Below are 72,089 nucleotides of genomic sequence, written 5' to 3' on the forward strand. Positions count from 1 at the left end.
GGTTGCAGTGAGCCAAGATGGCGCAATTGTACTCCAGCCTGGGGGACAAGAGCGAGACTTCCTTGCAAAAAAAAAAAAAGCAGCACCCACTGCAGAGTTTTGCTCTAAGGATGAATTGAGATGAATAAATGTAACACAAGTGAAAAAAAAAAGGAGTTGGGGGTCGGTGGGGCCGCAGCCCCCGAAGCTGGGTGTGGGTGGGCCGTGCCCGTGCATGCCCGGCTACGGGGAGAGGCGTGGCACATGTGGGGCGGGGCCTGAGTGTGCCTGCGTCGCACCACTCCAGGAGGCGGAGGCTATTCCCTGGAGGAAAGATGGGCCACTACGAGGCTGCAGAGGAGACTGCCTTTATTGTTGAAGTGAGCAACATTGTAAAAAAGGCTGTAGAAAGGATAATTGGGGCCGGGCGCGGTGGCTCTCGCCTGTAATCCCAGCACGTTGGGAGGCCAAGGCAGGCGGATCACAAGGTGAGGAGTTCGAGACCAGCCTGGCCAAGATGGTGAAACTCCGTCTCTACTAAAAATACAAAAACTAGCCGGGCGTGGTGGCAGGAGCTTGTAGTCCCAGCTACTCATAGGGAGGCTGAGGCAGGAGAATCGCTTGAACCCGGGAGGCGGAGGTGGCAGTGAGCTGAGATTGCGCCATTGCATTCCAGCCTCGGTGACAGAGCAAGACTGTCAAAAAAAAAAAAAAAAAAAAAAAAAAAAATTCACCATTGGTGGTAATAATGTTTGTCAACACAGCAAAGTGAACCAGTGGACCACAAACGTGGAACAAATTTTAAGCCAACTCACCAAGCTGGGAAGACAATTTAAATACATGGTGACCTGTGTAATTACACAAAAGAATGGAGCTGGATCACACACGGCAAGTTCCTGCTTCTGGGACAGCTCTACTGATGGGAGCTACACTGTGCAATGGGAGAATAAGACCATGTACTGCACTGTCGGTGCCTTCGGACTGTCTACTTGACCTCCCAGTCCATCCTATAACCTTTCTGCTTTTGTCTCTAGTTCATCTTCTAACCACCAGCCATGAATGCAATGAACTCCTTTCTCGTTCTCTTTAAGTGTGTTTTATGGCACTCTCAAAAACCAAATGATTGCGCTGTGATGTGAACCGCACTGAAGTCCGATGAGTATCCCCCCTGTAGGTCAACTGCAGCCTGCGTTGCCACTTATCTTAATATGACAACTTATGTCTAACTCTGAATATTTCTTTTCAAAGGTGCTAAAATCTGAAATCTGCTAGTGTGAAACTTGTTCTACTCTCTGAAATGATTCAAATACACTAATTTTTCCATGCCCTATACTTTTGTTAGAATAAATTATTCGAATCTTTAAAAAATGAGTTGATTACTTTCAGGTTCTTTCAACAAAAGCTGTTTTCAAAAACTGTAAAACATTTGTCCAGAGCTTTCCAGTACCTAAGATAGATTTAACTTCATGGAGGTCTGTGTGGAAATGACATTAACTTCACTAGGCTAGTAAAGATATGTTTTACAACCTGGTAAGTTTTGCTGAAAGATATGAGCACTCCATTTCCAAAGGTGCCTGCCTTTGCTGTTTGAAGAGTCTGAAACCACATATGTTAGCCATGAAAGAGGAGACCATTTTCCCCAAGAGATGATATAAGATGGTTTGCATGTCATTGTCCTCAAAACATACTGATATTGGTTATTCAAATACATGCATTATGTGTGCTCTGTTTAGAAAAGGGTGGTAAATATGAAGAGAACCACTCACGACATGTTCTCATGGTTTTCCAGTAGCCTCATCATCATACAAGAAAGACAGATTATACCTCTGTGATATGAACACTCTCATTAAAAGAGTCAGGATTACATGTGTTCTTGGTTTGTTCAATAATAAAAAAAAAATACTTGGTTATACAGTGAATGGATAACTGGTTTCATAGCACGAACTAAGGTCTCCAACTCCCAGTTTTTAATACTAAAGTAACCAATGTAGTGTTAAGAGCATATGTGAGCTCCAGAAATAGGCTGCCTGAATTTGAAGATCGGCACCATCTCCTAACCAGGTATGTGCTCTTATGTGAAACATTGATCCCCTCTCTGCTTCAGTCTCCTTGTGTGTCTAGTAGGTATGAGTATCTACTTCAGTGATTTGATGGGAAGAGTAAATAAGTAAATTTATATTAGAGCTGTTCCTAGACCATAGTAAGTGTACAATGTATGTTTGCTGTTAGCAGTAGAATTATTAGTAATGTATTTTATAACACTGAGTAATGATACTCTTTGAAAATGATTATTAGCACCTGTGTTAGTCAACTGTGGCTCAGAAGCTCAGGTTTAACTGTACAAACATCCAATGAAGTCCCATAATATCTGCTGCTATAGTAAATTATTTGTCCTATGTTAAATAACTGAGAGAAATCTGTAGCAAACTTCCTTCTGAACTGTGTATTGAAAGGGAAAAAGGAGGGTAATGAGAGAATATTCAATAAATTTTGGTTTTCCTTCCTTCAGTAGATGTTAACATTCTGCCCAGGTCCCCTTGGATCCCTTTTACTCTATACATCCTCCCAACATGCATGCATTTTCTTCCCATGGCTCACGTTTACCTCTCTTCTTCCTATGATTGTCCTTCCTGGATCTGCCTTTGTTGCCCATACCACAAAACACACAAAGAGCTACAGGCGCTTTAGTTCAAGCCCCTTGCAGCAGGACTAAGGCACTTCAGATTCCAGGCTTCAAATTTGGATGAGCTCTAAAACGCTCTGTGGAAATTCTCACCCCTGAGGGATCAGGCTGTTGTCACACTCCAGAGGACTCTGACATCACACCCTTCCCTGACTTCTGCCCCTGCCTTGTTCTCCTTTCCCAGTTTTGTTTGGGAGCATATCTTTAATAAACAACTTACACATCCTCGTCACGGGCTGTGATTCTGGAAACCCAAACCAAGATCTTCCTAAGCTCATTCTCCCCTGGGTGCTCAGCAGATGTGGATTCTCATACCTAATGCCCTCTCCCCTCCTCTTGGATGTGGTAAGGAGTAGCGGGTAGGAAGGCAACAGAGCCCTGGATTTCTGTGCAGTTCCCAACTGCCAACATTGTCAAGTCCACATCTCATATTCCCTGTGCTTGTAAGTGACAGTTTAATATCAATTTTATTTTCCAAGGAATAACTGTTTACAAGAGGGGGAACCCTTGCTGGTCAAAAAATGTATAGTTGATCTCAGGGCAAGATACCCTTCTTTCAGGCACTTAATAGGATACTTACAGACAGAGGCTTCCTGAGAGTGCCATGCTCTGGGAACCAAGAGACCTAAGGTCCAGACCTGATTCTATCAAGGCCTCATGGTATGAGCTGGTAGGCCCATGGAATATAAATGACTAATATCCATATCTGCAAAGTGAGGGTACTTGGACCTATACACTTTCAAGAATTCAGAGAATAGACTCTCTTCCCAGGAAAAAACATCCACTGTGCACAAACATTTTGCATTCAATTTCAAGGGTTTCTAAATAGATTCCACTGAAGTCCATCACTGGATCCTTTACTAGATTATTTCTAATTATCTTAATAGTGCTCACATTCTATATTTCTGTTTTCTTGAGTCTATAACTGAGACCCACGTAATCAAGGACAGACTGAGAATGCTTAAGTATAAATTCTTCTGAAGCATGAGGATTCGAACTGTTTTTAATTTTGTTTCTTTGTGGAGCAAAGATGCTATTTACTGCCAAGAAGAAAATACGTGTTTTAAAAATCTCCTACGTGCTAGGAGAAAACATCTAGAAACAGCATACATCTTAGGTCCTTGGTGGGGAGCATGTCATCTTTCTAGTAGAATGGAGTTGGAGTCTCACAAGAAAAGATTCCAATCCCAGCTCTATCACTTAGCAGATTTGATGATGAGCAAGCTCAGATTCAGAGTAATTTTGCTGTTAAAATGAAAAACCCTTATGCCCTCCTTATAGGGCTGTATTGCTAATAAAGTTAAATGAGACAATGCTCATACATTCTTTGCCACATTATTCTCCTCTGTTTTTGCTCTACTTTGTGTTCCTTTTCCTGTCTTAAAGGGTGGTATTCCCTGAATTCTTTCATCCTTGACTCAATCTTATCTATACTTTCCTTCAGTTTTAACTTCAAAGGTAGCTGATGACTTCCAAGTGTTTACCTTCAACCTTGTCCTGTCCCTCCACATTCCACAGTCATATAATCACATGGGATGTTTTCCCATGGAATGGGTTTCTTTGCTTTGGCCTATTCACTAGACAGACCTGTTTTGGTAATGGGACTGCTCTTCCTTTCAGAGGTTTCCCTGACCGTACTTCCTCCCATCAGCAGGAAGGACATATAATCCAGAATCACTGTTCAGATTATCTCTTCCCATCCACTCAGTGATCTTCCAGGGGGCAGATATATGAGCCCAGTGGGGGGTGTTCAAGTTCCTTCCCAAGGGTTGATGTGGTTACTAAAAGCCAAGCCTCTTCAGCTGTGATGATGATTGATCGGAAAATAAAGCGTGTCAATTGTTATCACCGCCATAAAGAGTGAGCCCAAGGGTGCTACAAAAGGAAATTCAAGCTGAGAGAATGAAAGAAAAATTCTGATTGTGGTTGAGTCCTGGAATCCAGCTGTGACAGGTATAACCATGAGCCATTTCAAAATCAAGTCAAACAAGCTTACATAATTTACATAACGAATTTACAGAAATTGGTTTATGTAATTAAGAATCTGTTGTGTTATCTGAACTCAAGCCAAACAGTTCTCCTTGTGCTCTTGTTCCAGTTGGAGGCTCTAACGTTCACTTAGTCATTCCAGCAGAAGACCTGGAGTCATCCTTAACTCTTCCTCCTCCTCCTTCTGTCATGCCTACACCCATTATATTCAGCAGTCCTACTGTTCTTTAGTATTTCTCAAATCATCTCACTCTTCTCCACCTGAGCTCCCACCATCCTAATTCATACACCCTCCTTCCTGGGTTACCATTAGATCTTAACAAGTCTTTGTGTCTCTGATCTTGTTCCTCTCACGTTACTGTGGTGTGAGACCAAAGAGAATGAATTTATATAAAACACATCTGGTCATGGCATTTATCCTGTTTAAACATTTTCTGAGATCCTATTACCGCAGGATAACATCCAACCTCTTCATGCGGTACATAAAACATTTCATGTGGCCTGGCGTGGTGGCTCACGCCTGTAATCCCAGCACTTTGGGAGGCCGAGGCAGGTGGATCGCCTGAGGTCAGGAGTTTGAGACCATCCTGGCCAACATGGTGAAACTGCGTCTCTGCTAAAAATACAAAAACCAGCTGGGCGTGGTGGTGGGCACCTGTAATCCCAGCAAGTTGGGAGGCTGAGACAGGAGAATCAGTTGAACCCAGAAGGCAGAGACTGCAGTGAGCTGAGATTGTGTCATTGCACTGCAGCCTGGGCAACGAGAGCGAAACTCCATCTCAAAAAAAAAAAAAAAGTTTCATGTAATCTTTAGCTGCTCTCTGCTTCCCCCATTACCATCTGGAAACAGCACACTTTGTAGTCATTACCCCCTGGTGATATGCTGTCACCCACATTTGGTACCTTTGCTGATCACTTTGGGAGAGCAGTGTAGCCTGTTGCTATTAAAAAATGAGGCTTTAGAATCATACTGACCTGAGTTCAAATCCTCATTCTGATGTGTACCTCCTACTGCTTGGGCAAGCTACTTAACTTTACAGTCTTATTGTTACATTTGAAAAATAGGGATGCTGATAGTAGCGGTTTCATTGAGCACAGTGTCATCAGAGTTAAGATTGCATGAAAAGCACTTAAGACAGTATCAGAAGGCAGCAAGGTCTGGTAGATGTTGGACATTTTTTTGTTGTTTGTATTTCCTTTGCCTAGAATGCTGTTATTGCTGACTTTGTCCCACTATTCGTTTTGCTGGCTCACTGCTGCACAACCTCTGACTTGGCTCACATATCATCTCTTCCAAAGGCATCCTCGGGTTAGGGAGTCTGCATCTGTTACTCTAGGCTTATCGCCCTCATTGCTCTTAGCATATGTATCAGACTTACCTTCTCATCTGTTCTGAGTTCCTTGAGGGCCATGTCATCATCTTTGCATCTTCACTTCCTAACAATTTTTGGATTGAATTGAATAGAAATGTTATCTTCCTCTTCAACCTCCAGTGGGGAGCAGGAGAGAACTAAGCAGCAACCATGTTAATTTCCTTGGATTCTTTTGCATGCTGTTTTTCATTCATTTTTCTCAATACACATAATTTAAAGTCATTCTACCTGTCCACTTTTATCCTGTTAGTCTCTGACAGGTGAGATATTAGGAGAGACAGGATGTGTGAATACAAATAAGTAGAAACAATTTGACAAACGTTTTCTTTTCCTTCCAAGAAAAGCAGCTCTTTTCCTGTTTTTCTCTGGCCTTGGAATGATGGATTGTGAAAATCGAATCAACATCTCCTTTTATTACAGCACATTAGCTAGGCCCAGCCGAAGATTTATAGCTTTCTGTAAAAAAAAAAAAAAAAAAAAAAAAAGGTCTTGGGGAATGTTAAATACTTGGTTTTTACCATCCTTTCTGCTTTTCACCCCCACCCCAATCCTGTGGGAATGGATGGTCAACACATGGTGCTTAGGTAGTTACAAAGTCTGGGAATTACTGAGTCAGAACTAGATGCCCAGGAGAAAAGGCTGGTTAGCTTAGTTTGTTTCATGAGTCAGACTTCCAAAAGTGGCTTGGTTCTTATTCTGTCTTTTAAATATGGGGTCTCGTTATATTGCCCAGGCTGGTCTCAAACTCCTGGGCTCAAGTGATTCTTCCACGTCAACCTCATGAGCAGCTGGAATTACAAGTGTGAGCCACTGCACCTGACTAGCTCGGTTTATATGAAAAAACAGTGAGTTTGGAAATGGTTGAATCCGTTTGTCCTTTTTATATAGGTAGAGAAACCAGGACTCAAGAAGTTTAACATTCACTAGCTGGGTGATCCTGGGGAGATTATTTTCCTTAAGTGCTATTGAAAGGAGAAAATCATATAAGGTCTATGTGGCACCTATCAGAGTGCTGGCACACAGCAGCACCTTACACTTTTTTTTGTGTACACCTAGTAACATGTCACGGCCAGTTCCCCTTTTCGGTTGTATTTCACCTAAGGGAGACATCCTGTTACTCTTACCCACATTCCTCACATTTTTACCTGGAGAAGGGACTTTCTGTTCCACTATCCAGAAGTATATGAGGAGCACTTCCAGCTGTCTTCCTTATGAACTTTGCTTTGGCTCAGAGGAGGAGTTAGAGGGGTCCCGTCCTGTTAGGGTAATGAGCTGAGCCTGTGTGGCTCCTCACCATGGTGATCATTCTTTTCTGGGTTTCCCCAGCCCACAGGATGTGTGTTGTCCCCTACTGCCTTTTGTAGGGCAGTGACAGGGCCCAGCTGATCCTGTAAAGAAGACTGTAATGTCCTGCAGGGTCAGTGACTGGATGGCAGGTATCTATAGCATGTGAAATCTCAAGAGGCTTATTATGACCACATGTATCAACTGTGTTCTCCAATCTAGTTGCCAGAAATGAAGTTAAGGTATTTAACTCCATCTGACTTCTGTGTTATTCCTTGGTTGATTTCCTAATTTGGGAGTAGATAGAAAAGTTGAAGGTGCTAGGCCCATTGCTCATGCCTGTAATCCCAGCACTTGGGGAGACTGAGGTGGCAGGATCACTGGAGTCCAGGAAGTCCAGACCAGCCTAGACAACATAGTGTTGACCCCATCTACACACACACACACACACATGTGCACAAAAATTGGCCAGGCATGGTTGTGCCTATCTGTAGTTCCAGGTACTCAAAAGGCTGAGGTGGGAGGATTGCTTGAGCCCAGGAAGTCGAGGCTGTAGTAAACCATGATCACACCACTGCATTCTAGCCTGAGTGACAGAACATGAGTTAAAACATGAAAGTTGAAGGCTAATGTATTAGTCCGTTCTCACGCTACTATGAAGAAATACCGGAGACTGGGTAATTTATGAAGGAAAGAGGTTTAATTGACTCACAGTTCTGCAGGACTAGAGAGGCCTCTGGAAACTTACAATCATGGCAGAAGGGGATGCAAACACATCCTTCTTCACATGGCAGCAGGGGATGCAAACATCCTACTTCACATGGCAGCAGCAAGGAGAAGTACAGAGAGAAGGGGGGTGGAAAGCCCCTTATAAAACCATCAGATCTCATGAGAACTCACTATCATGAGTACAGCATGGAATTAATCACTCCCGTGATTCAGTTACCTCCCACCTCTTTTGTTATTTTTGGGTTATTTTTGCTTTTTTTGTTTTTGATACGGAGTCTTGCTCTGTCACCCAGGCTGGAGTGCAGTGGCGCAATCTCAGCTCACTGCAAGCTCTGCCTCCCGGGTTCACGCCATTCTCCTGCCTCAGCCTCCCAAGTAGCTGCGCCTTATGACTCATGAGGATTATGGGAACTACAATTCAAGATGAGATTTGGGTGGGGACACAGTCAAACCATATCAGCTAATGTTAATATCTCGTAAGATCTTGATCCACTGGCCAGATGTGTTGAGAGACAAATTCTGGTGGCTGGGAACACAACTAATAAGGAGCCAGATCAAGGCTTTGGGCCTTGCCAGGGCCCAAAACATCAAATATTAGTACAAGAGCAGTTGGATCATGGAAGCATCTTTCTCCATTGCTCATGATGAACAACTGTTTCTACTTAGGCTGACTGGGACTTAGGAAGCAGGGCCCTGGGATGCTCTAGCACTGACCTGAACTGACTTGGGCATGTATAGTGATTCCCTTGGCAAAGGGCGGCTCAGGCAAAGATAATGGGAAAAGTGTGTTTGAGCTTTGGTTAAGGCTCCATTCCAAAGAGGCAAATCTTTCCAGTGTGGCTGACTTGACCTTGGTGGGTGTTCCTGTTTTTCTTGTTTCTTAGCCAAATCTGCAGGCCAGGACTTTAATCTGGAAAGATAGCTGTATTTCTTGTGGGGCTCAAGGCATTCCTGTAGGCTTCTTGCAAGTCATATGAAGTTAGCCTCAGACCACCTGCCTCAAATTCAGTTACTACTTGTGCTGTTTACAACAGCATCCAGAGCCAAGATAGATAGCTAAGAAAATATGCAAATGAAATGCAAGTACTTTGTTTAGATCTTAATTTGAACAATAAATTTTGAGACAATTAGGGATATTTGAATATAGATTGGGTGTTAGACAATACCAAAGAGTTATTCATAATTTTGGGGATATAATATTTTGATTTATATAAGAAAAATATCTTTTTTAAAGGGCTGGCTACTGAATTGTGTAGGAATGACATGTTTGCCATTAATTTTAAGGAAGTATTGCTTTGGGTATCACATCTCTAAATCAATGTGAAATATTAGGAAGCCCACTAGGACCATGCATATAAACTATATTTTGTTGGGTATAATAGTATCAATAATAGTAACAGGAATAGTATCAACAATACAACCAGTTAAATGGAATTCAGGATGGTTTAATGATTTACTTTATTAATAGTCCCAAGGAGGAAAAATCTTACATATAATCATTACAATGAGAAAGGCATTTGAAAAAAAATTCAACCATTCCCAAAAAGTAATTATTAGATTGTAGATGTTAAAGTTTATTATAAAGTTCAATAATCGAGAGTGTAATACAGGAGAAGAAAATAACTAAAGAATAGTACGTTCACATGCAGACCTATGTACATATGGGAATATAGTAGACTTTAATATCTAGCAAGTTATATGTTTCTAATCAGATTCCTCCACCCAAAGCAATAAGCCTAGATTAGAGTGAAATACCAAAAGTAATCTGATACTTACTAGTACTAATACTAGATTTGATATTAGTAGTACTATTTTTATTTTTTATTTTTTTTAGAGATGGGTCTCGGTATACTGCCCAAGTTGGTCTCAAACCCCTAGGCTCAAGCAATCCTACCTTCTCAGCCATCTCAATAACTAGTACTATTTAATATTGTTCTGAATGTACCAGTCAAAGCAGTTAAATAGAAGAAAATAATAGGTATAAGAAGAAAGAACTTGGTATGTTATTTGCAATAATTATTTCTAAATATGTATACTAATTTTCTATGAATTATTGTGGTATCTACTAATACTACATAGATGTGACAAGTTGGAACTTTAATATATAGAAATTAGCATTTTTAAAAGCAGATTAAAAACAATGATTAACATATAATGGAAGAAAAGATCATGTTTATAGAACTAAGGTGAAACAATTAAATACATAGGAATAAGCCTAAGAAATGTGGGGGACTATACATAAACCTTTTTTTTCCCTCCTTTTAGGTTCAGAGGGGGGCAGGCTGCTTATGAATGATTTAGCATCATCCCTTTGGTGCTGTTCTCATGGTAGTGAGTGAGTTCTCATGAGAACTGGCTGTTTTAAAGTGTGTAGCACCTCCCCCATCACTCTCTTCCTTCTGCTCTGGCCATGTAAGATGTGCCTTTCTTCCCTTTTGCCTTCTGCCATGTTTAAGTTTCCTGAGACCTCCCCAGAAGCAGAGGCCAGCATCATGCTTCCCGTGCAGCCTGTAGAACCGTAAGCCAATTAAGCCTTTTTTTCTTTAGAAATTACCCAGTTTCAGGTATTTCTTTATAGCAGTGTGAGAATGGACTAATACAGGCATATACTCAATAATGATTTTGCTGGGTCAAATAGTAGTTCTAAATTCTTTGAGAAATCTCCAACTGATTTCCACAGTGGCTGAACTAATTTACATTCCCACCAGAAGTATATAAGCATTCCCTTTTCTCCACAATCTTCCCAGCATCTGTAACATTCTGACTGGCATGGGATATGACACCTCATTGTAGTTTTGATTTGCATTTCTCTAATGATTAGTGATGTTCAGCATGTTTCATGTTTGGCTGTGCATATGTCTTCTTTTGAGAAATGTTGTCTTGAGAAATGTCTGTTCATGTCCTTTACCCATTTTAACAAGGTTGCTTGTTTTTTGCTTGCTGATTTAAGATTCCTATAGATTCTGGATATTAGAACTTTGTCAGGTGCATAGTTTGCACATATTTTCTCCCATTCTGGAGGTTGTCTATTAACTCTGTTGATAGTTTCTTTTGCTGTGCAGAAGCTATTTAATTGGGTCCTACTTATCTATAAATATTTTTTATTGCAATTGCTTTTGAAGACTTTGTCCTGAAATCTTTGCCAAGATCTATGTCCTGAATGGCATTTTCTAGATTTTCTTCTAAGGTTTTCATAGTTTTAGGTCTTACATTTAAGTCTTCAATCCATCTTAAATTGAGTTTTGTATGTGGTGAAAGGAAGGGGTCCAGTTTCAATCTTCTGCATATGGCTAGCCTGTTATCCCAGCACTATTTATTAAGGAGTTCTTTCGCTATTTCTCGTTTTTGTCAATTTTGTCAAAGACCAGATGGTTGTAGGTGTGTGGCTTTATTTCTGGGTTTCCTAACCTATTCCATCGGTCTATGTATCTGTTTTTGTATCAGTACCATGTTGTTTTGGTTACTGTAGCCTTGTATAGTTTGAAGTCCAGTAGTGTGGTGCCTCTGGCTTTGTTCTTTTGGCTTAGGATTCCTCAGGCTATTCAGTCTCCTTTTTAGTTCCACATGAATTTTAGAATCTTTTTTTTCTAATTCTGTGAAAAATGACATTGCTGGTCTGAGAGAAATAGCACTGAATCTGTAAGTTGCTTTAGGTTATAATGCCATTTTAACAGTGTTGAGTCTTCCTATCCATGAGCATGGAATGTTTTTACATTTGTTTGTGTCATCTCTGATTTCTTTTATTTCTTTTCTTTTCTTTTCTTTTCTTTTTGAGATGGAGTCTTGCTCTGCCGCCCAGGCTGGGGTACAGTGGCGCAATCTCGGCTCACTGCCTCCCAGGTTCAAGCACTTCCCCCACCTCAGCCTCCCGAGAAGCTGGGATTACAGGTGCCCGCCACCCTGCCTGGCTAATTTTTGTATTTTTAGTAGAGACAGGGTTTCACCATGTTGGCCAGGCTGGTCTCGAACTCCTGACCTAGGTGATCCGCCCACCTCGGCCTCCCAAAGTGCTGGGATTACAGGCATGAGCCACCATGCCAGCTGTCATCTCTGATATTTTTTAAGCAGTGTTTTGAAATCCTTTTTGCAGAGATATTTCACCTCTCTGGTTAGCTGTGTTCCTAGGTATCTTACTCTTTTTTTTCTTTTTTTGGCTTTTGTGAATGGGATTGCATTCTAGATTTTGCCCTCAGCTTGGATGTTACTGGTGTATAATTTTTGCACATTAATTTGACATTCTGAAACTTCACTGCAGTTGTTTATCAGTTCTAGTAGCCTTTGGACAGAGACTATGGGGTTTTCTAGATAGGAACATATTGTCTGCAAAGAGGTAGTTTGACTTCCTCTCTTTCTATTTGAATAATATTGAGACTTCCTACATATGCAAGCACATGATATGCCTCTGTTGTCTATCATTTTTTTCACCATATCAAAAATGGAAATACATCTTTATATATCATAAACAAATTATAATCTCAAGTAATGCCCATCATTCAAAAAATATACTTTAAATGTTACTTAACTAGTATTTATCTGGAGAAATAAACATTTAGGAAGAGCCCAAGGGAATGGCAAAAAGAGAAGGGAAGTGGTGAAGGGTAGAAGAAAAGAGCTAATACAGCGGAGTCTGAGACCGATCTTCAGAAGGGTCTGCTTGAAGGTTGGCCCCAGGCTGGTAAACAGTTACTCACACTGATAGGAAGTTTCCTCTCAATAAGAATGGCTCACTGTGCCCATTGTGTGCAGACAATGTGGTCTGCGTTGAATGCATGCCAGGCAGAGGGTGTCAACAAAACCAGGCCCCAATAAAAACTCTGGTTTTTTATGAGCTCTAATAAAAACCTCTAATGAGCTTCCCAGATAGGTACTTTGTCACAACTCCTTGCAGTGGGAATTAAGTGTGCCCTGTGTGACTCCACAATTAGAAGATTCCTGGGGGCTTGCACCTGGTTTCCACTGGACTTGTCTGTATGTACCCTCCCCTTTTGCTCACTGTATTTTGTATCCCTTCACTGTGATAAATCTTAGCTTACAAGTATGACTATATGATGGGTCCTGAGAGCTCTTGCAGTGGGCCATGAAAACTCGGGGTGGTCTTGGCGGGACCCCTGACACAGATGGAGACTTGAAGGAGATGCTTGGAAAGACAGACGACAACTCAGGAAGAAACACTGATTTGGAAAGGCTAGAGAAAGGAAGGTTTTAAGAAAACTAGAATGATTAATTTTCAAATGCTTCTGAGCAACACTAAAATTAAAATGCAAGTGTTAAAGTAGTTTACTAAAAGCTAAATAAGACAACCTGGCCAGAAGCCTAGATGACAAGCATTGCCAAATTGAGGCAAGGGGGTGCATATTGTTATCTGATTGTTTCTCTTTTTTTTTTTTTTTTTGAGACGGAGTCTCGCTCTGCTGCTGGGGCTGGAGTGCAGTGGCGCAATCTCGGCTCATTGCAAGCTCCGCCTCCCGGGTTCGCGCCATTCTCCCGCCTGGGACACACAGGCGCCCGCCACCATGCCCGGCTAATTTTTTGTACTTTTAGTAGAGACGGGGTTTTACCGTGTTAGCCAGGATGGTCTTGATCTCCTGACCTCATGATCTGCCCACCTCAGCCTCACAAAGTGCTGGGATTACAGGCGTGAGCCACCGCACCCAGCCTGATCGTTCGTCTTAAAGTCTAGATTGTAGACTAAAGGTTAATAGAGAAACTTCACATATGTGCACTGTTGTGGATCGAATTGTGTTCCCTCAAGTCTAAAGCCCTTAAAGTTATAAATGTAACTGTATATAGAAATAGGATCTCTGCGAATATAATTAGGTGGTCATATTGGATTACAGTGGACTCTAAATCCAATATGGCTAGTATCCTTAGAAGGGAGAAATTTGAATACAAAGACACAGTGGGGAAAGGCAAACCAAGATGATGGAATAGAAAGCCCCACTGATTGTCCCCCCAACAAGAAGACCAAGTTAACACCTATCTACACAGAAAAAAACACCTTTGTAAGAACTAATAAGCATGTGAGCACACACAGCACCTGGTTTTAACTTCACATAGCTGAAAGAGGCACTAAGCCCTGAATTGCCAACACCACCCCTCCCTCACCCGTTGGCAGCAGCAGGCACAGCTGCATGATGCAGAGGGCATCTCTGGGTGCTGAGGGAGGGAGAACACAGTAATTGTGAGGCCTTGAACTCAGTGCTGTCCTGTTAGAGCAGAAAGGAAATCCCGACCAAATTTAGCTGATGTCCACCCAGAGAGGGAGCATTCATTATTATTTCTTTTTGTAGTGCTAAGTTTTTATTCCCTTTTCTTTATTGTTTGTGTCTCTGCTATGGTTTTGTGCTTTGTGTTTACTTAGGACTGAAATAAAACCTCTCATAAGTATAACAGACTATTTTACACTGATAACAGAAATTCTGTTGCATACAGAAACATTAGCCTTGTACCTGTCCCCCACACAATTTTTCACTTATTTCACTATTTACATTTTTTATATTATGTATTTCTTAAAGACTTGTAGCTGTTATTATTTCTGACTGTTTTGACTTTTTAAAAATTATACTTTAAGTTCTGGGATACATGTGCAGAATGTGCAGGTTTGTTACATAGGTGTACATGTGCCGTGGTGGTTTGCTGCACCCATCAACTCGTCATCTACATTATGTATTTCTCCTATTGCTATCCCTCCCCTAGCCCCCCACTCCCCAACAGTGTGTGATGTTCCCCTCCCTGCTGTGTCCATGTGTTCTCATCGTACAACTCCCACTTATGAGTGAGAATAGGCAGTGTTTGGTTTTCTGTTCCTGTATTAGTTTGTTAAGAATGATGGTTTCCAGCTTCATCCATGTCCCTGCAAAGGACATGAACTCATCCTTTTTTATGGCTGCATAGTATTCCATGGCATATATCTGCTACATTTTCTTTATCCAGTCTATCATTGATGGGCATTTGGGTTGGTTCCAAGTCTTTGCTATTGTGAACAGTGCTGCAATAAATATGTGTGTGCATGTGTCTTTATAGTAGAATAATTTATAATCCTTTGGGTATATACCCAGTAATGGGATTGCTGGGTCAAAGATCCTTGAGGAATTGCCACACTGTGTTCCACAATAGTTGAACTGATTTACACTCCCAACAACAGTGGGAATGTAAAAGTATTCCTATTTCTCCACATCCTCTCCAGCATCTGTTGTTTCCTGACTTTGTAATGATTGCCATTCTAACTGACGTGAGATGGCATCTCATTCTGGTTTTTATTTGCATTTCCCTAATGACCAGTGATGATGAGCTTTTTTTCATATGTTCGTTGGCTGCATAAATGTCTTCTTTTGAGAAGTATCTGTTCACATCCTTTGCCACTTTTTTATTTTTTTTCTTGTGAATTTGTTTAAGTTCCTTGTAGAATATGGATACTAGCCATTTGTCAGATGGATAGATTGCAAAGATTTTCTCCCATTCTTTAGGTTGCCTGTTCACTCTGATGATAGTTTCTTTTGCTGTGCAGAAGTCCTTTAGTTTTATTAGATCCCATTTGTCAATTTTGGCTTTTGTTGCAATTGCTTTTGGTGTTTTAGTCATGAAATCTTTGCCCATACCTACGTCCTGAATGGTATAGCCTAGGTTTTCTTCTAGGGTTTTTATGGTTTTAGGTTTTACATTAAGTCTTTAATCCATCTTGAGTTAAATTTTTGTGTAACCTGTAAGGAAGGCGTCCAGTTTCAGTTTTATGCATATGGCTAGCCAGTTTTCCCAACACCGTTTATTGCGTAAGGAATCCTTTCCATATAGCTTGTTTTTGTCAGGTTTGTCAAAGATCAGATGGTTGTAGATATGTGGTGGTATTTCTGAGGCCTCTGTTCTGTTCCATTGGTCTATATATCTGTTTTGCTACCAGTACCACGCTGTTTTGGTTACTGTAGCCTGGTAGTATAGTTTGAAGTCAGGTAGTATAATGACTCCAGCTTTGTTTTTTAGCTTAGGATTGTCTTAGCTATACAGGCTCTTTTTTTGGTTCCAAATGAAATTTAAAGTAGTTTTTTCTAATTCTGTGAAGAAAGTAAATAGTAGCTTGATGGGGATAGCATTGAATCTATAAATTAATTTTAGCAGTATGGCCATTTTCATGATATTGATTCTTCCTATCCGTGAATGTGGAATAGTTTTCCATTTGTGTCCTCTCTCATTTCCTTGAGCAGTGGTTTGTCCTTCTCCTTGAAGAGGTCCTTCACATCCCTTGTAAATTGTATTCCTAGGTATTTTATTCTCTTTGTAGCAATTGTGAATGGGAGTTCACTCATGATTTGGCTCTCTGTTATTGGTATATAGGAATGCTTGTGATTTTTGCACACTGATTTTGTATCCTGAGACTGTGCTGAAATTGCTTATCAGCTTAAGGATATTTTGGGCTGAGACAATGGGGTTTTCTAAATATACAATCATGTCATCTGTAAACAGAAACAATTTGACTTCCTCTCTTCTTATTTGAATACCCTTTATTTGTTTCTCTTGCCTGATTGCCCTGGTCAGAACTTGCACTACTGTGTTGAATAGGAGTGGTAAGAGAGGGCATACTTGTCTTGTGTTGGTTTTCAAAGGAAATGCTTCTAGTTTTTGCCCACTCAGTATGATATTGGCTGCGAGTTTGTCATAAATAGCTCTTATTATTTTTAGATATGTTCCATCAATACCTAGTTTATTGAGAGTTTTTAGCATGAAGTGGTGTTGAATTTTATTGAAGGCCTTTTCTGCATCTATTGAGATAATCATGTGGTTTTTGTCATTGGTTCTGTTTATGTGATGCATTATGATGATTGATTTGCATATGTTGAACCAGCCTTGCATCCCAGGAATGAAGCCTACTTGATCATGGTGGCTAAGCTTTTTGATGTGCTGCTGGATTTGGTTTGCCGGTATTTTATTGAGGATTTTGTTCATCAGGGATATTGGCCTGAAATTTTCTTTTTTTGTTGTGTCTCTGCCATGTTTTGGTATCAGGATAATGCCTCATAAAATGAGTTAGGGAGGAGTCCCTCTTTTTGTATTGTTTGAAATAGTTTCAGAAGGAATGATACCAGCTCCTCTTTGTACCTCTGGTAGAATTCGGCTGTGAATCCATCTGGTCCTGGGCTTTTTTTTGGTTGGTAGGCTATTCATTTCTGCCTCAATTTCAGAACTTGTTGTTGGTCTATTCAGGGATTCGACTTCTGCCTGGTTTAGTCCTGGGAGGGTGAATGTGTCCAGGAATTTATCCATTTCTTCTAGATTTTCTAGTTTATTTGCATAGAGGTGTTTATAGTATTCTCTGATGGTAGTTTGTATTTCTGTGGGATTAGTTGTGATGTCCCCTTTATCATTTTCTCTTTTATCTATTTGATTCTTCTCTCTTTTCTTCTTTATTAGTCTGGCTAGTGGTCTGTTTTGTTAATCTTCAGAAAACTAGCTCCTGGATTCATTGATTTTTTGAAAGGTTTTTCGTTTCTCTATCTCCTTCAGTTCTGCTCTGATCTTAGTTATTTCTTGTCTTCTGCTAGCTTTTGAATGCATTTGCTCTTGCTTCTCTAGCTCTTTTAATTGTGATGTTAGGGTGTCAATTTTAGCTATATCCTGCTTTGTCCTGTGGGCATTTAGTGCTATAAATTTCCCTCTAAATATTGCCTTTGCTGTGTCCCAGAGATTCTGGCACTTTGTCTTTGTTCTCATTGATTTCAAAGAACTTATTTATTTTTGCCTTCATTGCATTATGTACCCAGTATTCAGGAGTAGGTTGTTCAGTTTCCATGTAGTTGAGCAGTTTTGAGTGAGTTTCTTAATCCTGAGTTCTAATTTGATTGCACTGTGGTCTGAGAGACTGTTTATGATTTCTGTTCTTTTGCATCTGCTGAGTGTTTTACATCCAATTATGTGGTCAATTTTACAATAAGTGTGATGTGGTGCTGAGAAGAATGTACATACTGTTGATTTGGGGTGGAGAGTTCTGTAGAAGTTTATTAGGTCCACTTGGTCCAGAGCTGAGTTCAAGTCCTGAATATCCTTGTTAATTTTCTGTCTCGTTGATCTGTCTAATATTGACAGTGGGGTGTTAAAGTCTCCCACTATTATTGTGTGGGAGTCTAAGTCTCTTTGTAGGTCTCTAAGAACTTTATGAATCTGGGTGCTCCTTTATTGGGTGAATATATATTGAGGATAGTTAGCTCTTCTTGTTGCATTGATCCCTTTACCATTATGTAATGCCCTTCTTTGTCTTTTTTGATCTTTGTTAGTTTAAAGTCTGTTTTATCAGAGACTAGGATTACAAACCCTGTTTTGTTTGTTTGTTTGTTTTTGTTTTCCCTTTTCTTGGTAAATATTCCTCCATCCCTTTATTTTGAGCCTATGTGTGTCTTTGCACGTGAGATGGGTCTCTTGCATACAGCACACTGATGGGTCTTGACTCTATCCAATTTGCCAGTCTGCATCTTTTAATTGGGGCATTTAACCTATTTACATTTAAGGCTAACATTGTTATGTGTGAATTTGATCCTGTCATTATGATGCTAGCTGGTTATTTTACCCATTAGTTGATGCAGTTTCTTCATAGTGTCAATGGTCTTTACAATTTGGTATGTTTTTGCAGTGGCTGTTACTGGTTTTTCCTTTCCATATGTAGTACTTCATTCAGGGGCTCTTGTAAGGCAGGTTTGGTGGTAACAAAATCTCTCAGCATTTGCTTATCTGTAAAGGATTTTATTTCTCCTTTGCTTATGAAGCTTAGTTTGGCTGGATATGAAATTCTGGGTTGAGAATTCTTTAAGAATGTTGAATATTGGTCCCCACTCTCTTCTGGCTTGTAAGGTTTCTGCAGAGAGATCTGCTGTTAGTCTGATGGGCTTCCCTTTGTGGGAAATCCAACCTTTCTCTCTGGCTGCCCTTAACATTTTTTCCTTCATTTCAACCTTGGTGAATCTGAAGATTGTATGTCTTGGGGTTGCTCTTCTCGAGAAGCATCTTTATGATGTTCTTTGTATTTCCTGAATTTGAATGTTGGCCTGTCTTGCTAGGTTGGGGAAGTTCTCCTGAAGGGTGTTTTTCAACTTGGTTACATTCTCCCTGTCACTTTCAGGTACACCAATCAAAAATAGGTTTGGTCTTTTCATATAGTCCCATATTTCTTGGAGGTTTTGTTCATTCCTTTGCATTCATTTTTCTCTAATCTTGTCTTCATGCTTTATTTCATTAAGTTGATCTTCAATATCTGATATCCTTTCTTCTGCTTGATTGATTCGGCTTTTGATACTTGTGTATGCGTCACGAAGTTCTCGTATTGTATTTTTCAGCTCCATCAGGTCATCTCTACAGGTCTTCTCTGCACTGGTTATTCTAGTTAGCAATTCCTCTAACCTTTTTTTCAAGGTTGTTAGCTTCCTTGCATTGGGTTAGAAACATGTTCCTTTAGCTCAGAGGAGTCTGTTATTACTCACCTTCTGAAGCCTACTTCTGTCACTTCATCAAACTCATCCTCCATCCAGTTTTGTTCCCTTGCTGGCAAGGAGTTGTGTCCTTTGGAGGAGAAGAGGTGTTCTGGTTTTTAGAATTTTCAAGCTTTTTGTGCTGGTTTTTCCTCATCTTCGTGGATTTATCTATATTTGGTCTTTGATGTTGGTGACCTTCAGATGGGGTTTATGTGTGGACGTCCTTTTTGTTGATGTTGATGCCATTCCTTTCTGTTAGCTTTCCTTCTATCAGTCAGGCCCCTCTGCTGCAGGTCTGCTGGAGTTTGCTGGAGATCCGCTGCAGACCCTGTTTACCTGGGTATCACCAGCAGAGGCTGTAGAACAGCAAAGATTGCTACCTGTTCCTTCCTCTGGAAGCTTCATCCCAGAGGGGCACCCCAGATGCCACCTCGCTGACTGGGAGGTATCTCCCAGTCAGGAGGCACAGGGGTCAGGGAACCACTTGAGGAGGCAGTCTGTCCCTTAGCAGAGCTCAAACACTGTGCTGGGAGATCCTCTGCTCTCTTCAGAGCTAGCAGGCAGGAATGTTTAAGTCTGCTGAAGCTGCGCTCACAGTTACCCCTTCCCCCAGGTGCTCTGTCTCAGGGAGATGGGAGTTTTATCTATAAGCCCCTGACTGGGACTGCTGCCTTTCTTTCAGAGATGCCCTGCCCAGAGAGGAGGAATGTAGAGAGGCAGTCTGGGTACAGTGGCTTTGCTGAGCTGCTGTGGGCTCCTCCCAGTTTGAACTTCCCAGTGGCTTTGTTTACACTGTGAGGGGGAAAACCACCTACTCAAGCCTCAGTAATGGCGGATGCCCCTCCCCCAACCAAGCTCGAGTGTCCCAGATCGACTTCAGACTGCTGTGCTGGCAGCAAGAATTTCAAGTCAGTGGATCTTAGCTTGCTGGGCTCTGTGGGGTGGGATGCACTGAGCTAGACCACTTGACTCCCTGGCTTCAGCCTCCTTTCCAGGCGAGTGAATGGTTCTGTCTCGCTGGCATTCTAGACACCACTGGGGTATGAAAAAAATCTCCTGCAGCTAGCTCGGTGTCTGCCCAAATGATGCCCAGTTTTGTGCTTGAAACCCAAGGCCCTGGTGGCGTAGGCACCCAAGGGAATCTCCTGGGCTGCAGCTTATGAAGACCATGGGAAAAGCGTAGTATCTGGGCCAGAGTGTACTGTTCCTCACAGCACAGTCTCTCACAGCTTCCCTTGGCTAGGCGAGAGTTCCCTGACCCCTTGTGCTTCCCAGGTGAGGTGACGCCCCACCCTGCTTCGGCTTGCCGTCTGTGGGCTGCACCCACTGTCTAACCAGTCCCAGTAAGAAAAGCCAGGTACCTCAGTTGGAAATGCACAAATCACCTGCCTTCTGCATTGATCTCACTGGGAGCTGCAGACTGAAGCTGTTCCTATTCGGTCATCTTGCCAGCCCATATTATTATTATTTTTGAGACAGGTTCTTGCTCTGTCACCCAGGCTGGAGTACAATGGCACCATCACAGCTCACTGCAGACTCCACCTCCTGGGTTCAAACAATCCTCCTACCTCAGCCTCCTGGGTAGGTGGGACCACAGGCGTGCACCACCATGCCCTGCTAATTTTTTCTATTTTATATATATATATATATATATATATATATATTTTTTTTTTTTTTGTAGAAACAAGGTTTTAACTATGTTGCCCAGGCTGATCTTGAATTCCTGAGCTTAAGAAATCCACCCACTACAGCCTCCCAAAATGCTGAGATTACAGGAGTGAGCCACTGCACACAGCCAATTTTTTATTATTTAAAGGAGGGTCCAAAATTTGTGCAAATGTCCACCTCACCTCAGAAAACTAGTTCTGCCCCTGCCTATGGTCTTAGGTAGAGAAATATAAGTACTTCCGAAGGAGATCTTGGCAATGGGGAAACTGGAGATATACATATACCCTGACCTTTTGAATCTGCCACCTTCTGATCTTCAAACCCAAACAGAAGCCAGAGATTAAGGGAGCCCTTATACTTCAGTCCATAGAGTTCAGCCTCTCTGGACATAAGCAGGGTGGTGAAGGGACAAGCAGAACATATCCAGCATTGTGGAGAAACCTCAGTGGTTGCCATGAGAACTTCAGTGGTTGCCACGATGGGTCTTCCACTAGGATGACACCCAGAGACACACTACCTGTGCCCCTCCCCACTCATTCTTCTCCACTGGAAATGGAATGACATGCAATTACTGCCTCTGGGAGAAGGAAGTGAGCATGGAAGGGTCAGCTCCCTCTGAGCTCTCTTCTATTGGTGCCTGACTCTGTGTGCCTGGCTGCAGAGAGGGCTTTTCCTGTGTGTGCTCAGGCCATATGGCCCATAGTTCTCTAGGTGTGCCAGCAAATGGGATCTTGTCTGCCAGTCTAGGGCCAAGACAGAAGAAAGCTCACTTGAGAATCTGGTTTAGATGGACTGAGATAGGGTTCCTTCCAGCTCTACTTGATGGTAGTAATAATGATAGTAATAATAAACAGCATTATTATTATGATCTACTCCAACCACCACATTCTACAGGTTAAAAATTTATTTTGCTTTTAAAAATTGCTTCATTTAAATATTTATTATGGCTATTTATTTTTAGCTTTCTTACAAGTCTTAGTCCTTACTGCCGTTGAATATATGGATAACTTCCAGTTTTAGAAAGCATTTGTGTAAACTACTAGCAAATACAACTGACAATAATGATCTCATTTTATTTGAGAAACCTGAGTTCTAAATCATGATTTTTTTATGGCTTTCCTAGTGAAATTTCTACCGAAATATAGACTGGAAAGAAGAACACTATTTCCTGCTAAATATAATACATAATCCTTTAAAAGACAGGGATTTATATAATATTGAGACTAGACTAGATGAAATGAAGTGACTCATGAAGTATTTTTTAATTTTTTTAAAAGTTTTTTTGATACATATTTGTACATATTTATAGGGTACATGCGATGTTTTGTTACATGCACACAGTGTGTAATGAGCAAATGAAGGTAGTTCGGGTATCTACCACCTTGAGTGTTTACCAGTTCTATCTGTTGGGACGATTTCAAGTCCTGTCATATATATATATATGTAATATATATAAATCATATATATAAAAAATTATTTTTTTGAGAGAGAGTTTCTTGTTCCCCAGGCTGGAGTGCAATGGCATGATCTCGGCTCACTGCAACCTCCGCCTGCCAGGTTCAAGTGATTCTTCTGCCTCAGCCTTCTGAGTAGCTGGGATTACAGGCATGTGCCACCATGCCTGGTTTTTTTGTTTGTTTGTTTGTTTTTGAGACGGAGTCTTGTTCTGTCTCCCAGGCTGGAGTGCAGTGGCGCGATCTTGGCTCACTGCCATCTCTGCCTCCTGGGTTCGAGCGATTCTGCTGCCTCAGCCTCCCAGGTAGCTGGTACTACAGGCATGTGCCACCATGCCTGGCTAATTTTTTTGTATTTTTTGTAGAGATGGGGTTGCACCATGCTGGCCAGGCTGGTCTCAAACTCCTGACCTCAAGTGATCCGCCTGACTCGGCCTCCCAAAGTGCTGGGATTACAGGCGTGAGCCACCACGCCCGGCCCCTTCTACCTATTTTAAAATGTACAATACATCAACAACTAAAGTCATCCTACTCTACTATCAAACATTAGAATGCATTCCTTCCATCTGTTTGTACCAACTAACCAATCTCTCTTCATTCCCCATCCCCACCCACCTGCTTCACACACACACCCTTCCCAGCCTCTGGTGACCATCACTGTTCTCTCTACCTCTATGAGATTGGCTGTTTTTGTTCCCACATATGACTGAGAACATGTGATATTTTCCTTTGCTTGGATTATTTCACTTATAATGACCTGCAGTTCCATCCATGTTGCTGCAAATGTCAGGATTGCATTCTTTTTATGGCTGAATACTATTCATTGTGTATATATACACCACGTTTTCTTTGTCCACTCATCCATTGATGGATGTTTAGGTTGATTCTTAGCTTTGCTATTGTAAATAGTGCTGCAATAAACATAGGGGTGCAGGTATCCCTTTCCTATACTAATTTCCTTTCCTTTGGAAAAATACCCAGTAATGAGATTGCTAGATTGTATGGTAGTTCTATTTTCGGTTTCTTGAAAAATCTCTATAATGTTTTCCGTAATGACTGTATGAATTTACATTCCCACCAACAGTGTATGAACTCCCTTTTCTCTGCATCCTTGCCACCATCTGTTATTTTTTGCCTTTTTGATAATAGTCATTCTAACTGGGGTAAGATGATAGGCTAAATTAGGAGTTTATCAAAGGATCAAATTGCTTGTTTTCCTCAAAACATTCGCAGACAAATTAAAAACAACAATAGCCACAGCAATAACAGGTAAAATTGGAGCTGTTCTGGCTGGGGTGTGGGTGAGGGTTGGGGACCCTAGTGCCACCTGCTTAGCCTTGAAGCACCTGCCCATTCTCCCAAGTGATTTTTAAACCATGGGACCAGCTTAGAGCTCTCCAGGGGCCCACCCACACAATGGCTAGTTATAGGAGTTCATTATAAAGTATTATTCAGAATTCCTAGTTGATAGAGGTGATAGATGTCCATGGCTCAAACTACCTTAAGAGCTTTAAAGGCCCAAATCCTCGAAGATGGCATTGGAGAGGAGGGCTGTAGAGAGGTGAGGTATAGCTGTCTCAGGATCAGCCTTGTCTGAGTTGCTGAGATGCTGATGGGCAGACTACCCTATAATCTGATTCACTATTTACTGTCTAGTGTTTAAGAGAAGACTTGGAAATTTATTTTGCTTTTTAGGTCAGTTCATAGAAATATGTAAAAATTAGCAAGAAATTTTTCATAGCATTTTCGTAGGAATATGTAAAAAGTAGTAGCAAGGCTGTAAGCTAGCTACTTTCCGCAAAAGCTGTTGCTTACTCTGTTTTTATAAAAGAGAACTTGAGGATTTGCAAATGTGGTCCCTGGAATAGCGGCATCGGCATCTTCAGACACACTGACTCAGAATCTGCCTTTTAATGGGATTCTTAGTCATTGCATGCACAATAAGTGGGTGCTTCTCAAACTCTGCTGAGACTTTAAATCACAGGCTTATTATGCACAAGGCCCTGGGAAGTCTTGCTCTCAGTCCCAGCAATACAGTAAACTAGCAACAAAAAGCCATAGCAAGCAGGTATTAAACTTTGGAGAGATCAGTGCTGAAAAAGTTCTTAATTGAACTGAACAGCAACAGCATCTTGGTTCACTTTCCTTCAACCCTGGATTTCAGCGTCCTGTCCAGTGTGCATAGTAAGAGGACACTGTCTTTCAGTCCCTTATTTCTTCCTCCCTGCTTACTCCTTCCCCCTACACCTCTGGTTCACATTACCACTAATTATTGCCTATGGCACTGCTTCCCCTAATAACATAAAGATGCTGTCTTCCCCACTGGACCATAAGCACTTTATAATTCCTTTCATTTTCTAAGAGCGATAGCAATGTCATGGCAACATCTAATTCCTGACTGTGAGATGGGGGTGGAGTTGGTGAGGTAATCAGGACAGGTGCTCTTGAGAAAGAAAACACTTCACTAGATGAATGGGAGAAATGAAGGAGCAGTGTTCTAGTCAGTTTTTCTCACACTCTCATTTCCATGCAAGCCATCCAGGCATCTGCAGATTCTGATCCAGGAGGTTGGGGTGGGGCCAGAAATTCTCTAGTTCTTCCAAGATATCAGGTAATGCTGATGCTATCAGACCAAGGACCATACTTTGAGTAACAAATTCTAGGCAACATGAGGACAAGGATCTTGCTAGTATACTCACTGTTACATCAAGATGGTCTGTGCCTGCTCCAGAAAAGATGTCAATCGATTAGTAAGTGCTTATTGAATCAACACTGAGATACCATGTTGAGTGTTTGAATTCTCATAATCTGCAAGATATAAAATATGCTAGTTTTAGCTATAAAATTAGAGCTAATACTACATGCATTGGGGCACAGGGAGGCTAAGTTACTTGCGCAAAATCAGACAGTTAATGTGGCAAGTTATTTATTTATTTTTTTTTTTTTGAGACGGAGTCTCGCTCTGTCACCCAGGCTGGAGTACAGTGGCGCGATCTCCGCTCACTGCAAGCTCCGCCTCCCGGGTTCACGCCATTCTCCTGCCTCAGCCTCCAGAGTAGCTGGGACTACAGGCGCCCGCCACCTCGCCCGGCCAATTTTTTTGTATTTTAAGTAGAGACGGGGTTTCACCGTGTTAGCCAGGATGGTCTCGATCTCCTGACCTCGTGATCCGCCCGTCTCAGCCTCCCAAAGTGCTGGGATTACAGGCTTGAGCCACCGCGCCCGGCTTAATGTGGCAAGTTATTTAGCAAATATTCCCCATGCTCCCCTGCATTTCCTGATTTCCCTTGCAGATAGTTGAAACTGTTGAACTAAACTCAGCTAATAGAATGTTGGGGGCATTGCATATGTCACCTCCTGGCTAAGGCATTAAAGAATCAGTGTTCCTTTCTCCTACCCTATCTTCCCTGTTTTGTATTCTGCCATCTGAAGCATGTGGCCCCCGAGGTAAGGTTGGCAGGAGTGCTGTCCAACCTGAAGCGGACTTCACATGGGGATGCATAAACCTTTGCTGTATTTAATGCACTTCAAATTTCAGTTTTGTTATATTATTTTGACTAATATGGGCTCAATGTTGACATCAGGCAGCTCTTTGACCATTCATTGTAAAAAGCCTATTGTACAATGCTCTGAGGAATATTTGAAGACTTGTAAGGTTTAGCAATAGCAGCAGCAGACACTGTTCTTTGCAACTTGGTCAAGGTGCATTCTATGACAAGCACCATTTGCTTTCTCGCCATCTTTTTTACATAAGGACATGTTTCTAAGCACAGTTAGGGTGATGGAAACCATGCTTTCAGAGATTTCATGAGCTGCATTCATTAACTGAATAAAACATTTTTGGAACAGTATTAACACATACCTACCCAAACATTTCACTTTACAACCTATATAATATACAACTCATATAACAGATGGAGGATGTAGGTTTGCACACAATGGCTGCTGTGGTCTGAATGTTTGTGTCCTTTCAAAATGTGTATGTTGAAACCTAATCTCCAGTGTGATGATATTAACAGGATACCTCCGGGCAGTGATTAAATCATGAGGGTAAAGCCCTCATGAATGGGATTAGTGTCCTTATAAAGACTTTAGAGAAGGCCGGGCTCGGTGGCTCACTCCTGTAATCCCAGCACTTTGGGAGGCCGAGGCGGGTGGATCACCTGAGGTTGGGAGTTCAAGACCAGCCTGACCAACATGGAGAAACCCCATCTCTACTAAAAATACAAAATTAGCCAGGCATGGTGGCGCATGCCTGTAATCCCAGCTACTCGGGAGGCTGAGGCAGGAGAATTGCTTGAACCCAGGAGGTGGAGGTTGTGGTGAGCTGAGATCGTGCCATTGCACTCCAGCCTGGGCAAAAAGAGCGAAACTCCGTCTTAAAAAAAAAAAAAAGACTTTAGAGAGCTCATTCATTCCTTCTACCACGTGAGAACTCAGTGAGAAGGTGCCTTCTATGAACCAGGAAGTGGGCCCTCACTAGACACTGAATCTGCCTACGACTTGATTTTACACTTTCCAGTCTTAAATTTCTGTTATGAGCTACCCAGTCTATGGTATTTTGTTACTGCAGCTGGAGCAGGAGGCTAAGGTAATGGCATATAAATCTGTGTGTCCCACACAATAATAAAAGGTGCATCATCTGACTTGCATTTATATGCCAAAAGAACATGACTGTTATTTATATGTATCTAGTGATAGTGAACTGAATAGAGTAGAAAAATTAAAAATAGAAAACCTGAAAAAATATCAGTATAGCAATCAAATCGGAATTTGAGACTTTCCAAACCCTCCTTCCTGACCCCATTCATGTTTCTCCTTCTCTGTTAAAGACACCTACCCAAGATGTTTCCATTGGTGAGATGGCTTACCACTTCAAGGAGCAGTTAATTTCTATTTTCTGAAACAATTTACATCAAACAGAGAAATACAGAAAGTGGCCCAACTCACTCAATGAGAGTAGTATCATCTTGATAATGAAACACTGTAAGGACATACTGAAAGGGGAAATTATAGAGCAATATCACTTACATAAAGATTTCTATTAGATCTGCAAACTTAGCAGTATCATCTATACATATAGATCTTGACAAGGTAGGGTTCATTCCAGGAATATAAGGAGAAATATAAGAAAAATCTATTCAGGTATTTTTAAAAGAGACAAAAGTAACTCTTTTAAAAGAAACAAAATTCACATAATGTTAAAATTTTATTTAAAAAATCAAACAATTTGGGAATAAAGGAATTGCCTTAAGCTGAGCATCTTCCAAAAACCTATGACAAAAATTATGCTTAAATGAAATGGCAAAACTCTAAGGACCCTTTTGTCTCTTGCAATATTGATTTCTTTTAAGCCCTAATCTTTTGTCTACCTAGAAAATACAGGGATACCCCCATGTTTATTTTTTATTTCATATTACTTTGGTTAGGGCTTTTCTTAAAGTGTCCAAGAGAAGAGGTGATAGAAATATTCCTACTAGAGCTGTTTCTATTTCTCATGCATAGACACCTGATTGATTTTTTTTTTTTTAATAATGAATTTACACTTGGAAATGTTGACCTCTCTTATTTGCAAATCATATAACTTTCTTCCTTCTTCATGGCTTCGATTTTGCAATCTGTGGGGTTTTTCTTTTTCATGGGGGTCGGGGAAATGGAGTTTTTGCTCTTGTTTCCCAGGCTGGAGTGCAGTGATGCAATCTCAGCTCACCACAACCTCCACCTCCAGGGTTCAAACGATTCTCCTGCCTCAGCCTCCTGAATAGCTGGGATTACAGGGACGTGCTACCACTCCCGGGTAATTTTTTTGTATTTTTAGTAGAGACGGGGTTTCTCCATATTGGTCAGGCTGGTCTTGAACTCCCGACCTCAGGTGATCTGCCCGCCTGGGCCTCTCAAAGTGCTGGCATTACAGGCATGAGCCACTGTGCCTGCTTGGTTTTCATTTTTATTGAAAATGAGATCTTTTCCCCAAAATATAGGAAATAAATTGTGAAATGTAATTGGTCTGGCACAACTTTATTTCTATTACATTTACCAGACTAAATGGTGATAGCACTTTCCCATTGATGACAATTTTCCTCAAATGCAACTAAAATGTCAATGCTATTCCAATAAAAATCTCAGCAGGGTTTGACAAGCATTTTATAATGCATATGGGCTGGGTGTGGTGGCTCACACCTGTAATCCCAGCGCTTTGGGAGGCCAAGACAGGCAGATCACTTGAGGTCGAGTTCGAGACCAGCCTGGCCAATATGGTGAAACCCCGTCTCCACTAAAAACACAAAAATTAGCTGGGTGTGGTGGCAAGCACCTGCAATCCCAGCTACTCCAGAGGCTGAGGCAGGAGAATTGCTTGAACCCGAGGGGCAGAGGTTGCAGTGAGCCAAGATTGCACCACTGCATTCCAACCTGGGAGACAGAGTGAAACTCTGTCTAAAACTAATAATAATAATAAAAATAAATGCATATGGAAGAGCAAAGAATCAAGAATAGCTAAGGCCATTACTGCCATTACTGTATCTTTATAATATCCACTATGGGAAGCCTTTCCATGTTTTATATACCTGTAAGCTATAATATTAGAAATAATTTTGAAGAAGAGTCACAACAAACAGCATAATGCCACAGCACAGAGACCCCAACATAGATCCACACAAATATGAAACCTGGATGTACAGATGTAGTGTGACATACAGGGGGAAAAGCTTGGACTCTAACAATGGGTTTTAGGACAAGTGAGTAAATAATCCACGTGGAATTAACTTTTGTGAGAGTGTGGACTTAATATGACTTTGAAATTTTTTCATACAGAAAAATCTGGACCTAGATCCTTTTTCAAAAGATTTTTACAAAACCTGTAACTGACCACTTGTATAACAATATGGATTCCACTGTTGTATGAAAGTTTATTTTTAATACCAATTTAACATGAAACACTATTTTCTTACACTTAGGGTAGGGAAAGATTTCTTTTATTTAAAAAGTACAAGAAGCCCAATCTTAAAGTTTTTTTTCTCTAGGAATTTTTAAGAGTGCCCACATTTTCTTCTAAAAGTTTAAAATGAACAGTTCAATAGTAGACAAAGAATATAGGTTATACACAGAAAATTCAAATATCCAATAAACAGGCAATTCACAGAAAATTTAAATGTCCAATAAATATTTGCAAAGGGGTACTAGCTCATTAATAATTAGGAAAATGAAAACAATATATTGTTTCAAGTTTAGTATTGCCAAATATTATGTTGAAATGCCCGTTTCTGCAGATCTTCAACTCCTATCAGGATGTTACCATTTCACAACTATCAGATTGGCAAGTTGCTTTTCATGTAGACAATTGACATTTATACTTCTCCAGCATGCACTGTATGACCAGTGTGTTCGACATCATTGGTGTTTATCAATACACTGGTTCTCTTGTTTTTCCTATGTGCAAAGATGGTGGTGCTGAATAGACCTGTTAGATTACGTGACCAGTTCTGGGCAGCCGGTTGTGAGTGGAGTGCTGTGTGTTCTCACCGGTGCAAGATCCTCTCCTCGTACTCTTTTCCTGTCTCAGTGATGGAGACACCCAGGTGATCCCGAGGGGCAGCTACAAGATGGGGCCCTCCATCAACCCAGGTCCCTAACAGACTGTGGGGAGCTGAGCACCTTATTGACCCATGGTGGACATGTACTGTGAATGAGAAATAAACATTTCTTTTGTTGAACAACTAGAATTGCCAAATAAATGAGTGCCAACCTCAAAAAGTCCCACATGAACAGTTTCTCTAGGGTACAGACCTACAAATAGAACTGCCAGGCATGAATACAGAACCTGGCACAGAATTGGCATTCCCTAAATTTGGGTGAGTGAAGTCTAGCCTAGCTTACCCTAGTTTCAGATATATAGAAAATAAAATCCAATGCTTCCCATCAAGGAGCTCAGAGAAGTATATATTCACAATACAGCACACCTCCCCTTCTGCGCTGTTCGGTAGAGCAGCCACTAGGCATGTGAATGCTTGGAATGTGGCTAGGGTGGCTGAGGAACTATAATTTTAAAATTGAAGCAGTGTAAAATATCTTTCCATTAAAAACTTCAGGGTTTTGGTAGGGTTACTTTTGATTACAATAACTGAAAATTTAGCATTAAACTTGAAACATGCTGTATATGTAAAATACATACCAGATTTCTGAAACTTGTTTTTTTTAAAGTGTGTGTGTAATGTTGCAGTAAATATTTTGCTGATTGAAGATAAAGAATATTCTAGATGTATTGCGACAAATTAAATGTTTAATTTCATCTGTTCTTTTTACTCTTAAAATGTGGCTACAAATTGGCTCACATTATGTTTCTATTGGACAGCAAGACCCTAGACTAAGTCTAGATCCTTAGCATGGCATCTCATCCCAGCAGTCTGATGGATGTGCAAACCTTACAAAGCAACTCATACTGAGTGTAGCTGTGGGAACAAATGACTACAAAGTACAAAGGAGAGGGCTTTGCAGATACTAGGGGGTACTAAGGTGCTCCTGCCAAAACACTATCCTACACATTACTTCATTTAGCCTGTCATTTATTAACAAAATATAGGCTGGGCGCCATGGCTGACGCCTGTAATCCCAGCACTTTGGGAGGCCAAGGTGGGCCAATCACCTGAGGTCGGGAGTTTGAGACCAGCCTGACCAACATGGAGAAACCCCGTCTCTACTAAAAATACAAAATTAGCTGGGCATGGTGGCACATGCCTGTAATCCCGGCTACTCAGGAGACTGAGGCAGGAGAATCGCTTGAACCCAGGAGGCGGAGGTTGTGGTGAGCCGAGATCCTGCCATTGCACTCCAGCCTGGGCAACAAGAGTGAAACTCCGCCTCAAAAACAAACAACAAAAAATGTAGTAATTGGAGGTCCTTCAAAATTAAGGTGAGGACACACAAATACGCTACTCCCTCGTTGTTAGAAATGTATTAATTTCATGACATGCACATTCAAGTTAAGCTATTTTCTAAATGAAGTAATGTGATAAATGAAGGCTCGTAATATTTGAAATGAAAGGGCACCATGTAAACCTGGTCAATCAGGTGTTATTAATTCTCCTGAGCTTCAGTTTTAATATGTTTTCTATAACAGTGTACATTAGTGACGCCCACTTCCTAGCTTTACACGCTTGAAGTCAATTTCCCCTCATGTTTCCTATTTGACTCACCACACTACAGCTACCCCTGGTACTCTATGCATAATACAGAGCCCCTTCAGTTTCCTGCTGCCTTATTTGACCTTCACTCTCCCCTAAATAACTACTGTCAAAGGTGACAGTTAACGATCCTATAGGATTCAAAGATGATGACTCATTTTAACTCAGAAAATAAACTGATCAAATTGCTGAACTTAAGCAACTCACCTCCCTTTTTCTCAATCTGCCAATATTTGTCACAAGTCCAATTTTCTTCCTTTCCCTTATGACTCCTTGGGCCCTGGGAGTGAGATGAGGAAATTAAGAGCCTCTTTAAATATCCTCATACTCTTGCAACGCAAATATATGTGGACTTGGGTGCAAGAGATCATTTAGAGAGATGACATCAATAGTGCAAGTACACTCATGTGGTCTAGGGGCTCATCACTGATTGGGAACTCTTCTACCCAAGACATGGAAGGCAGGCTAAAGGCCCACATACATTCTCTGCTAAGGCCACTGTCCACAACAGGAAAATTGCCACTACTGTCCAAACCAGCACCTCTTGTGAATTTGCAAGCAAAATAAAACAAAAACATGACCTGGCCTCATATTAGGGTCTGCAAGGTTAACCATCCCATCATTGCATCTAATTCAAAACCTACCCTGGTAGAATTCAAAACACCTGTTATGTAGAATGATGTCTTGCCTTTGATTCAGAAATGTATAATACAAATAGGCTATGTAATAAACAGTCACCTGCATAACATTTGAAATCAAAGGGCAAAGAAAATGTTGCTTTATTTAACAAAATGTATGCCAACTCCAATATCTATATACAAACATGTTTCAAAACCAGAGCAGCAGACACACAAACTGTTAACACAGGAATTACAATAATGCTTCTAACATGTTACACAATGTTTTGTTTCTGCTCATATAGACATTTACAGATTTAAAAATTATTCCAAAGGCCGAGCAGCATCACATCTTCAATTTCTGGGATGGATTATATAACATGTCCTAAAGAAATTGGGATGGAGCTTGAGAGACAATATATGGTGTTCAGTGTAGTTCAACAGACAGCAGGTGGCCCTTAATGATGGCTTACAAGATGTTCCGGACTGGGGATAAAAAACTGAATATAATATAGTCTATTAGAGTATACTTTGAGTAAGGTTTTTTGTTGTTTTTTTTTTAACTTTTACTCTATTTGTCTATATCCTAAATATAACAATCTCTCACTTCTGGGTCCCCTAAAGTAAGAAAACCTACTTTAAAAATAAGTTTAAAATGATTTTATTGGTAGTATTAACAAAATGTAGTGATTGGAGGTCCTTCAAAGTTAAGAACACACGCAAATACTCAACACAGGTCTGCCCTTACTCCCTTGTTTTGTTAGAAATGTTTATTTCATAACATGTACCTACAGGTTAAGCTATTTTCTAAAGCTCTTTATTTAGGGAGGACAGCTACTTTTTGCTTTCCCATTTTTGACTTCCAGAAACCCTTTTAATTCCTTAAAAGGTATTCTAGTTCTGAAAATCCTAAAAAGCTTTGCTACATATTCTACTCACGCAATTAAGCTCTGTCAAAGTATGCAAGTTGTGTTTTTAGCTAATGCCTGAAAAACAGTTGATGCTGCAAAGTGCAAATACTTCATGTTGACAGTTAACACTCTGACCTGATTCAAGGCCAATTCTCAGTCCAGCTTTTCAGGAAAAAGCACTGTGTGGTGAGGAATAGGAGAGAAAAAAAAGTAGGAAAAAAAAAAAAACCCCAAAATCACAGCCTTTTCTTCCTCACTCCTCTCCTCTCCGTATCTCGGGAGCTACTTTTCATGCCACAGGAGTACAATATATAACATGGATAAAACTTCGAATGCTCTCCTTTACGTAGTGAAATGGTACCAAAGATCTACTTCCTAAAAAGCACCAAATAAAAACGCACAGGGACTAAATGCAATAATAAAATGATCCACAGGGGTTTCCACTCACTTGTTCATATAAACCAGACCCCATCATTCCTGTGCTTTCATTTTCTGAAAGTGAGATTAGACCCTTATAAAAATGTACTTCCAAAATAAATTTCTACAATATAAAAACGTTCTACATTTTTCCAGCCCATGTATTGTTATAAAATAGGAAATCAGAAAACTAGCTACTGCAATTTTCATATGGTAAAAAATATTTTTATGTGTACACACACACATATATAAAAATGCAAGTTTTAAATTTCAATAAAAAATAACTAATTGACTTGATCATGTATTGAATTATACAAAAGAAATGTTGATTACCTGTAATGAGAACAAACTGCAAAGGATTGAAATTCCATCTACTGGAATCTAAGACTTTCCCATGTGGAAAAAAAAAAAAAAAAAAAATCAAAGTCTCCAATCGACTACCCAATAAGAAATCATTGGTGTCTTTTTCAGGTGTGACAACCCTTCATTCACTGCACCCCACAAATCGCCTAAGGCAGTTAATAGCCCCTGGAAGGAGGCAAATGCAAGTTGGGGCTGCCTCACGGTTGTGCCATCTGTGCTCTACCTAAAGGTCAGTGCCCAGCTGCACAGGAAAGTGAAGACTAGAATCATGTCTTAAGCTTTTACCAAGCCATCTATCTGCCCAAGAGGCTGTGCTTGTGCAGGGGGCGGGCCTTTTCTAAAGAACACAAATGTGTTGTGTAGACAAGTGACAGTCCTGACATCTGTTGGTAGAGAACGGAGTGGAAGCAGTGTTCCCGGAGTTGCTTCCGTGAGACAGCTGAGCAGCAGCGTAAGCATGAATGTGGTTAAGACAAATTAGAAACAGAGCATTACTATCAATGAAAAATAGGGATCATGTTCCTGTAACTTTAGCAAAAACAGTGGGAGGTCTCCATTTTGTTAATTCCTGCCATTTTCTAGTAATTTCATGAGGGAAAACCTTAAGGGGTCTCAAAGGCACAGAAGGGAAGAAACAGTGGGCAAGGAAGTTGTGCTAGTCCACAGGAGGTCCTGTTCAGAAGAAATGACAAAGGGAGGAGAGTGTCCATGAATCAAAGGGATCAAGAAGCGAGAACAGACAGCATCCACCCACAGTCTCTGGATGAATCCCAAATGAAAACTAAAAGGCATATGAAACCCCTTTCACAACTTTATAAGCCTACCTTGAACTCTGTTTGCAAGTTTTAGCTATGTTATAAGCCTGTTCCCTAGCATTTTAAATTGGTCACTTACGTTTCTGGGAATGGTAAGGGCAGAGAGAAAACAGTTTTAGGTATTTTCCTTTTGTAATCTTTTTTTGTCTTTGCAAAAAGGTACGTTCCCTTCCCATATGTCATAAAGCAATGTATTTTAAAGAAAGCAAAAGCTAAACATTTGAAAATGTTATCTTTCTTCTAACACTTGCAGTGAAAGGAGTAAATCCAGGCAAGCAGTCGAAAACATTCTTTAAAATGGCCAATAAAAGCAAAACTCTTTGTGCTATACAGAACACTCGGGAGTATTATAAAACCAGGGAGGGAGTAAAAGAATGGCCATTTCTCTATAACCAAATTGAAGCCAGTAAAGTAGAAAATACAATTTCCATTGTGCACCAAATACTCAGAGCACAAGTTAAAGCAAAAACAAAATGGATGTGCACACCAAAACAAAGGTTTTTCTGTAGCATTTATATGAAGAAAATGTGTAAAACATTCTCAATCTGCCCCTCTGAATGGATTATTAAACATCTGTGTGTGTATGTACTTAGAAAATGGGGTGCTAAACAAAGAAAAGTCTCAGATCCCACTGAAAATCTGTTCAGTTTCACAGGCTCTCCAGAAAAATGTGTATGTACCAATTTGTGTGTACAATTTCAGAGCCTTCAAATACATTCTGGGGTCCAATCACATATTTCAGGTTCAGACTCCTGGCTCCCAATATTCCTACAGTTCTGAACAATTAGCAGTCCTCTCATTTCTACAGTCTGTATTTCTTCTACTGAATCTTGGTGGAGGGACTCCAAACCAGAATAAACTAAAAAATAACTTGCTTTAAAGAGTAACTGTTTACTTATTTGCCCTTGGAGGAAAGAACATCCCAATCTCTAGTTGCTTCTATCAAATGCCGTTGGCCATGACTCATCCACTCTTCCTGGTCTTCATACAGCCGCCCACAAAACCAGCACTTAAATACACACTGTGCAGAATCATCAGGCAAGGAATCCACTACCTGGTAGTTGTTTTTATGAACTTTTTTGAGTTTCATTTTCAACATCATTTGCCTTTTAATTTGACTGGCTTCTTCTGCATTCTGGTAGGTCAGGCGTACATGATGCCGTCTGATGCCTAGCTGACACCTAGTCCTCTCTGATAAAACAACTTTGAGGACATTGCCTTTGTATTTATTTATTACCTTCATCACATTGGTCACTTCTGGTGAGTCCACATCAGGGTGGTTTAACACAATGACTGGCTGGTTCCGACGGGGACACTTAATCAACTGATCTGGCTTAGCTGCTATCAGTCGAAGTTGTCTTGCAACCTGAAAAATTGAAGGATCCTTGAGACAGTGGCTGGGTTCAGCCTGAATTTTGTTTTTCTTCTTGGATAAGTGTACTTGTTTGGTTTTATTTCTACTTATAGAAAGACTTCTGGAAAGCAGTCTCCCTTGCTTACTTAATTCACTGCTTCCTTGCTGTCCATGCAAGAGGCCAGTTTTTTTATGGATGGTGCTACAGACTGCACTCTCTTTTCTCAGTTTAGGGCGCAGAGGTGTCTCAATATTTTGGGACATATCTATTGGCCCCCTTTCACTTCTTAAAGGCTCTGAGTCTGCCTGTTTCACAGGGCAAAATGGAACTGGTTTTATTAACTGTGTTTCACTGCAAGGTATGCTGACAGGTGCTTCACATGTAGCCTCTATGATGTGGGCATCCTCAGAGGAATTAAGAACCCTCAACACAGCCCCTTTGGGGATTAACACTGGTGTGGCAACATGAGCCTTCCTGGCCACTCTACTTTTGGTTTTCCTATTACTGCCATCTGCAAAGTGTGGATATATTTGTTGATGAGTAAGCTGTCCATTACCAGTAACACCACCATCATCCGGAGGTTTCTGAGGAGTACCTGTGGGATGGCCAGGGCCAGTGACTGACACGTTGATTTCTTGAATACCTTCAGAGGTAGCTTTTGAAGTTCCCTTTGATGCCTGTCCTACAGAGCGACGATGTGCACTATTTGAAGCCAAAGATGAAGGCTTGCCACAGGACTCAATTAACTGAGCTATTTTTCTGCGCAACAGTTCAATTGACTTTATTTTAGACGTTGAGCTATTCCACTTAATGCCCTCGGGGACATTTTCAGATCCAGAGCTCAGAGAAAATACTGATGAGATGACTGGGCCATCATTAGTGTTGTTAGTCCTTTCAGAATTCTTTAATTCCAAAGGCTTATCCCCAGGCTGTTGAGATCTATCTTCTCCAGTTATGTTTATATGTAAATACTCACTCTTATGTTGAGAGGAAATCTGGCCTACAGTTGATACTGCCTTGTGTTCCTCTGTCTGGTTATCTTCCTGCTTTCTATTAGAGGAAACCATTTTTACAGGAATACTGATTTTACTTGTAGATTCCAAGTCATTTTCACTTATAGGCAATAAGCCCTTTTGTCCAGAGAAGGAAAAGGTTGCAGGTGATGCAGCAAAAGGGAGTAACTGCTGTGAGTTACTGTGTAAATTTCTTCCATTTTCAGCAAAACAAACAGCAGCTTTATATGGAAAAGGGTTTGATGCAGCTCCAAGACTACGTAAAACACTGTTTTTAAATACAGATGCTAGAGAATGACCTTTTAAGGCAACGGAAGGAAAAGCAGTTCTATGTGGATACAAATTATTTTTTTTCTGAAAATCCTCAATTGTTTCCGAATTAATGAAAGATTTTCCATTGTTGTGCACACTAGAACTTGGCATAATAAAATCGTAAGACCTTACCCATTTCACATTTTTAAGCTGTTTCTGAACTGAAGGTTGAAAACTATCAATGCCTACGAGTTTTCCAACATTCCTGTCAACTGTCAGTGACTTTGTTTTTTCTGCAGAAAGTATTTTTTCTTGTTCATTTGAACTCTTCTCATTCACCATACGTTCAGAATCACCTCCATTACCCCTCCCAGCTTCAAGGCAATTATTTTCTTCCAGCGGAAACAGTTTCAGAACAAGCTGCTGTGTACCATTGACAACCTTCACGTCTATCAACTGGGCTAAACAGTTTGCAGGAACAACTAGTTCTGCTGGTGCAACAACTGTCAATGGCATACCTGGCTGAACAGGTTCTTTAGCAGGGGATAAGACTTCTACTTCAACATTTTTGTTCTCAAATAGGTTGACTTCATTTGGCTCAGACAGGGTCATTTTATTTGGAATACAAACTACATCTTTTTGGTATTCCTTTGGTTCAGGTAACAACATGATATTGTGCATTTTGTCTTTATTTGCATGGAGAGAGAAACCTGACAGTTGATCTGACCACTTGTTTTGAAATGCAGTCCGTGGACTAGAAGCTTTTAGAAGCTCTGGGTTTTGTTTTGAAGTTCCGGTTCTTTTTGGCTCCAGCTTGGCAACAGCTTTGACTGGCCGTTTCGCACCTGCCCTTTCATGTACTCTCTTTGTGTGTTTGACAATATAATCATTTCTAATAGCACCATAGTCACAATACTCACACTGATAAGGAAATATGCCTGTGTGTTTCACCAAATGCCTCTGAAACTCTCCTTTCGTATACGAAATGTAGCTGCAGTGAGAACAAATGAATTTAATCTCCTCGTGTTGAAGGGTGTGCTTTTTGTACTGCAACGGGTCCTTTGTGGAAAATCGACATTTATCACAATAGTATTTGCCTGGCTTAAAGTTCCTTACCTTAAATTTGTTACTGACAGGACTTGAGAAGTTTTCAGTTTTATTTCCAACATGAGTAGCACTGGGATTATTGCTCACAAAATGAAAATTGGGAGGAGCTGCACCGAGGCTGCACTGGAAGCAGACATATATACCGTCCTTCCCTGTACCCTTCTGCAAATCTTGAAGAGAGATCTTGTGAACACTTTTGCACTTTGCACATGTAGCAATGGTCATCATGGCAGCCTCTGCCTCTGAGCCTTGATACAAAAGGGTTTGTGCTTCTTGTCTATCTGGGCGAGGTGCTCCATTAGCATCAGGCTGTTTGGGTGACATGGTCAAGGAATTATGTCCACCCTTCAAGTGTGTAGTGTACAGCTGCTGTCCAATATCCTTCATCTTATCTGCATTTCTAAAAACAGCCAACTAAAATTCAGAAAGTTTTCACATGATAAAATCCTTAGGTGATATCCTTCTATACAGTTTGTGATGGATAGGGGAGCAGCTACTTCTTGGGTGCATACTTAATTATCTTTTTTTATATACTGTCACAGTAGGTGCATGATCCCAAAATATGACTGCTTTCAGCTCTCTGATATTCCAGGTAACACTAAAGGAAAACAAAATTATAAAGCATGATTAATATAAGAGTTTGGCTAAGCTATTAACAAACTTATCTATATTTTAATGACCTTGGACATTTTATGGTAAATCTCAACATATGATTTTAGACACATGTTATAACAAGAACACAACACAGTTGGCAAGTAAGCCTAAATTGAAACCATTTTCAAACTCAGCCCCCTATAAATTACCATTTTAGCCAAATCATGAATGAACACAGGTATACCAGGAGCAAGCACATCACAGCAGCCATTCAGGACAGCCTTTGATCAGTGAAAGTCATTTTCAAGTGTCAGCACATCTTTCATAGGTATAATTTCATATTAGCTTCACAAAAATGTCATACAGGACACTGTCAGTTCAGTTTTTGAACAAGTTAGTTATCAAGTGGTTCACATTTGTTTCGACATTATAGATTACCAGCTTGAATACCAACTCTCTCACTCATACACTTAATTTGCTTTCATGAGTGGTAAGAAGCCCATAATACTGACAATGATAGCAAGCCTGCTGCAACATCTTATTGGGAATCTACTATGTGCTGGGCATTATTCAAAAGTGCTGTAAGGCAGTGAATGAAAGCAAATCAGTCCCTATCCTGGTGATGCATACACTGCAGAGGGGGAAACAGATTACATATTTGCCAATTGTGGTAAGATACTTGGGAAAAGAAATACCATAAAGCAAGGCCAACAGGACAAGGAAGGTCACGGTGATGAGGTTGCAGGGCTGGGTGTGGAGGTGAGGACAGTCAGAAAAGGCCTCATGCTAAGTTCATGTCTGAGCAGAGACCTGGGGGCAACCACAGTAAGCAGTGGCTGCTGGAAAAGGGGTGTTTCCAGCAGAGAAAAGGCAAAGATCTGTGGGAAGTGGACCTGCTGCTTGTGAGGAACAGCAAGGGGAATGGGGAACAGAAGACATGTTCCAGGAAAGACAATACCTCAGTATTGTACGGACATGGCAGGGGAGAGGCTGGGGCAGAAAGGAGATCACGGATGGCCTGGCCTGGGACACAAGAGGTGACAAACGTTTTCTAGAGCACGTAAGCACTCCAATATACACAGAGTGACTTTTTTTTTTTTTTTTTGAGACAGTGTTTTGCTCTTGTTGCCCAGGCTGGAGTGCAATGGTGCAATCTTGGCTCACCGCAACCTCCGCCTGCAAGGTTCAAGCGATTCTCCTGCCTCAGCCTCCCGAGTAGCTGCGATTATAGGCTTGTGCCACTACGCCCAGCTAATTTTGTATTTTTAGTATAGACAGGGTTTCTCCATGCTGGCCAGGCTGGTCTTGAACCCCTGACCTCAGGTGATCCGCCTGCCTCAGCCTCCCAAAGTGCTGGGATTACAGGCACTGGCCAGAGTGACTCCTTTATACAATCTTTTTAAAGACACTTATTTTCCCAGAATATGCCGAACTAGGAGCGTAACAAAATCCATTCTAGTTTGGAATCTGCTAAAAGCCTTTCTTTCATGACTTAAGATAATCACTTAGATCTTCTGAACCTCAGTTTTTCATCTGGCAACTAGACTTAGGAACAATTATCCAATCCCTCCCAGAGCCACTATGATGATTAGAATGCTAGAGTATAAGAACGCTAGAGTGTTTCGAGTCCTTCTCCCAGTGTCAAGAGGCAAGAGGGACTCAGTCAGTGTTTGTTCAATGACAATGATGGGTAGCAACACAGGTAGCTTCCTTCTGGCACAGTGCTAACAGGTCAAGAGCCATATAAAGGTAGTCTGAAAGACCGACGTGGGGGAGTGAAAAAGCCCCTCCATAGGGCTCCAGAGATACAATCGTAATGCACTCAGATCTGGTGTAAAACCTGCCCTTTGGAAAGCACCAAAATAACATACCATATCTGATGATAAGCTGTATTTTCTTTGGCAGTATTGTCTTTTCCTACTCTACTTTTGCCAAAGACAGTCAGCTTCTTCAAAAGCAGTTTCCAGCATGAAATCAGGCCCTCAATCAGACTTGCCCTATCTTAAGTATGCATACAACACTTAAAGACATCAAGCAGATGGAGACCTGCAGGGTTGCAGTAGGGGGTTGGAGAAACATCTATCCCCTCAATGTTGAAACACACATACCTGTGTAAGGGGATCATGATTTTGGACAGGACACATGAATGCCTCAAGCTGGCAAACAATACATGGCCAAAGATAAGGCCTTTCACATTACACTGCATTTCTGGTAGAGACAACACCACTTTCAGGAGTCTTTATGAGAAGCTGGCACACACTTTAATTTCCAAATTTGCAGAGGCTTTAGTGAAGGAAGATGAAGTAACTCCCAGGATTTCTGCTGCTCATCAAGCGACCTCAAGCAGGAACTCACCTGCATCTCTTATTCATCTATTAAAAACAGGCCCATGACTTCTATGCCCAGTCTGACAATGCTGATCCTCAAAATCACATACTTCATCATCTAAAGAATGCTACTATCATCAACACAGTCATGTCAGCATTGGTATCCAGGTAAAACAGAAAAGCTGCAGCAGCAGCCAGAACCCAAGAAAACCAAAGCCTAAGGAATGAAGAGGCTTAAGACTGGTGATAAGGGGGATCTGATCCAGCAGTTCTCAACCTGGAAAAGCCTCAGAATCAGAGCAAAAATGGACAATTTCCCAGGCTTCATCTAAAAGTGAGTGAATCTAAGTCTCAGGAGAGAAGGAAGGAAAAGAGATTTTTGTGGCTTGTAAAGGCACCCTAGGTAATCCTGATGAAAAGCCAGCATTCCAAATTACTGGTTGAAGCTTCTGAGAATATTTAAATCCTTAAAACATCTTCTGCAATTGACCATGCAGCTGATAGTTTAATATTGCCATAAACAAAAAACCATTTCCCTCTACAGGCAGCCAATTTTATTTTCACATAGTTCTCATTATCAACAATTTACCCTTAAATGAAAGAGAAATCAGCTTTCCTATAAATTTCCTTGTTCTGCCTTGACTCTGAAGCAACAAAAATAAACTTAATTCCTCTTGACCAACCAGTTACCAATCTGCACATCTCTCATCCTCACTTCTCAATTCTGTTCAAAAGACTTGCATACAAGTTGGTATCTATGTTTATGCTTTGACCCTACCAGTCTCATAATACTAGTGTGAGTGTGAGAAAGAAACTTGCCTGCCACAATTTGCTTACCAACTATTTCAACATAACACCCTCTATATTAGCCCTAAGAAATTCTCAACTAAGTCATGTGACAAGATTCCTCTATTTGAACAATTATCCAAACCAGGATTCCACTGGCTCATTTTCAGTGTTTCAGCCTCTTGCTCAGCCCCCAGGAGTCTTCAAAAATCACATAAGGCACTTTGCCATTTTTCTCTCTAAGTCCCTTCAAAAGTTGGGGGTGGGGAGGTATCATTGATTCTAAAACTGAATACTTGAAAATCTGAGACAGACTGGGCAGTAAGATCATGTCCATCAGCAAGGAATGGAGAGCATCCCAGCCAAGGAAAGTCCCCAGAGAATACACCAAGCCAACCAGAATGCATGAGGAAGGCAGAGTCCTCTTGGAGAGGCCTCTGCAAAACTTTCTCAGCAGTTATTTTGAATTAAGAATCCATAGGAGCAAGTGCCAATATGAAGCATGCAGCCACGATTATTAGCAAATGCAGTGCGATGGGGAAGGCAGGACATCTGGGCCGTAACTGGAATATGTCACCTGTTTGAAAGTATCTTCTTGGCTTCTAAACTATGCTCAAAAGAATGCAATGTTACTACATTGCCACATCCCTCTGTGCAAGTGAAAAAGATGTGAGATTTCTTCATAACAAGTAGATGGGAGTTCTCTTTCGCCTTTGTAACCTATGTGTCTAGTGACAGGGGAAAATGCGTCTAAGATGTAATACTCCAAGACAAAGATAAATGGACACAGCCGCATGAAGAATGAAGATGGCTCCGATGTTGGTATTTATACAGGGACACTCCTGAGGGACAGCAAGCCTATCTATATAAAAGGCTCTCAACCCATCCCTTCCACACAACGTACTCCATGGTTCACATCCAAGTACACACACCTGTGAAGCTGAGTCATCTTGGCAAGTTATGGCCCTGGGGGTGGATGACCAACGAGTACAAAAGACCCTGGAGACAAAGCTGTGCATGGGTATGCTGGAACTGAAAGGGTACTCAATAAATCACTATTATAAACAGCAGGGTCAGTGTTTGCCTACCCTGAAAACTCTCAACATCTGTTACAAAAGCCTCTGCATTTGACGTCTTAAGACTTTCAGATGGCTTAGGAAAACACTCAAAAACACAGAAAATAGTATCATTAATTTTATGGCACAATAAAAAAGATGTCCATTTATTAATTTGCCTGTTTTCAAAAAATTATTTAGCAACATAACAGTGAGTTTTCTAATGCAGAATGATATACAGCATGAGCCAAAGATGACTGCCACGCACCAAAGGCGAGTGGCACAGTGTGTCACAGATGTGCTCTCTGGACTGAGCCTTATCTTTCTTCAAAGGAAAGACCTGGAAATAGCCCTGAATGCATTCACTGTTGGTGGGTTTTCTTTTGATTTTGAGCTCACTTGCCCTGTTTTCTTAAAAACTTCTTATGGAGACATAAAAACAAAGTATCAAGTTTGGAAGAATCCAGATCAGTGACATTGTGGGCTATAAAAAAACATAAAAGACTGTGTAAATTCCTATTAAAAATGAAGTATTTGACTTCTAAATATTGGAAACATCTAATGCTCAATAGAATTAGAAGAGAAATAAGTTGTAACACAGTGTTTAAAGCTAGAGATTCAGGAATCAGATCATAAGGTTTAAAATCCCAGCTCTATCACTTTCTAGATATATGACCTGGGTATGCAAACTTTTGATTCCTCACCTGTAAAATGAGACAGAAACAGTACATACCTACCCCACAGAGCTACTGGGAGGATTAAATTACTGACATATCATAAGCTGTTAAAAATATTATTTTCCATTTTTAATTTAAAAAAATACCAATCACATAGTCAGAGGGGCTAAAATACAATTTTCTTAGCTGCCTAATTAACTGCTCTACTCAGAACATGCCCTGAATCTCACTTTATATTTTAATCTTATTTGTCTGGTTATACAGCCCAAAAGATAATTTACCTCTGTGGCAAAACCACCCACCTAGCTTCAGTGCAAAGGGGCTAACAGCCATTTATAATCACCATAGAAAAGATGCTCCAACTACAAGAGTACTCACTACAATATAGGTTTATATATAAACTAGTTACTAAACTACCTTTTCCTCACCCACTTCTCTCAAAGTTCAGCCAAAGTGTGAAATATCCCTGTAGCAAATGAATGTGTTTCTGTGATAAATGTTAATGTGAAAAGGTGGCCAGTTATATCGCATACATGCTACATGGACCACCACATACATTTCTGTTCATGAGATGCCCAGCAAGCTCAGTGTTAGCTGACTGTGACTGCATCGTTTTTGGATGGAGAAGCAGACTTAAGCAGCTCTTTTCAGGAATTCTGACCCCAGAGTCCTCCTTTGAATGTAGCCTCTACCATACTCATTGCTGGGGCAGGGTATAGCTGCTGTACCTATGAAGATCACAATGGAATGGGTGGAAAGGTTTACGGTTCCATCTCTGATCCTGTCCCTTATTTGCAGGGTCCTTCGGCAAATAATTTTTCTCTGTGCATTGACAAGCAAGGAATAATGCTTTACCATCAGCAAACTTAAAGGGCGATCAGGAGATGCAAACTAGATATGTATGCAAAGCATTAAGCCCAATGGCATAACCACTTACAAATTGTATCTATATTCCTTCTGTCTCTTTCACCATAGCAAAGGCTTGTCTAGCTTTCCCAGTAACCAAAATTTTAAAACAATTCTACCCCAAAGTGCCCAGTAAACACTTAAAATCAATCAGGAAAAAAAATTTCAAAATTAGACATCAACTGCCAACATTTCCCCAGTAGGATGATATTGAGGAAGAAACTTGCCTCAGAAAGAGGTTTTTCAGACCACTAATATGAATCAGAAGCAAAGTGCTGAGTGAACAGATTTAAAAGGGGGAAAAAATCCATTAAGTGTCATAACCTTTTTGTCAAACTACCTTGCAATGAGATGACTGAATTGCAAATTGATTGCCATCTTGATGATGAAAAATACTTCCAAATGCTGCTGACAAATGTACCATCCTTGGGATCCTAGATTTCCATATGAAACCAAGTGTACTGCTTGGGCAGCAGAATGGACCAAGAAGGCTGCAGGAGACAGCCCGATTCCTCTGCTTTCCAGGTGAAAGCAGCTGAGTGTAACACAGTAGAGAATAACGACCTTGGGACATCAAGAACAAGGTTCAAAACCTAGGTGTCTGGTTTACTAGCACATGATTTCAAACTTGTTAACCTATCTGAGCCTGAATGTTCTCACTCATAAACTGAGAATATTTCTCATTTATACAGTTGATGTGAGGATAAATGAGAAAAGGGTGTATGCAAGTGGGAGGTAACTTTATGCTTGGCAAAAAGTAGATGTTTTGTTAAGAAATCAGTCAGTATATTTTTTTAAGATGCCCTCACAGGTAGAAGAATTCAATAATGTCCAGAGAAGCAGATACTGCTTAGCTTAACAAATGAATCGGATGAGGCAAAAGTCTATTATCAACATGAGTTCATTAGTCGGCAGGAAGTGAGGGTCTTCTCCCCACCCTGTCTACAGGGAATATTCTAGAGATTGACTTGACACTGCTGTGCACATCAACTAAGTCTATATCAGAAAACAAAGGAAATGATACTATAGGCTTTTTCTTAACATTTTAAGAAAAAAATCTTTCTAAAAAAGAATACAGCCAGTATTAGAGTGCGTAATGTTTAAAACTTCAACTTTGTATGTGAAAAAAAAATGTGAAAGAGCAAATGTGCTCTTGTAAGCATTAAAAATACATATGGTAAAAATAAGGTAGTATTACAAGGAATATTACAAAATTTTATGTCATGAAGCACACCAAATGACTCCAGGTCTCTAAAGGTGCTAAAAATGAGACGTGTTTATTTCAAAAAATCAAAAAGGGATTTCCTTTTTGCCTTAAAAATGTGCAGAAAAAAATGGATTCAGAGTTTAATAAAACAGTATAATCAAGCACAGAAAAAATATCTTCCATTAAACCAGTAGTTCTTAACCCTCGCTGCATTAGGGCAATTGGCCTGTCATGAGCCCGGGATATTAAACTTATTTTTTAGAGGAGGTCCCTGGGACAACTGATCACCCCACTGCACACCAGAATTACTTGGAAGCTTCAAAAATGATGTCCCCCACCACCCCCAAGACTCCACTGTAATTGGGGAAGAGGTGGGGATATTGGGATTTTTAAAAGCTTCCCAGGTAATTCCCACATGCAGCTATGCAGCCAAGGCTGCAAACCACCTGGCATTACAGGTGCATGTGCACTTGGGAATGGCAAGAATAATATCGACATCCTTGTACAAGATTTTATATTCTTGTGGGTGCCTGGAGGTGGGGTGAGGCCACCACCCTGGGGCTGTAATGGGACAAGCAGACTCAGGGTTCCACCCTTGCGTAGCCCTGTGACCTTGGAAACACCAATGATGCTCTCTGCAAAGTGTATAATGAGGTATCTACTTTGCAGATTCTTAGAAATTTGGATGTTCCTGGCACAGTGCCTGGCATAGTGTGAGTACAATGAGCACTGCCCAGGACTGTTTTATCCCCACACCTGCTGTGGACTGCCGTTTTTAAGGAGTCTAACAGAAGATGGAGAGAAGTAAATGGGTATGATAAGTAGAGTAGTGAATGTTCTATCAATGATCTGATTAGAGTACTCTCCCAGTGGCTGGCTGCTTGTCAATCCCGGAGCACCTTGGCCCTTGGCCCAAGTCAGATGGAAAGACTGCCTGCATAAGCAGGTTCCTATGTTACCTCGAAACTTCTCAAAGCCAGCCTTCAATTATCTGCTTCTTCCCTGATAACACGTCTGCTGAAGTTATATGGCTTTTTGAAGATCAGAGCTGGTGAACAGCAGCAAGTGTGTCCAGTCTTACATTCTTTGTTTTCTGCTACCCTGCTGTGTGAAGCTGTGAAATGAAGCCATAGACAGTATCTGCTGCCACTTCAGCACTGTTCTTACTTCCTGCCTGGAGCCTTGGAGTTGCAGATACAAGTAAAAAATGTGGCAAGTCCCACGGGCTCTTCCTTCTCTTTCAGGCCTTCTCTTCTCAGGCGTGGAGTGCCATGAGTTTCACAACCTCAGGCCCTGGTGTAGGCTTCTACATCAGAACCCTGGGCGTCAGCAAGGCTGCACAAAGAGGCCTGCAACAGAAGCCAAACACTTGGGTTTAAGTCCTGGACAGGCACAGCCTTGGTTTCTCAGAGAGTGCTGAAGATAAGGGGAATGAGCCCCAGAAGTGGTTCTCAAGCAGGGGTGTATGGCAAAGTCACCCACGGAACTTAAAAAGGATTCCCAGGACTCACATGCAACCTAGCAAATCAGGTTACCATTTCCTGGGGTGGGGCTCAGGCATATGGTTGAAAATTCTCCCTAGTTGATTTTGATGCCTCCCCACCCTCACCCCATGATGACAATGTTTAGACTGGCTGATCTGTAGCTGCTTTCACTCCAAGGATGAATCCTGGAAATTGCAGTTAGCTGGGTTTGCATAACAAAGAAAAAGGAGTAGACAACAGGCAGTTTGAGAACAATCAAAATTGGGAAAACCCTCCCTGGTAAGGATCTTGTTTATCATGATCAATAGCAAAGGGTTTGGCCAAGGCAGGCACTCAGTAAGGTTCGTATTGGTTGAAAGAATGAGTGAACGAATGAAAGAGCAGCCTTCACAGAGACAAAAATAAAATGTTCTTTGTTCTTCCTTTTGCACAAAAACTGGCCCCGATCCCCTTACTTAAAGGCAAATAAATCTCTAGAGATCTCAATGGATTTTTTTAAATTGCCATTTTGCATTTTTAAAATCTTCAGATTGGGCATAGCACATCAGAAAGGAGTTCCAATAAACAAAGTAATGCCATCCTTTGTCTGCTCTTTTCAAATTGCATTTGCAATGAATGTTATCAGCATAACAAAACTATCTACATACAAAAGTGTTATTTTTCAAGGCTAAATGTGATCCAAGATGAAAGTAATTTTTAAGAATTGCATCCTAGATTAAAGATATCAGTATTACACAATTTTAAAAAAGAACTATTTGTATCCTACTCAAAGAGACAACAGTATATAACATTGGTTTCTAAAACAATATTTCCTGAACCCTTGGATGTGTACTGACATCACAGGCTGGGCTGAACTCTGCTCTATGTGACTCGAGAGAGAGAAAGAGATGCATTACCATCTTCAGTCTCTGCTCTACTGTAGAAGAGTACTGCAAGCTTCTGGAGACCCAGGTTTGCCTTAACTGTTGGTGATTTCAAGTCTAAACTTAGGATGGTTTAAGGATTCTAACACATTAGATTTTAGCTACGTAGATTTCTACTTTTAAATAGGATATAATGTTCAGTAGTTCATTTTTTTTTTAATGTTACGTTGACAAATCGTTCATTATTCCAATTTTTAAAGTCAGAGGTATTTTAACGGGATACATTAGACAACTTACAAAGACGTAAGTGTTTTCTCCCGTTTCCTCTTTTGGCTTTTCCTTTCTGGTTGAGAAACTTTCATTCTTTTGAACCCTGAAATTTCTTGGCTTTATAGAGCCCCAAACCCCAAAGACACCAAGATAAGACGGGCACGCCGGGATGGGGAGGTCCCACAATGACATCAGCATTTGGAACAATTCAAACTTTCACTGTATCTTCTCACTCAACCTCCTAAGTCCTCACCCCCCGCAAAAGATGCGCAGAATCTCGATGGACGAGCCCACCCCTGAGACCCTCTCAAGGAAAGACAATGCCAGGCTGGTTTTGGAGTTTATTGTCGGCACGCTCCCCCGATGGCAAGCAGCATCCGAGGCGAGCGGGCCTAAGCCTGGGCGCTCAGAGGACGAGGCCAGGTGCAGCGGGCTCATCGTCGTCTCCCAGAAGGGCCCGCTTACCGCGAGGGAAGGCCGGGATTCTTCCAACCGAAGAAAACCAAAACCGTCAATGCTCAGCTCGGAGGCCCGCAGGAGGCTTTAAAAATGGCCTCCTGACGACACTTCCTGCTTGGCGCGGACGGTAGGAGCCCTCGGAGGAGGCATCCTTCATAACGCTGGGGGCGGGGAGCGCAGGCTGGGCCAGCGGCACCACACGAACTGCCCCGCGGGATGCCGCCGCCCCGCCCCAGTCGCCCTAGCGCGTTGGGGGAGTCCGCGGGGTCGAGGCGCACAAAGGCGAGCTGGGGGCGCCGGGCCGGACCCCGACCCCAGGCCGGGCCCGCGTCCCTGCTCAACACGCGCCAAGCCGCGGCCCGGGCCCCCACCCCAGCTGGTGCCCCACGCCCACCAGCCAGAGCCCGCGTTTGGCCTTCCCGGTGCTGCTCGCCACGACGCCAGCTCGCAGCGTGGGCACGCGGGGCCGTGGCCGCGCGACCCGCCCCGGCCCGGCCCCGTCAGGCCCCCGCCCCGCGCGGCCCCACGACCCGGCCGCAGCCGGCGCTTCGGTCACGTACACGCGGATCCAGGGGCCCTTGCCCTCCCGCTCAGCTACTTACCCAGCAGGCCGGATTCGGGTGCCAGGTCCCGGCAAAGGGGCGTCTACGCCGCCGGCCGCAGACCTCCGGCGCCGCGCCCGCTGTAGGTCCCTACCCGGGGGGCGGAGCCCGCGCAAGCCCCGCGCGTGCGCAGTGTGAAGCTGCGGCCCGGCTCCAGCGAGGCCGGCGCCTGAGGTCTCTAAGGCTGCGCCAGCCCCCGCCGGGCTTCTAAGCTGTCCAGAGCGGGAAGCCTCAGACCCGGCCCAGCCCCACTTCTGGGCTTACAGCTTGACCCAACACGTTCGCAGGGTAGCGAGCGAGGTCCACACTTAGCCATGCCGCAGGCTCAGAGCCTCCTCTGCAAAAGAAGGATTCGGCTTCGGTCCTGGCCCAGTCCGCCATCCCGGGGCGCCTGCCTGGTACCGGGTCCCGCCGGGGGCGGCCTTGGCGCCTGCCCCCAGGGAGCCTGCAGCCTTGCAGCGGGTGAGTGAAAGCGAGAGAAAAGGAGCTCAGGTCCTCAGCCTCCAAACTCATCCTTCTTGGAGAGCTTCAGTGAAAGAGATGGCCTTGAAGTCCTGGGTACAAATCCTGACTCTCCCGACTCCTTTATGTCTTAGCTACTGGACCATGGAGAGAAAGTCCCCTGACCTCTCTCAGTGTCTTCATTTCTGAAGATGAGGAAGGTCGGATGTGAGGCGCAAAGCCTCCTCTAGCAGTTGGGCGTTGTGAGGGTCAGAGGGGACAATGACTGGGAGTCTGGAGACGGTGTGAGCTCATTTAATGCCAGAGTTTCTTTCCTGCCTCGTGGACTTAAGTGCTATTTTGGGCAAACCAAATGCCCTCTAGATACACCTGCATCTACGATCTGGAAGGAAGACATATTTAGAATAGAGCCGCTAAGAGGAAAGAGGACCATATTGCCAGGTCCCGCATAATCAGTGACTCCCCACAAAGTGAAACTGCTCTCCAGCAGGGGCTGGTTGAGGCACGGGAGCAGCGTCACTGGGAAGTACAGTTTCTTCGGGATGAACAGCTAAAGTTTATTTCAAAGCTCTGGAAGCGGGCGGGGGGGGGGGGGGGGGAGCAAGGCTGGTTTTCATCACCTTCCTGTTGGCGGCCAGAGGTCGGCGTGCACGGACAGCAGCCAGTATGCTGCACGGAGGAGATGTGGGGCTGGGCAGTAGTACCCCACGGAGAAGCGGAGTTGAGGAAGACAGGCTCAGCCACAAGTCCAGCCGCTGGCCAAAACCTTCGCCACTGAAATATCAGGAGCCAAGCAGAAGAAATAGCAGCCCAGAGAGCAAATCCTTCTCCCTGCCTTAGGCTGCAGTGCTCCTAACCCCGGTCCTGATCAGGGAGCTGCTAGGCTCCTGGTTTTCTATCTCCTAGGGCTCAGAGAAGCTAAGGGACCTCTTCTCAGAAAAACACATTTATGTGCAGATAGCTCCTATCAGAGGCAATATGCCAGAGAGTTCAAAGTATCCCTCAAGAGTAGGGTCAAGTTGGGAAGGGCATTGGGAATCCAAACTAGCAGCCACTGCCTGAAAATCTCTAGTGGCAAAAAGAGCCACATCAGGAAAAACTATTAATTCTAAGTACTGGAGAATTTGAGGTCTAAACATTAGAGAAAATGTTCCTAAACTGTAGCCCAAATTGTTGCCTCTCCTTATAACTTCTACTCATGCATCACAGTTCTGCCCTCTTAAGTCACACAGAATTGATGCAAGGTACCTACGGGTCTCCTGGGAGTTTCTCTCAAGTTAGAACTGGTTATGAATCCCAGTTCGGGCACACAGAAGTTATGAGCCTGTCCGAACCTCAGTTTCTCATGTAAAATTCAGTGTACAATAGGTCCTTCCTCCCAAGGGGGTTGTCAACATTAAACAAGAGAAAGCAAGTCAGGACTTACCACAGTCCCTGGCAGATAGAAGTGAGTGTTAACTTACTCTTCAGTAGCCCAGATTCAGGGAGATGAAATGCTTTGTGGAGAGTCTGGAAATGGGATGTTTACAGCCTGAAAAAGGGTCAAGGGAAGACAGAAACTACTTCAGCAGAAACCTTTAAGGTTGATGTCCCCAAAAGTCTTCTGATGCTTGCAAATGTGAATCATCACACATTCCCTACACTTATGTCTGCCCTTCATTGTCTTCTTCCCCACCTCCAGCTTAGTTTGCCTAAATTCCATGGATCACTTCTGTCACGAGTTGAATTGTTTCCCAGAAAAATACGTTGAAGCGCTAATATCCCCCACCCCCAACTTACAGATGTGACCTTATTTGGAGACAGGGTCTTTACAGATGTAAGACAAGGTCATTAGGGTGGGCCCTTATCCAATGTGAATGGTGTCCTTATAAGAAGAGACACAGAGAGGAAAATGCCATGGGAAGACACGGAGACACACAGGGAGAAGAAGCCACGGACAGAGGCAGAGATTGGAGTATACAGCCACAAGCCAATGGTTGTCGGAAGATGGAAGAGGCAGGAAGGCCTCCTCTAGAGGATTCAGAGGGAGCAAGGCCCTGCGGACATCTTGATTTCAGACTTCTAAGCTGACAGAACTGTGAGACAATACATGTTTGTTTGGTACAGCCACCCTAAGAAACCAATGCACCCTCCTAGTTATGACTACCTAATGTAGGAGAGAAGAGGGAAGACGTGAACCAGTCACTGAGTATAAGATTTGGGAGCCAACATTCATTCATTCACTCATTCATTAAACAAAACATGTATTTGGCCGGGCGCGGTAGCTCATGCCTGTAATCCCAGCACTTTGGGAGGCCAAGGCGGGTGGATCACCTGAGATCAGGAGTTCAAGACCAGCCTGGCCAACAAGGTGAAACCCCGCCTCTACTAAAAATACAAAAATTAACTGAGCGTGGTGGCAGGTGCCTATAATCCCAGCTACTCGGGAGGCTGTGGCAGGAGAATTGCTTGAACCCAGGAGATGGAGGTTGTAGTAAGCCAAGAACGAGACACTGCATTCCAGCCTGGGCAACAGAGCAAGACTCTGTATTCAAAACAAAACAAAAACTATGTATTGAATGCTCTTTCAGTGCAGGCACAGGCTAGTGCTCAGGCTAGAGGAATGAGGAACAGGGTAAGGCTCAGCCCTCAGGGAACATGCATTTCCGGACCACAAGCCTTACAGATGAAATGACCAGGACTTGGGAGATGAGCTGTAAGCCACGAGTAGGAAAGCTGCCACAAGAAGACAGAGAACGGGGGAGAGGAGAGCATGTACAAAGGCCCTGAGGTGGGTGCTTTTGAGGAAGAAAAGGAAAGGCAGTGTGGATTTAGATCATTCTAGGCGCCTACAAAGCGTGATCTTAGAGAGCCCTTCATCGAATTCTGCCAGTGGGGAGCTTGGGGCTCAGAGGAAGGCCTCCGCGAGCTTTCCATGATCATCCTTTCTCTTGCTCTGAACTTCCCTCCATGCTTCATTACCCAGTTTTATATTCTCTCTGGCCTCTAGCACTCCCGAATATTATATGACTTGACAAAAACAGCACTGTCCGTTGGAAACGAGCCAGGTCTCTAACACCCAAGTCGGAGCACAGACACGTCAATCTCAGACCCTTCAAGGCTTTATGAATGGATAGGAGATCCCAGAAAGTCGCTTTTTCTTTCTTTTAAAACATTTCAGAAGTTTCTAGTAACTTCCTTGAGCTACTAGAAAGGTTTGCACATCTGTAAAGGAAGGATAAAGGCCCCCCAAGCTCCAATAAGACAGCCCCAGTTCTCAAGCTTACCTCGCCTCACAGTCCTGGGGTGCAGGAGGCTGAAGATGTAGAGTCCGAATCCCTAACTCATTTGCCATCCTTCCAGCTGTGTTGCCTTGGCCAAGTTACTGCCAGTCTCTGAGATGTCTTCTCAACTGCAAAACAGGAGTAACTGGAGCAACCTTTCGTGGAGGAGGGTGTCAGGCGCTAGGGCGTGGCTAAGGCGGGGACCACGTCCCAGCCACCCTTTCCCGCCCTGCGGCACAGGCCCCATCCCTCAGCTCTCACCGCCGCGCACACTCAGCGCGGCCTCGCGGCTGCCGCGGAAGCGCGCAGTGAGGCTGGAGGGGCCACGAGCGGCGCGCTGGGCATGCGCGCCCGTTAGAGCCTCGAGAGGCGCCGGGCCGCGCTGCGCTGCAGTACCGCCCGCGGCCTGCAGCGTCGCTGCGCGCCCGGCTGGCTCAGCTCCCCGTGTAGAGCTCTACCCCGGCGCCGGCGGGCGGTGCAGCCCGGCGCTCACCTGGGCACCCTGGCTCCTGCCCGCCCTGTGCTTCCGAGAATCGGGAATGTAATGTTTTGTTTTTACATTCCAATTTGCTCCCTCCCCAGGCTGGCGTGGAATCCGAGGGTTCCTGATGACTGCAGCTCCTCGCCCCTCCCACTGTGTTCCCGCCGCCTCTGGGCTGAAAGCGCCACCAGGACCGTGGCGCGTGGGCTTTGTTCGTCATTAAATCCTTGGGACATAGCAGGAGCATGGTGCCTGGCACAGAACAGGCTTGGCTCCCACGGCCCATCCAGGCGGAGCCGTCAGCGTCCCTTGCCTAGACCAGAGCTCTGGAAAGCGAAGAGGGGGACAGGGGCCGGTCCCCAGATCGGTTCCGGAGGACATAGATCAGAACCGGAGAGGGCGCATTTAGAAACTAACTGCAACCTGACAAAGCTGCAGCGTCGTAGCTCCGGGTCAGCAACAGGAATTCAGGTTGGGTGGAGTCGAACTCAGGGAGTGGTCACTTGTGCGCAGAACTGCGCAGACTCGAGTATGTTTGGAAAGGATAGGCCTGGGGGCAAGACTTAGTCCTTCACCACAGGTAGATCTAGGCGGCCGCGAGGCTCTCCTGGCTCATTTGTCTGCATCCACTGGCCTCCCACCCACACTGCAACATCCAGAGTGGTCCTTACACAAGCAAACTGAATTAAGTCATTCCCCTTCTCCAGAGTCCTTGCAGCCTCCAGTCCTACAGGATGCACCCCTTGCTGTCTTATACCCTCTCCTCATGGTCTTGCAAAACTGACTCCGCTCTGCACCGCTGATGCATCAGGGCTTCTCCCAGGAAAGACCTTTGCACGAATTATGCCTGCCTGGGATATCTCTTTTCTCCTCTCAACTCAAAAATCACCTTCTCAGAGACCTTTCTCACCATTTCAGTACTCCTCATTCTGTCACATCCCTGTTTTATGTTCTTCATAATGAACTGAAACTGTTTGTTGTATGTTTTCTTGGGTCTTTTCATTTTCCTCCACTTGGAAGTAAGCTACTGTCTGTCTTGTTCACCCTTAGATTTCCAGCGCCTAAGACAGAGGCCTGACAGTTATAGGCACCCATTATAGTTGAGTTCCCATTTATTAACTCAAGCAAAAACTGTGGTTTGAGTCACCAAAGCATGAAACCCCACTTGGAATCTCAGGGTTTGGATATTAGCACTTACCTATTCATCCACTCCTTCATCTCTAAATTTTCTTGTCAGAGAAAATCATGGAAATAATGATAGTATCTGCCTCAAGAGGTTTCCATGAGGATGAGATGAGTTACTTTTTGTAGAAGACTCTCATGTTGAGAGACATTTATGATTGCATCAGTTAGGATGGGCTGGGTTACACTACAGTAATAAAAAATCTCCCAAATCTCAGTAGCTTAGAAGGACAAAGGTTTCTTTTCACTTACACTAGATCTCCATCAGGGATTGGTTGAGTACTCCTTGGTATCTTTAGTCCAGAAACCAGACTTACCAAGCAGATACCAACTGATGTGTGGTCAGTTGTCAAGGCAGAGGGAAGAAGAGGTTGGCTTAACAGAGCACTGATTCTTAAGACTTTCAACCTGACGTGCAAATGACTTCCACTCTCATTTAACTAGCCAAAGCAAGCCACATGCCCCCTCATAACTGCAAAGAACAGAGGAGTGCCATCCTACCATGTGCCTTGGAGAACTGGACATATTTTCTAGATGGTAACAGCTATTGTTACTATTCATTTTAGAAGTCTTCCAGTATACTGTGATGTCCACAAACATAATGAACGACAAAACTCAGGGAAGGCTGAGCTTATGTGGATATTCAGCATGGATTTTTTTTTCCTGTTCTTGGACAGAGCCCAGCATTCTTGCTTTATATCGAAGGAGTGTGTTAGGGATAGGTCTCTTGGGGTTCTCTTGTTCTCTCTTCACAAAATCTGGATGGCACTAGATAGTACTAGATGCTAAGGTCCATTGGAAGAAAAATAGTCTGTTTCACTTTCCTTTTGTATACTGAGATTCTATTTCAATGGCTGGCACAATAATTACTGAATCAATGACTATTTGGCAAGTATACCTTTTTTTTTTTTTTTTTTTGAGATGGAGTTTTGTACTGTTGCCCAGACTGGAGTGCAGTAATGTGATCTCGGCTCATTGCAACCTCCGCCTCCCAGGTTCAAGTGATTCTCCTGCCTCAGTCTCCCGAGTAGCTGGGATTACAGGCACCCCCCCCACCACCACCACCACACGCAGCTAATTGTTTTGTATTTTTAGTAGAGACGGGGTTTCACTATGTTGGCCAGGCTGGTCTCGAACTCCTGACCTCGTGATCCGCCCACCTCGGCCTCCCAAAGTGCTGGGATTACAGGCATGAGCCACCACACCCGGCCGAAAGTATGTCTTATCTTACTAGTAAGGGGATGACAGCCCTGAAAATTTATCTTTCCAGTTTATCCAGGAACCCTGTAAAGAAATATGTACATGATTCATTTATTTAGCAAATAAGCATGTTGAGAATGTTGTTATATCAACAACTGCCACTAGAATTTCTCTTGGGGAGAAACCATCTTTATTAAGGAAAATAAAATTCGAGAGCTTGCCTTGGCGACCTCACTTCCCAGAAGTAAAGCAGAGAGTTTACTCCTTATTCAGAACAGCATGAGGAGAACAGCATAGCTCCCAGGAATTTTTCTTTTCTTTTCTTCAACTTTCATTTTAAGTTCTGGGGTACATGTGCAGGATGTGCAGGTTTGTTACATAGGTAAACACGTACCATGGTGGTTTGCTGCACAGATCATCCCATCACCTAGATATTAAGTCCAGCATCCATTAACTATTCTTCTTGATGCTCTCCCTCCCCACACTGACAGGCCCCAGTGTTTATTGGTCCCCACCACGTGTCCATGTGTTCTCATTATTCAGCTCCCACTTACAAGTGAGAATATGCGGTGTTTTGTTTTCGTTCCTGTGTTAGTTTGCTGAGGATAATGGCTTCCAGCTCCATTTATGTCCCTGCAAAGGACACGATCTCATTTCTTTTTATGGCTGCATAGCATTCCATGGTGTACATGCACCACATTTTCTTTATAGAGCTTATCATTGATGGGCATTTGGGTTGATCCCATGTCTTTGCTATTGTGAAGAGTGCTGCAATGAACATATGCATGCACGTATCTTTATAATAGGATAATTTATATTCCTTTGGGTACATACCCATTAATGGGATTGCTGGGTCAAATGACATTTCTGCCTCTAGGTCTTTGAGGAATCACCACATTGTCTTCCACAATGGTTGAATTAATTTACACTCCCACCAAGAGTGTAAAAGTGTTCGTATTTCTCCACAATCGCACCAGCGTCTGTTCTTTTTTGACTTTTTAGTAATAGCCATTCTGTCTGCTGTGAGATGGTATCTCATTGTGGTTTCGATTTGCATTTCTGTAATAATGATGTTGAGGTTTTTTTCACGCTTGTTGGCTAAGTGTATGTCGTCTTTAGAGAAGTGTCTTTTCTCGTCTTTTGCCCACTTTTTAATGAGGTTGTTTTCTTCTTGTAAATTTAAGTTCCTTGCAGATTCTGGATGATAGACCTTTGTCAGATGGATATATTGGAAAATTTTTTTCTCCTTCTGTAGGTTGTCTGTTCACACTGATGATAGTTTCTTTTGCTGTGCAGAAGTTCGTTAGTTTAATTAGATCCCATTTGCCAATTTTTGCTTTCATCACAATTGCTTTTGGCATTTTTGTTATGAAATCTTTGCCTGTGCCTCTGTCCTGAATGATATTGCCTAGATTTTCTTCTAGGGTTTTTATAGTTTTGGCTCCCAAGGAATTTGAGGTTAGGAAAACTTGAGAGAAAAGTTCAGAGTAGAGAAAGCACCCTAAGGTGAAAAGTGTTCTATGATAAATTTCCAGACATTAGGTGGTCACAGACTTTTAAGAATGAACAATATAATGAATTGTTTTTTCACTGTTTCCCTGACTCTTTAGGAAAAGTCTGATACATACAATGTAGTGATCATAGTTGTGTTGGAAGCTGCCAGGTTTTACCCAATGTGTGTTCTCTTTTTCCTTAATAGAACCCCACTTTTAGCTAGGTATATGGACACATGGCCCTTTAAGCGTCTCTTAGAAATACTCTGTGAAATGTTGCTAGACAACCCACCAAAACGTATAATTAGTTTAAGGTTACAGTGGTAGCACAGTCTGGTAGTCGTTACCCTAAATCTGTCTCTCTTTTTTTCCTTAATCATGACCTTCTTACAATTTCTTACTGGGCACATAGCTGCTCAGAAAGAAAGACTGGGCCGGGCTGGGTGACTCACACCTATAATCCCAACACTCTGGGAGGCCGAGGCAGGCAGATCACTTGAAGCCAGGAGTGCGAGACCAGCCTGGCCAACACGGTGAAACCCCGACTCTACTAAAAATATGAAAATTAGCCAGGCATGGTGGTGCATGCCTGTAATCCCAGTTACCCAAGAGGCTGAGGCAGAATTGCTTGAACCCAAGAGGTGGAGGTTCAAGCAGTTCTCCTGCCTCAGCCTCCCAAGTAGCTGGGATTACAGGCGGGCACCACCACACCCGGCTAATTTTTGTATTTTTGGTAGAGGCGGGGTTTTACCATGTTGGTCATGCTGGTCTTGAACTCCTGACCTCAAGTGATCTGCCTGCCTTGGCCTCCCAAAGTGCTAGAATTATAGGCATGAGCCACTGCACCCAGCCTAGAAAATCTTAATAACAGAAAAATATAAGAAAAAGAAAGCTATGCCCCAAGTATGTCAAATATGTTATCTTTAGTTAGGACTGAGTACACAAGTGACAGGGCCCCATGCAAAATGAATATGTGGAGTTCCTTGTTCAAAATATCATTAATCATGTGAAGACGGTGACCATAGAGCATTAAACCAACCAGGAGGACCCTGTAAGTGTGGGGACTTGTGTGACTACACAGATCACGTTCCCTTGAAGTCAGCCCTGTCTTCAGTTAAGTCTTCTTATTGAAAAGCCAACTGCATTATTTTCCTTTGGCTGCTATAACAAATTACCACAAAGATCGTGGCTTTAAACAACACACATTTATTATCTTACAGCTCTGGAGGCCAGAAGTCCAAAATGAGCTAAAATCAAGGCATTAGCACGGTTGGCTCCTTCTGGAGGCTCCAGGGATAAGCCCATTCCTTGTGCCTTCCAGGTTCCCAAAGGAGCTGGCGTTCCTTGTCTCCTAGCTCCATATTATATATAGCCTTTTTCCCTTTGCTTTCTTTGTCTCATTGCCTTCTCTGACTCTGACTCCTGCACTCCTCTGTGTTAGTCCATTCTTGCATTGCTGTAAGGGAATACGTGAGGCTGGGCAATTTGTAAAGAAAATAGGTTTATTTGGCACATAGTTCTGTAGGCTGTACAGGAAGTATGGCACCAGCATCTGCTTCTGGTGAGGCCTCAGGAAGCTTCCAATCATGGTGGAAGGCAAAGGGGAGTCAGCATGTCACATGGCAAGAGCTGGGGCAAGAGAGAGAGGAAGAGGTGCCAACTTCTTTTAAACAATCAGATCTCATGTGCACTAACAGAGTGAGAACTCACTCATCACAGAGAGGATGGCACTAAACCATTGCTGAGGGATCTGCCCCCATGATCCAATTCCTCCCACCAGGTCCCACCTCCAACATTGGGCATTACATTTCAACATGAGATTTGGAGGAGACAAACATCCAAACTTTATCACCCTTTTACAAAAACCCTCGTGATGACCTTAGACCCACGTGGATAATGCAGATAATCTCCCCATTTTGACATCCTTAGCTTACATCTGCAAAGTTCTTTTTGCTACATAAAATTCCAGAGATTAGGGCATGGAACTCTTTGGAGGGCCATTATTCAGCCTGCTATACCAATAGAACCATCTTTTTAAATGCCCAATGTGCTTTTGCTTACCAAAGCAGCCAAGATAGATAGCGCCATGAATCATAGAGTTGGAAAGTACTTTAACTTCGCTAGCCACAGGAAATTTCCAGCTGAATAGCTCATGGTCGTACAAACTATAAACTTGTTTCTAAAATGGAACTTTTTTTCTGCCCACCCCACTAGTCCTGTCAACACTTCTGAATGCCCTATATTGGGATGTGTTTCAAAGATCTATTTATTTTTGCAAGGCAGAGATTTTAGAGTCATCCTAAATTATTTCCTCTCTCTCATGTGCCACTGCCACTCTCACCCCCACTTCTGACGAATCACCAAGTAGTATGTATAATCTCAACAAATTTCTATAATCTGTTTCATCCCACCGTTGTCAAGTTTAGGTCTTAATGATCTCTTCTACCAGTAGCCCTGCCTCTATTATCTCTCCATTCCAATACATCTTCTAAAGATGTGTAAAGGAATATTCCTTACAGCACCGATTAAACACTAGAAAATTGAAAATATCTTAAATATCCAGAAATAGAGAACCATACTCATGGTTTAGTCATAAAATGGAATCTCATACAGCATGGAAATGAATTTAGATTATGTACCTCAAAATAGATATCAAAAATATGATGTTGAGTCAAAAGCAGTTTGCAGAATATGCATGCATTATAATTATTATTTTTATTTTTTGTTTTATCTTTTTCTTTTCAGAAAATTTATTTTTTATTTTCTACATGTATTATAATTATGTATAGGTTGATAGACACAATTATATATTGTTTGTTATATAATGTGTACATATAATTAGAGTACTATTTTATATGTTCAACTTTATACATATATGTATACGTCTGTAATCACATATGTATATGTATGTGATATATACTTAAATAAGAGTACTATTTTTCTGTAATCCCAGCACTTTGGGAGACCGAGGCGGGTGGATCATCTGTAGTCAGGAGTTCAAGACCAGCCTGGCCAACATGGTGAAATCCCACCTCTACTAAAAATACAAAAATTAGCTGGGCATGCTGGCATGCACCTGTAGTCCCAGCTACTCGGGATGCTGAGGCAGTATAATTGTTTGAACCTGGGAGGCAGAGGTTGCAGTCAGCTGAGATCATGCCACTGCACTCCAGCCTGGGGGACAGAACGAGACTCTGTCTCAAAAAACAAGTACTATTTTTTATGTTTCGCTGTATGCACACATATCACATGTATATACTTATATGTGTATGAAATTAACCACATAAAATAGTACTCTTATTTAAGGATAATACATATGTAGTAAAATACACAAATATTCATCAAAATAGTCATCACAAAATTCAGCATTGTGGTGTTCTCTAGGAGAGAAGGAGAACAATGTGGTGTAGCAGAAAGACAGAGTTGACTTTAAGTATATCTTTAATGTTTCTATTTTATTTTGGAAGAAAAGGAGGAGATTTAAAGCAATATGGTAAGACATTCATATTATCTAAAGCTGGGTAAAGACTATGTGGATAATTGTTAAATGCCCTGATGATATTTTGAAATGCCTTATAGTCAAAAAGGGAATAGAGTGCCTCAAGAAGCATGAAATCCACATGCAGACTTTCAGGGATCTCTCAACATAAGTAGCGGCTCCACCAAATCAACCCAAAGCAAAGCTTTCCAGTCGTTGGGCACTGCTGTGTATCCTAATCTCCCATTTGCTTTTGATGATCTCATTATACTATGCAGAAGTCAAGCAAGGATCACCAGACATTTGAGGAAACACTCTCATTTGAAAGCTAGAGAACAAATGACCTCAGATGAAAAAGAAATCCTAAGTAGCATCTGCAGAGAGATTAGAGAATACAATGCAGTCATAAAGTGCAAGATTCTATAGAAAAGGGACAACCAGAAGACAACGAGATAGTCATGGGAAGTATGTACATTTTGGAAGATAAAGTCAAAGAAATCTTCCAGAAAGTAAATAGAAATGGAAAAAAAGTAGAAAATATGAGAGAAGAGATTGAATGACGGAGAAGATCAATCCAGAAGTTTCAATAGCTGAATAATAATATAGTCATGATGATGATGATAGAAACAGACAGTGTAAAAAAAAAAAAAGAACAAAAAGATAACAAAAACAAAGTCCAGAATTGAAGAGCATGAATCTCTGCATTGGAAGGCTGCATTAATTGCACAGAGCAATAAATATGTATATATCCCTATCTAGATACAACATCACAAATGATAAAGACAAAACTCTGGAACAGTTTACTTATAAAGGAAAGAGAAACAGGCATCAGAATTTTCACCCACACTAAGCCAAGAAGACAACAGAGCTCTTCATTCAAAGGTTTGGAGAGCTATTGTTTTCAACCTAGAATACCCACTGACTTAGTGTGATGAATGAAAAAGATATTTTCAGGCTGTAAGGCTTCAGAAAGCTTACCTCCTACACTACTGTTTCTTAGTAAATTATCTGAGATATTTTCTGGCAAAAAGAAAGGAAGTAAATAAGCCAAGGGATTCTAGTATCCAGGATTTTAATATAGGAAAGAGAAAAGGCATGAGGGAAAATCACAGGATGACCCCTGGGGAGCAGGTATAGATACCCATGCCGATGACCTCTGGAGGAAGAACATGTCTGCTGGTAATTTGCCGTTTGGGAGAGAAAAAAGGGGGAGCTTTTTAGAATACTCCATTTAAAAAAGACATTGGAAAAACTTGAAAATATATTTCTGTTTAGTAATTAAGAAAAACCTGCATGTAGAAACTCCCCATGAAAATTAGAAATTCAACAATAGTTTCATATGCTTATGTTTGTTTGTTTGTTTATTTATTTTTTGAGACAGAGTCTCGCTCTTGTCACCCAGGCTGGAGTGCAATGGCGTGATCTGGACTCACTGCAACCTCCGCCTCTGGAGTTCAAGCGATTCTCTTGCCTCAGCCTCCGGAGTAGCTGGAACTACAGGCGCCTGCCACCACGCCTGGCTAATTTTTTGTATTTTTAGTAGACACGGGGTTTGGCCGTGTTGGCCAGGCTGCTCTCGAACTCCTGACCTCACATGATCCGCCCGCCTCGGCCTCCCAAAGTGCTGGGATTATAGGCCTGAGCCACCACACCCAGCCAGTTTCACATGCTTATAATTAAAATAATGTAACTACTTTGACTTCCACTTTTGTAATCCACATAATGAAAAAAAAAGGCAATGATTCATTTATGCTAAACAGCAGAATATGCATGTTCAGCCTTGAAGATGTAAAAGTAGAGAATACAGGGGCAAGAGATGGAAGGGAAGAGGGCTGAAGGAAAGGCACTGGGCGGGGGATTATCTTACAAAGCCAGGAGCAAAAGATGCTGTGTCTATAATGAAAAAAAGAAGTTAAAGCTTTAATATCTTATTTCAACTTGCAAAGGCAACCAAAAGAGAAAAACAAAGAGAAATAATTATATAAAATAACTTCATGGAGGGGAAGTGATGATTCACATGAAAGAAACAATTCTGTGTGTATCATAGCAGAATAGAGAATTTCTAAAATTGATAAATCAAAAAAAGAACATTATACAAATATTTAGCCATCTGGAGCTAATTATCCTATGTGATAGCTTGAAGAGTTAAAGGTGGAATTAATTAAAAGACCCTTTAATAATGTCTACTTGGCATTGTAGGAGTCTTCAATCAATACTCATCAAATGAACGAATGCTAAAGAAGAGATTTAGTAGTAGACTATTGCATTTTGTCTTCCCATTCCATTTAATGTTTTAACCATATTCATGCATGGCTTTGAAAAAATATCTGTCATTATTTTTCAGTACTTTTAAGTAATTCATTATTTTTAAAAACACATGCTTTGGTTTGAGAATACAATTTATATAAAATACAGATTAAAATGCAAATTACATTATGCAACACTGAAAATACACTGTTTTCACGATGAGTTATTTAGAACGTTAGTATTTTTCCACTTAAAATTAAGTAATTTCTTATCTCTAGTTTTCATGACTTTATTTCTAAATGATAAGAAAGAATTTCATGCAGAGGTATTTGCAAACACTTCTCTGCAAATAAAACACTCTTGGTGTAGATAGTCTTTACTTCCAAAAACCTTAAAGCCAAATTGGATAAAATAATAATATAGGATATAATTTCTCTTTGTATTTTTTAATTGCTGGAGAAATCTTGATCTACTACATATGGATTTGGATCACATACCTGGAACTCAGGTAGCTAGAAAAGTTCATCTTGATGCTTGGAAATGCTGAAAATTGTCATTTTTTTACTTCCATTTTTTGGCATCGGTAATATCTTTGCCGTTTTATTTTGTCTATTAGTCAGTATGGATATTCATTAAAAATAATTATAAAAAAGTAGTTCAAAACTCCATGCTGATCACCATGATGGTGAGGAGTAAATAGCACTCCATGTTAAGTGTCTGATTCTGCATGTGCTTGTCTAATCACCATGAACCATGATATGCATGCAGAGCACTCAAAGCTCTTTTTTTTTTTTTTTTTGAGATGATGTTTCGCTCTTGTTGCCCAGTCCACAGTGCAGTGCCGCGATCTCAGTTCACTGCAACCTCCGCCTCCTGGGTTCAAGCGATTCTCCTGCCTCAGCCTCCTGAGTAGCTGGGATTACAGGTGCCCGCCACCAAACTTGGCTAATTTTGTGTATTTTTAGTAGAGGATGGGGTTTCATCGTATTGGCCAGGCTGGTCTCGAACTCCTGACCTCAGGTGATCCACCCACCTCAGTCCCCCAAAGTGTTGGGATTACAGGCATGAGCCACCACAGCTGGCCTCAGAGCTCTTTTAAAGACAGCAAGAGGAGAAGATATATCACTCTTTACTCTGAGATTCAAATAGAAGTTGTGAGAGCATCCCACTTGTAATAGGAGATGCAATGGCCCTCACTTTATTTCTGGGAGTTTTTGAAGGGGTTGGGTTGGGAGAGAAATATTAATTCTTTTTCTTCTATAGACTTCTCACTCCAAGTGTTTATTTCTGCTAAATTATTTGAATTTGCAAACCATCCAAAACATGCTGTTCATTTTTTTTTTTTGACATGGAGTCTCACTCTGCTACCCAGATTGGAGTGCAATGGCGTGGTCTCTGCTCACTGCAACCTCCGCCTCCCAGGTTCAAGCGATTCTCCCACGTCAGCCTCCTGAGCAGCTGGGACTACAGGCACGTGTCACAACACCCGGCTAATTTTTGTATTTTTAGTAGAGACAGGGTTTCACTACTTTGGCCAGGCTTGTCTTGAACTCCTGACCTTGTGATCTGCCCTCCTCACCCTCCTAAAGTACTGGGATTATAGGCATGAGTCACTGCGCCCGGCCGTGCTGTTCATTTTTCATACCATGTTAGCTCATGCTTTACCTACTCCCATCCTTTTCATTCCCAGAAAATACTTCATCAGATCATGTTGGGTTTGGCTGTGAATAATATAAAACACAAAATAGCAGTGTATTTTCCTCTTAAGTACATTAAGTTGGGGTAAGGAATGCAAGTGGATATGGCAGCTCCATGATGAGGAAGACCCCAGGCTCCTTCTGCCTTGCTTCACCATCCTCAGGAAGTGACATGCACTTCATGGTCCATGATGGCTGTTCCAGTTCCAGCCATGACCCCTCACCCCTTTATTCCAGTCAGTAGAATAGGGAGACGAGCAAAGACTTGCATGCTCCTTCCTCTAAGGCCATTTTTGGGTGCCGTATATACTCTAGATCTACTCATTTCCCGTTGACTAGAATGTGGTCATATGATCACACTTAGCTACAAGCAAGACCAGAAAATTCAGTCTCTCTCTCTTTCTCTTTTCTTTTTTCTTTTTGGACAGAGTCTTGCTCTGTAGCACTCTACCCTGGGCAACAGAGTGAGAATCCCTCTAAAAAAAAAAAAACAACAGATTTTCTGTATCAATGGGGAAATCATCTTTTTTTTTTTTTTTTTTTTTTTTTTTTTTTGAGGCAGAGTCTTGCTCTGTTGCCCAGGCTGGAGTGCAGTGGCATGATCTCGGCTCACTGCAACCTCTGCCTCCAAGGGGAAAAATCTTTTTTAAAAATCTAGGCCCCCACGCAGCTGAAGAAATTGCTTAGCATCTCATATTGTTTTGGATTTGGGCTATGCCTTCATAATGGGAGGTATAAAGTGTGGGGAGTTAGAAACTATGGTCTTTAGAGCAGGGCTGCCACACTGCCCAAGTCCAGGGGCTACCATTCATATGGGATGGCAGGCATTATGTGGCAGAGCTGGGACTAACTTCTAGGTTTATCAAGTATGCTTTAGGACTTAGAAGCAAGGTGGTCTCCCTGCATTTTCATGTCCACATCTCTAGAATGGAAAATAATCGTAGTTATTTTGCAAAGCCTTTGTATAAGTTGAAATGGATGGTTTCACTTCTAATGAATAGAAAACTCCACATTAGTTTAAACACTAAGGAAATGTATAGTCTCATCTCTCAGGAGGTACAGCTCCTCCTGTCTGTGCTTGCCACCTTCTATGGTGGGACACTATTGCCCTCTGGCTAATGAGAGCAGCCCAGCCCTCCAGATAGTGCAACCCTCAAAAGGAAAAGAGCCTGACTTTGCCTGTGTGTAGTGAGAAACTTTCTAGAAGCTTAAGATTTTTCTTCCTGTGTCTCTCTCTCTTTTTTTTTTTTTTGAGACAGTCTTGCTTTGTCACCCAGGCTGGACTGCAATGGTGCTATCTCGGCTCATTGCAACCAGGTTCAAGTCTTTCTCCTGCCTCAGTCTCCCAAGTAGCTGGGGCCACAGGCATGCGCCACCACGCCCAGCTAATTTTTGTATTTTTAATGGAGATGGGGTTTTACCATCTTGGTCAGGCTGGTCTCAGATTCCTGGCCTCAGGTGATTCACCCATCTCAGCCTCCCAAAGTGCTGGGATTACAGGTGTGAACCACCACACCCGACCTCTTCCTGTCTCTTTATAAAGAATGACAGCTTATGGTGGTGCTTCAGTCGGGCCCAGAACTGGCACCGTGTGCTGATGACCTGTGCAGTCACGTGGGCCACGTGCTTAGACGGATCTTGCACTTGGTTTAAAGCTGCTGTCACTATCTTGACCTTCTTAATACCTTTTGAGCACAGAGTCCCCATTTTTATTTTGCATTGGACCTTGCAAATTCTATAGCTGATCCTCGTCTGGACTTGCCCTTTGAGCCTGAGGAAAGAGCCACCCTTTGAAGAACATGACTGTATGAGGATGCCTGAGACGGTACCTGACTGCAATGACAGCCATTTTCCTATACCTGTTGTGAGAATGGACATGGTCAGTTTCAACACAAGTTAATTGACTAAAAGTTCAATGTTCAAGGGAGTCACTGGAGTGGGAGCATTGGGCAACTGAAAGGACTCACAAGACCCCCCAGGGTGTGCTCATTTAGAGCTTTAATAAAGGTAAAAGATGGTACAGCAGGAGAAAGAAAGCGCAGAGAACTCGGAAATGTCCAGAAGCTTTATCTTTATTATTATTATTTTACTTTAGATTGTGGACTACCAGAAGCTTTACTATTATTATTATTATTTTACTTTATCTTTAGATTGTGAACCACCAAAGTCTGTGTGAGGTGCCTTGGTCTCAGGGTCAGTAAAATTTCCATTGAATATTTCCGCTGTGTGTCTAGAGAACCTAGCTAGAGGGTGGTGGTGTTTCTAAAGACAAAGCTTTCTTAATTATTCATATGTGGCCATGTGCAGGTAAGGAGCCATAATCGTAAGATCCTAATCAGGAATAATAAAGTCCACTTCCCAGGTATTCCGTGAAGAGTAAAGAAAGATGACACAGCATCTCACTTATTGATTAAAGTGATTAAGCTATTCATACATAACAGGTCCTCAATATGTGTGATTTTAATTTATTAAAGATGAATAATACTTTTGACATATGAATTTCAATTTTAACTACCATTTTCAATCTGATCATTTTTGTTACAGAGATTTGGATAATATTTTGAAACTGAAGTTTTTCCAAATTCTTAATGGTTACTTTTTTTTTTTTTTTTGAGACGGAGTCTCGCTCTGTCCCCCAAGCTGGAGTGCAGTGGCGCAATCTTGGTTCACTGCAAGCTCCGCCTCCCGGGTTCATGCCATTCTCCTGCCTCAGCCTCCCAAGTAGCTGGGACTACAGGCTCCCGCCAACAAGGCCGGCTAATTTTTTGTATTTTTAGTAGAGACGGGGTTTCACCGTGTTAGCCAAGATGGTCTCAATCTCCTGACCTCGTGATCCACCCATCTTGGCCTCCCAAAGTGCTGGGATTACAGGTGTGAGCCACCGCACCTGGCCTCTTAATGGTTACTCTTTAAAAATGTGAGATATGTTGCCAAAAGACAGCAGAAAAAAAAAAATGAGCAGGCCAGGTGAAACCCTGTCTCTTTTAAATACAAAAAAAAAAAAAAAGAGCCGGGCATGGTGGTGGCCACCTGTAATCCCAGCTACTCGGGAGGCTGAGGCACAAGATTAGCTTGAACTCAGGAGGCAGAGGTTGCAGTGAGCCAGGATCACACCACGGTACTCCAGCCTGAGTGAAAGTGTGAGACCCTGTTTCCAAAAAAAAAAAATACAAAACAAAACAAAGGTTTCAGGCTTTTTTTCTTTTTAATGGAAGATATAATGGGGAATTTGAGTTGTGTATATGTTTAGAAAGGGACTCAAGTAAAAAATGGTAATTGCTTGCAAATATCATGAGAGACTGCAGAAATGTGTTGACTGCTAGTAAATTAGTAGTAAATTGAGTTTTATAGATAACATCATTTTAGATGGGTGCATTATAAGGCTTGGTAACAAAGAACGACATTTTAAAAAATAACCAATTAAGATAATGTTCCAAGGTATGCCATTACATATTCAGTTTCACACATTTGCAATTCTATTAACAGAATTTTCTAGTTTACTCTTGTTCTCACACAATGCCAGAGTATGTTTCATGTTGTACAATCATTTTCTCTCTTATCTACCCCCAAACCATTTGTCCTTTCTCAAACATATCACCATACTACCTCTAACAAATTTTAATTATTAAAAAATATAATTATTTAAATATTTAAAAATTTTCGATATTTAAAATATAACTAATTTAAAAAAAACTCATTGACATTTTTTAAAAAGTCACAGGACAGAGTTGTTTTTACAAACATAGACTAATTCTATATGCATCTTTCTGTAAGGTACTTTAATCAGTCAACATTCTATAATGTATATTCCAATAGGAAAATGGATGCAGCCCCAAAGCTTTTTTTTTTTTTTTCAATTTATTTTGAGATGGAGTTTTGCTCTTGTTGCCCAGTCTAGAGTGCAATGGCATGATCTCGGCTCACTGCAACCTCCTTCTCCGGGGTTCAAGTGATTCTCCTGCCTCAGCCTCCTGAGTAGCTGGGGTTACAGGCATGCGCCACCATGTCCAGCTAATTTTGTATTTTTAGTAGAGACGGGGTTTCTGCATGTTGGCCAGGCTGGTCTCGAACTCCTGACCTCAGATGATCTGCCCGCCTTGGCCTCCCAAAATGCTGAGATCACAGGCGTGAGCCACCATGCCCGGCCCCCAAAGCATTTTTTTAAACAGTTGCATAATATTTCACAGCATAGGTATATTCAAGTTAATTTAACCATTGGTTTGTTAACAATTTTTTTTATTTTTTGTCTTGTCACTTGGCAAACGATGCTTCAATAAACACACTTTACCAATATACTCCCTACTTCAGTAAATATGCTTTTAATTCTATAGGATTTAATTCTAAAGGATAAATTTCCAGAACTAGACTTGGTAAACAAAAGGATATATATTTTTTTATTTCAACAGAGTTTGCCAGATTAATTTTCACAAAGTTGCAGTAATTTTAGTGTTCATTGTTTTGAAAACATGATAGAACCTACTGTCTTGCCCTCCCATCATTCCCCAGCTGTCATTGGGTTCAACAAGTCTTTTGAACGCTTTGCCATGTGTTGAGGGAAAAACATGTTAACCCACTGTTAAACTTGGCATTTCCCTGATGACTATGGAGTTGAGCTTATTTCATGGGTCTGTGAGCATCAGGATTTCCTCTTCTGTAAAATGACTATTTTTATCCTTTGACGATTTTTCAACTGGGTTATTTGTCCTTACATTATCAATTTATGGGAATTATTTATATATAATATGTAGGAATCCTTTATCGGACATATGTGCTTCCAAAATTTTTTGCAGCCCGTTCTTTGTCTTCTGACTTTATGTACTGCTGCCTGTCAAATTGTAAATATTTGCATAGTCAAATGTTTCTTTATTTCCTTTCATTTTTTTGAGTTTCCTGTCTTGCTTAAGAAGTCCTCCCAACACGCACACCACTGCCACCAATGCCAGAGGCATATAAACATTGTCCTAGATCTTCTACCTTGTTTTTGTTACATTTTTATATTTAAACATTTAATTGTCACAGACATTATTTTTATATAGTTAAAAGGAAAGCTCTACCTCTCCCGCTACTGCTCCCATTTGATAAGCAGCTGTACTAGAAATGTTTATTTAAACAAACCACCCTTCACACACCTGTAATCCCAGCACTTTGGGAGGCCAAAGCAGGCGGATCACTTGCGGTCAGGAGTTCAACACCAGCCTGGCCAACGTGGTGAAACCCTGTCTCTACTAAAAACACAAAAATTAGCCAGGCGTGCTGGCACATGCCTGTAATCCCAGCTACTTGGGAGGCTGAGGCAGGAGAATCACTTGAACCCGAGAGGCAGAGGTTGCAGTGAGCTGAGATCATGCCACTGCACTCCAGCCTGTGTGACAAAGCGAGACTCTGTCAAAAAAAAATTGTCTATATGAAATTTTGGTCTGTTTTCCTCTCTTTGACCATTGCCATTAAATACTTTAATTTTATTCAAGTAAAAGCAGAATCATATATTTGACATGAGAACTACGTATTTCACATCATTAAATTAGTTTGAAGTAGGTATGCTTTTGATTATGTATCAGGAATAATAACTTACTTTCTTTAATGCTTATTTGTCTTTACGTTTATTTGAATAACTATGTAATGATTATCTGCTTCCTACATTCAGTAATAGAGGTGTACATTAATAATATCAGTAACTGGATTCTTGATCTAATCTCTAGTTTATGTTGAACTGTCCCTGTTATATAGTATCTCCATAATAACTTCAGGCGTTTTACTCGAACCTTACACTTTGATCAATTGTAAAAATGAAGATGTTAATTAAGATGTTACATTAGTTGTAAAAAATTAAGACGTTAAACGTTCCAGATGAAACAACACTGAGCCCACTTACAGTCATGCTGTTGTGAGAGGTCCTTGGACAGCTACTGTTTCCATTTCAATTCAGACTCCTTTGGCCAAAGTAGCAACCTGGTAAGCAGCTCTAGCTGGAGAATTAGTCTTGAAGTACTGTTTGTAAATGACACTGACGGTACTGAAGTCATGTGTGTCAGCCAGCAAAATTGTTTACCACATCAGTGAAGTCACAACCTGCAGTCTTCAGAACTTCACCCATCTATGTAAAAGCTTGTTTAACTTCTTTGGCTACCTCTCCTGCCACAAGCTGTGCACTTGAAGAGTCCATGACTAGCTGTCCTGAAATGTAAATGATCCTGTCGACTAACACACCTTGGCCATACAGCCCAAGGACCTCGGGGGCTTTCGCAGTGCTGGTCACCTTTTTAATCAAGGATGGCATAGCTAACCCTTCTCTTGAGGCCTCTCTGGGAGAAGCCGTCACACCACCCCTGCTTGCTTCTCACCTGACTTGATATTATTTTCCAAAAATGTCTGATAGCATTCATTTTGGTCCAGAGCTTTTTTTGTGTGAAAAAGCTTCTCATTTCTCTTAAAGATGAAGGGCCATTCAGATTTTCTATTTCCTTGTATTGACCCATATCTGTAAAGTTATCTTTGTCAACTTCACTGGAATAAAAGTGCTTCTGATATTTCCTTAATATCCCTTCAATGTCTGTAGTATCTGTTGTATTGTCTTTTGTTTTATATTTTTTCAGTTCCTTAAAATTTATTGCAATATGTTTTAGGCCCCAGGAGATGGCTCTTCTTAAATGTTCTATATGGACTAGGAAAAGAATGTGTATCTATATTTGTTTTGTGTTGTTCTGTGAACTAGTCTGTA

At 41.8% G+C, this 72,089-nt stretch overlaps 1 protein-coding gene and 2 pseudogenes across 2 annotated transcripts; 1 reads left to right on the top strand and 2 right to left on the bottom strand.

Moving 5' to 3' along the window:
- The first annotated feature begins 314 nt into the window (after positions 1–314).
- LOC112625392 lies at positions 315–899 on the top strand (annotated as a pseudogene).
- A 31,637-nt stretch (positions 900–32,536) lies between these two features.
- ZNF518B (zinc finger protein 518B) lies at positions 32,537–49,960 on the bottom strand. 2 transcript variants are annotated; one of them, XM_025386653.1, is made up of 3 exons: positions 49,869–49,960; positions 47,358–47,539; positions 32,537–39,236 (listed from the first exon to the last, which is right to left on the bottom strand). In XM_025386653.1, exon 3 carries the CDS (start codon positions 39,023–39,025, stop codon positions 35,807–35,809), a length of 3,219 nt encoding a protein of 1,072 aa, XP_025242438.1. In that variant the 5' UTR covers positions 39,026–39,236; positions 47,358–47,539; positions 49,869–49,960; the 3' UTR covers positions 32,537–35,806. The 2 variants fall into 2 exon arrangements, with proteins under 2 accessions (XP_025242438.1, XP_025242437.1); XM_025386652.1 differs by lacking the exon at positions 47,358–47,539 and having other exon boundaries at positions 49,869–49,957.
- A 21,285-nt stretch (positions 49,961–71,245) lies between these two features.
- Positions 71,246–71,648, bottom strand: LOC112624249 (annotated as a pseudogene).
- Positions 71,649–72,089: the final 441 nt, after the last annotated feature.

Source organism: Theropithecus gelada, chromosome 5 (assembly GCF_003255815.1).
Source record: "Theropithecus gelada isolate Dixy chromosome 5, Tgel_1.0, whole genome shotgun sequence".
Lineage (NCBI taxonomy): Eukaryota > Metazoa > Chordata > Mammalia > Primates > Cercopithecidae > Theropithecus > Theropithecus gelada.

Excerpts from the sequence above, each read along its gene's own strand:
- ZNF518B (XM_025386653.1), bottom strand. The coding sequence starts at position 39,025 with ATGAAGGATATTGGACAGCAGCTGTACACTACACACTTGAAGGGTGGA.